This window comes from Choristoneura fumiferana, chromosome 12 (genome assembly GCF_025370935.1).
Source record: "Choristoneura fumiferana chromosome 12, NRCan_CFum_1, whole genome shotgun sequence".
Lineage (NCBI taxonomy): Eukaryota > Metazoa > Arthropoda > Insecta > Lepidoptera > Tortricidae > Choristoneura > Choristoneura fumiferana.
Genome location: NC_133483.1, coordinates 9,629,570 through 9,691,567, shown reverse-complemented (window position 1 = coordinate 9,691,567; position 61,998 = coordinate 9,629,570). Strand labels below are relative to the sequence as shown.

At 36.1% G+C, this 61,998-nt stretch overlaps 5 protein-coding genes across 5 annotated transcripts in view; 1 reads left to right on the top strand and 4 right to left on the bottom strand.

The window, feature by feature from the left end:
- Window positions 1–3,016: 3,016 nt before the first annotated feature.
- LOC141433265 (very long chain fatty acid elongase 2-like) lies at window positions 3,017–19,124 on the bottom strand. The gene is made up of 5 exons (XM_074095229.1): window positions 19,016–19,124; window positions 17,288–17,478; window positions 15,900–15,974; window positions 5,614–5,910; window positions 3,017–5,043 (listed from the first exon to the last, which is right to left on the bottom strand). Exons 1-5 carry the CDS (start codon window positions 19,071–19,073, stop codon window positions 4,804–4,806), a joined length of 861 nt encoding a protein of 286 aa, XP_073951330.1. The 5' UTR covers window positions 19,074–19,124; the 3' UTR covers window positions 3,017–4,803.
- Window positions 19,125–28,679: 9,555 nt separating this feature from the next.
- On the bottom strand, window positions 28,680–55,150 carry LOC141433262 (cytochrome P450 4V2-like). The gene is made up of 10 exons (XM_074095226.1): window positions 54,924–55,150; window positions 44,177–44,266; window positions 43,243–43,356; window positions 35,835–36,020; window positions 33,368–33,564; window positions 33,148–33,196; window positions 32,688–32,883; window positions 30,501–30,652; window positions 29,944–30,123; window positions 28,680–29,080 (listed from the first exon to the last, which is right to left on the bottom strand). The coding sequence occupies exons 1-10, from the start codon at window positions 55,081–55,083 to the stop codon at window positions 28,896–28,898; spliced, it is 1,509 nt and encodes a 502-aa protein (XP_073951327.1). The 5' UTR covers window positions 55,084–55,150; the 3' UTR covers window positions 28,680–28,895.
- Window positions 41,367–43,220, bottom strand: LOC141433264 (uncharacterized). The gene is made up of 2 exons (XM_074095228.1): window positions 42,802–43,220; window positions 41,367–41,644 (listed from the first exon to the last, which is right to left on the bottom strand). The coding sequence occupies exons 1-2, from the start codon at window positions 42,926–42,928 to the stop codon at window positions 41,367–41,369; spliced, it is 405 nt and encodes a 134-aa protein (XP_073951329.1). The 5' UTR covers window positions 42,929–43,220.
- On the bottom strand, window positions 45,845–49,499 carry LOC141433263 (uncharacterized). Its single transcript, XM_074095227.1, has one exon. The coding sequence runs from the start codon at window positions 48,319–48,321 to the stop codon at window positions 47,035–47,037; it is 1,287 nt and encodes a 428-aa protein (XP_073951328.1). The 5' UTR covers window positions 48,322–49,499; the 3' UTR covers window positions 45,845–47,034.
- Window positions 55,151–61,624: 6,474 nt separating the features above from the next.
- The window catches only part of LOC141433672 (uncharacterized), a 1,950-nt gene continuing 1,576 nt past the window's right edge, over window positions 61,625–61,998 (top strand). Inside the window, 1 exon segment of the mRNA XM_074095773.1 lies at window positions 61,625–61,998. This exon segment is cut by the window's right edge and continues 1,576 nt beyond it. Coding sequence (XP_073951874.1) covers window positions 61,646–61,998 — 353 coding nt within the window. The 5' untranslated portion in view covers window positions 61,625–61,645.

The window sequence follows — 61,998 nt, the reverse complement described above, 5'->3', positions numbered from 1 at the left end:
AATGACGGAGTTCTGGGTAACAATGTAAGGCAATACCGACAGAGATAGCAAGATTCTCATAATTGTAGATGAGTGAAGGAGACAAATAAAGAACACTTCCAAGATGTCTGATTTTTAATTAAGCCACCTATCATGGCGCTGCGACAAAAAAATAATAATTTAAATATATAAAGTGTCAATAGTTTGAAAAACAAAAGCTATTAATTGAAAGTATACTAGCTGTGCAATGTGAATAAACATTTATTTCAAGAAAACACGTATAATCAAAGCAGATGAAAGAAGATTAAGTTGTGCATACGTTTCATGCCAACTTTTGCTCGCGGCACGTTACGCTACCTTACACGTTGCAAATACCACGTTCGGGTATAATTTTCTTTTTCAGCACGATAAATAAACAAAATTTCAGCATGGACAGTCTACATGAAGACGACTATCAAGATTTTACAGTCACGCAGTTGAGGGAAGAATTAAGATTCAGATATTTACCAGTGTCAGGCACAAAGAGGGACATTATAGCTCGAATCATCGAAGATAACCAACAAAAAATCAACGATGGCACAATTGAAACGTTGAAACAGGAAAGAACAAGGCGAGAATCGCAATTGTGTGAAATCGAAAACATGAAACAACAAATTCGCATTCTCGAACAACAAAACCAGGTAAACAACACAGGTACGTCAACAAACGCAAATTTAAATGATATATTATGTCAATTAGCTCAAACTCAACAAGTAATTGCACAAAACATTTCACCAACATTTCAAGTCTTTTCCACAAGTGATACAAGTAACGCCATACCGCTTTTCGGAGGTAACCGTTCCGAAAATGCCACAGAATGGATTAAACAGGTAGAACGTATTGCCGCTTTAGCTAATTGGTCTGATAATTTAACAATGGTGAATGCATCAATGAGATTGAGAGGTCCAGCTCATAATTGGAACACAGTATGTGGTAAGAAAATAGAGTCATGGTCTGAATGGAAAAAAGAAATAGTAGATCGGTTTAAAATTAAAATGTCCTTTGCCGAATTCATTCAATATCAAAGTAGACGCACACTTCGCACTACTGAAACCATTACAGAGTACATTTATGTTAAAAATGCAATGCTAGAAAAGTCTCCCAGTATGATTACAGAACCAGATCGAGTCTCACTTATTTTGGAAGGAATACAAGATACGCGGTGGTCAACGCCATTAGCAGTACACTGCTGCCCTGATGTTGAAACTTTGATCACACACGCAACAGCACTGGACAACATACGAAAGGTACAGCGTAAGATGACCGAGCATCATGATTCTGTAAGTAGACCAGTTTTTGACAAATCTAGAAGCACATTTAAACCAAAATTAAATCCGGGCACAGACAAACTTGAAGAACAAACTTGCTTTAGGTGTATAAAAAAAAGATAATACAACCGAATTGATAACCTCCTCCTTTTTTTGAAGTCAGTTAAAAGTACTCGTGATTGCATTACCTACTGCTATTTGCAAAAAAACTAAAAAAAAAGTTGTAAGGGCAACTCTAAGACGTCTCTGTCTGTTTTAGCGCGCTGTCTAGGCGCTGTCAGTGTAACATACGGTCGACTGTGACACGCAAGCCGCGTAAAATAGATGGATCAAGTTGCCTGAAATTATTGAATTTACTATTTATTTATTCATAAAAATATATTCTATAAACGTGCATTTAGTGTTCTTCGGTAAATATTGTAAGTTCGAAGAAAATCGCGAAAAACCTGTTAGTTGTACCTATTGAAATGTCTAATATGAGTAAATAATTATGTGTTAGATGATACAAGTTCAGTTATATCATGGTGCACCCCTGGAGCACCCATAATATCTCTTGGTGTAAACTGATATGATATACATGAACTTGTAAAGTCCTATAACTCAGCGTTGTATGTTCACAGCTCAATGTTGCTTGAAGTAAAGTACAACATAACCCACCAAAAACATTATTTTTTAACTTTGTATCCCTTTACAAATAGAATTTACCTAACTTATATCAGCTTGCAAAAAGTAAAGTAACTTAGGTATATCAGTTTGCAGCGAGGCGAGCAGGTCACGCGCATCCCCGATCCCGCGTCACCTCATCCCGCGCACTCCCACCACACCCTATCTTAACTATGTTATGGATTATGTACCATTGCGCCTTTACACGAGCATAGGAAAACAAAATTGCATCGTTTGCACATTGTTTGTTTGACCGTCATTTTCAGACTATCTAACTAATCACATGTCGAAAAAATCCGTAAATAGTAATTTAAATAGAAAATAATCACTACGAGGTAAAGGGGAGAGCCGGGATAGATTTTTTTATACAAAGTGATATCCTAAAGGTGCGTCGTCTTCCATACAAACTTTGGTGCCTCAATATTTCTTCCACAGACGTATATTATACTAGCATTTGCCCATGGCTTTGCTCGCGTTAAATTTGAGGTAACACAGATTTACTTTCTACGATCTTTATTTTCGTGTTTTAATTGATTTTTCGGAGGATTATATTTGCAAATTTTTGAATTTAAAAATCAACCTACATAATCATAATTCGTACAAACTTTGAACCCCTGTTTCACATCTCGTGTTTCTTTTGCCCGCGACTTCGTACCTACGCGGCATAGGATTGTTCCTGCGGGATAGGAATAAGTGAATTCAACACTGTCCGCGATTGAATTGAAACAGGCTTCTATTATTTCGGGTATTGATTTTTAAAAAGCTTTCACTAATAGATTTTTTAAATCAGCTCACATTTTCCAGAGATTCCCCCAAACAAACAAAGAAGCATACAAAGTTAAATATTTCCTTATGCCAAGGGAATTTCGAAAAATCCATACTTAGTGCACTTGTATGATACTTTATCTACATGTGTGCCAAATTCAGATCAGTAATTATATGCATCTATATGTATTATATAAATCAAAATATGCTATTATGATATATGATTATAAATAATAATTTGATATTATGTATAAAAAATGTCTGTTTTAGGGTTAGGGTTTCCATTAATAAAACACAAAAAAAAACATGTAATTTGATTGATATCATAGTTTTATTACTTTATTACAATATAATTCCTTGTCATTATATATTGGAAATATTGATCATCAAATAATTATATTGGTTTTCAAAATAATAAATGTGTCACTAAAACTGAATCTCCAAACAATATAGAAATGGCTACCTAAAATTAATTATAATCACTGGAAAATAATATTGATCATCATCAAATAATTGAACTGAAATTTAACGATATGACATATTTTATTATGTATTACAATTAATGAAATGATAATAAGCTCGGAGTTTCGTTGTCTTGTTTACAACTCGGCGCGGCGCACGGATCTTACCTGCACTAGCAATAAGTATCGGCAGAATGCTGTCGGAGTGTTGTATTGTTACCTACCCCCTTTTTATGTTCTCGCTCATTATAAACATACATGTTTAATTTTAAGTTCTCATAATAAGTGAATTGTAAATTCTTAATGAGAATAAATGATCTTTAAACCTATAATAATGATATGTTCTCACAAATTACACCAATTGACGCAACCCAAACTAAGCAAAGCTTGTTCTATGGGTGCTAAACAATGGATACATATATACTTAAATACATACAAACATCCAAGATTCAAGTACCTACCTACTACAAAAATTCGTTTTTATCATACAAGTATTAGCAAGAAATTTTCGGTTCTGGCACTTCGCTGGCCGCTACCGCGGCACGCTCACTTCGCTCGCTCGGCTCGCGCGCTGAGGGTCGCAGTTCTACCTAACACTCCTCCTCGCTTCGCTCGTCGTCGTACCTAACCAGACCTACCTTAGTAGAATTCAAAGCATCGAATTAAGGAACTGATCTATTTATTAGGTGACAGATCTATTGTTTTAGGTACAAATATATTATTGCAGGCCGTGACTTATTTTTAGAGGACAGATCTTACATTCAGGGTATAAAAAAAGTGATCAATCTATTATTTAAGTTACATATTAACATTAATCTGATGCTTCATACTGGGAGACAGTTTTGATTAATATGATGACTAATATATTTCTTAGGGATAGATATTATAATTAGGATATCGCAGTTTAGTGAAAAATCTAAATTTAAGTGACAGAAAACATAGTTCCTAATGTTATTCGTGATTGCGTCGAAATCTTAGCTTGGGTCTTTAAAATAATGTGTCATTATAGAATGAAATTTTAAAATTTGATCAAAACATACTTCGCTCAAATATAATTTAAAGGATCTCAACGGTACAATACACAGGGCCGGCGCAGCGGCCGAGGCGGCCGAAGTTGTCAATTGCCTTCGGCGTCGAGACGCTCGGTTCGTGGGGCCCTGGCGCAAGGGAACTCTTCAGCTGCCAAAGAGACTGGTCGACGCCACCGGAGACAAGAGGGCTGGCAGCTTCCTCGCTCAGCGTCTTGGCATCGTCATACAGCGAGGAAATGCTGCCAGCATTCTTGGAACCATGCCACAGGGGCCTTTTTTAGATTTATATTAGTTTTTCATTATTATTATTAAGTTTTTATTGTTTAAATCATTTATTATGTAAAAAAAATAAAAGCTTGCAAAAATTTAAAGGAGTTGACAATTTAAAAGAAATGTCTTGTCTGTTTGTTCGACTGTATACTTACTCCAAGGATGCATCCAAAGATTACTCTCCAAAGAGTACTTAACTCACGCTTCTCTCTTTCTACGGGTTCCACGCAACTAGAGGCTAGGCATATGAAGTAATACTATGGGAGGATTTACTCGTACTTAATGCTTAGATATTTAAGATGTAATTCAATTGTTTTTGTGCTAAAGTTAACTGTCTTTATTAGTCCGATGGGAAAAACCATTTGTATTCAATTTCAAGTGACCGTTTTTACTTTTAACTTGAATATTATCTTCTTTTTTAACATATGATTTTAAGTAAAAATCACTGAAGAGGTATATCATTAATAGTACGTTAAAGAAAATAGTAAACAGTAAAATGTATGACGGCGTGCATTCCGATACGGCAGTGGCAACTGCTGCGTGGACAATCATTATTCCAAATTGAATCTGTAAAGAAAATAAAACACGTGTAATGTTACGACTATCGATTGTTTTGATGTAATGTTTAGCCGAATGTGCGTTTCACTTAATAAAATGAATTAAATACCAACCTTTTCTCGTCGTTTTTTGTATTCCGTCGAAAAGAAAAGCTTTAAGATCAAGTTGGAAGATAAAGCTTTTGAATGTTTACAGAATTCGATCCAAATTGTTAGAGCAATATTTTTGAATTTAATAAGATAGTTATAATGAACATTTCTTGTTCAAAAAACTATAGCTAGCAACCTTTCAGGATTGTTTTAAAATCAAGTGCTGTTTAACTTAAGTATCATAATTACGTAAATATTTCGGAATTTATTTTCGACCGAGAAAAATAAGGTGAAATGATCATTTGGCCAAATACTACCGGGCAAACGAATTTATTAAGATCATAATAGTTTAAAATAATGTTATAATATTTTAATGTTACAAGAAGTGTTCTATATAACTATCTTATTAAATTCAAAAATATTGCTCTAACAATTTGGATAATATTATTTTCTAACTAGTTAATTAATAACTTTTGGAAAATATAATTACCAATTGAAACGCAGTGAGGTATTTCTTCCACCACAAATATTTGTCGAGACTTGGAAAAGCTGATAATCCGTAATATGCGTACATGAGTATATGTACAAAAGAGTTAATGGTCCCAATCAGTATAATCACGTAGGTGGGGTTATACTTCAACATTCCCCATGTAGCAGCCACCATCAATGTGTGATGATAAACGTGAAGGAAAGTAATTTGGGTCTTCTTCTTGCGAAGCACAAAAAACACGGTATCCAGAAGTTCAGAAACTTTGGCCATTAAGTAATAATGGAAGGCCGATGTTGCCTGGAATGTAAATAAAAAATATATATTAACCTTGCTTTCAATTAATAGAAATGGTTACAAAATGTACGGATACAAGAACCCCTATTAGCGAAATATACACGGACATGACGAAAGCGTTCGATTTTGTCGATCATAATATATTACTATAAAAGTTGGAACGCTATGGAATGAAAGGAGTTTCTTTTAAATAATTAGAATCGTACTTACACAATATAATGCAATGCACTTAAAGAATCTGTGATAGAACATTGCAAGAAATTATCTACTACTCCAAATTTAGATCGCAGCTCCATGGTGTGCCTCAAGGAAGTATCTTGGGACCCCTTCTATTTTTATTGTATATTAATGACTTATAACGTTTTAAACTTTCGTGATTCTCACTCATAGTCAAAATACCATATACGGGACTTCGGGGGTTTCGGGTTGCCTAAACGTCGAGGTAAATATTACTTGTGTAAAAATAGCATGATAAGTCCCGTAAGTATATGTTATTTTGACTATTAATGACTTGCCTGCGCATATAAATTATCATATGGTATTGTTTGCTGATGACAGCACATGCTTAATTAGAGCGTCCAACTCCCAACACATATGAGAACGAAATAAATAATACACTTGCAACGATCATTGAATGGCTAGGTATAAATAGATCAGAAATTACTATTTAAAATACAAAAATTATGCAATTCCATCAATCCAGATCAAATTCAATCAATCTTAATGTAAAGTAATAAAGATAGAGTAATAATAATAATAATAATAGCCTTTCATTCCTAAACATAGGGTTACAAGAGGTCCCTAAGTTCGGTGTGCCTTTTGGCATATGCCTCCTCCAATTCCTTCCAATGGGTCCTGTCCCTTGCCACTCTCAGCCAGAATGGTCCCGCTATCTGTTTCAAGTCATCTTCCCATCTCCTGACTTGACGACCCCTACCTCTTTTACCGTCTCTTGGTTGCCAGAGGGTGACTTGCTTGCTCCATTTGTTAATGGGGTGGCGTAACAAATGTCCAGCCCATCTCCATTTTTGGACGTCTATCCGGGTAAGAATGTCTGTGAGTTTTGTCCTTGTTCTCATGTCTACGTTCCTGACTCTGTCTTTGATTTTTAACCCTAGCATGCTTCTTTCCATGGCACGTTGGCAATTTGTTAGCCGTTCCCTGTGGTGGAGTGTTGTTGACCAAGTTTCACAGCCATAAGTAAGAACTGGCAGAATGCAGGTCTCGAATGTTTTCTTTTTTATGTGATTGCCTAGATCCTTACTTTTCACTATTTCCTTTAGTGACCAGTATTTTCTCCATCCTTGGGCCACTCGCCTGTTTATTTCCTTTATCATTACATCTGTAGGGGATATTATCTGTCCTAATTAAATATATTCTTTGACATATTCGATCTTATTGCCATCTACCATAACGTCTATTTCCCTTGAGTTTGAAATCAATTTTGTTTTACTGGCATTGCACTGATTTCCAGACCACCTTCTCTACTTATATTTGCTAGGCTCTGCATCATTTGTTCTATTGCTGCTGGATTCTCTTCAAGAAGCACCAGATCATCGGCAAATCTTAGGTGGTTTAGGCGAGCTCCATTAATGTTCAGACCTAAGTGGTCCCAGTTTAGCTGTCTAAAGATGTGCTCGAGTACGGCGTTAAATAGCATAGGTGAGAGAAGATCGCCTTGGCGTACGCCCTTTTTGATAGGAAATGATTCTCCTGTTGATTCTAGTTTAATACTCAAAGTCAAAGTCAAAGTCAAAAAAATATCTTTATTCAATTTAGGCTATAACAAGCACTTATGAATGTCAAAAAAATCTACCACCGGTTCGGAAAAACCTCTGCTGAGAAGAATCCGGCAAGAAACTCAACGAGGTATATTTTTTTTTTTAAAACAGATTTACAATATTATTAAATGATATGTATACATCACAAGTATTTAACACAACTTTATTTTTAACACAGTAGGTTCGCTATTTGAAGGGATCGCTAATGCGGATCGGAACTCTTTCCAAATATCCCTGTCCATGATATAATCATTAACTTTATAATACGCCTTTGATATTAATGTCTTCTTGACAATAGATCTGAATTTTGTATCAGTTTAATTTATAATATTTTTTTGGAATTTTATTATAAAAACGTATGCAATTTCCCAGAAAAGACTTTTTGGTTTTAGCCAGTCTGTAAGATGGAGCTTTAAGCTTCCCTGTGTTTCTAGTAGCCTTTGGCTTATCGACGTTAGTGGGAAAATCACATATGTTCTTCCTAACATACATGATTATTTCAAAAACATAAAGCGACGGCAGGGTTAGGATATCTGTTTCCTTAAAAAAAGATCTTAAAGATTCACGCGTCTTCAAATTATAAATTGCTCTAATTGCTCTCTTTTGTAAGATAAAAATTTACTCAATGTCTGCAGCAGATCCCCATAAAATAAGGCCGTACGAAATAATGCTGTTAAAGTAAGAAAAATACACCAACCGTGCCGTCGCCACATCGGTTAGCTGCCGTATTTTCCAAACTGCAAAAGCAGCAGAGCTCAATCTACCCGCGATTGCTGTGACGTGAGGTCCCCACTGTAGTTTAGAATCGAGCGTTATTCCTAAAAATACTGTTGATTTTACAAATTCAATAGTTTGACCATTTAACTTTATATTAGAAACTGAATTCGAGCTAGATGAATTTATCAACGAGAATTTAATACATTTAGTTTTCTTAGGATTTAGTAACAAATTATTGGCAGCAAACCATGCGGATATCACGGACAGGTTTCATTGGCTCAATGAAGTCGGTATCTTTTCTACTAACCTTGAACAGTAAAGACGTGTCGTCAGCAAACATAACTATACCCGACTTTTGGCTTACCATATAAGTAAGGTCATTTACATAAATAAGATATGCCTTGATGCACTCCCATTTCGACCACAGATCCCTCCGATACTGTTCCGTTAATCGCTACCTTTTGCTTTCTTTGTGTGAGGTAAGATTTAATGAGTTCTAAAGCGAGGCCACGAATGCCATAAAAATTTAACTTACAAATTAAAGTATCATGATCCACACAATCAAAAGCTTTCGAAAGGTCGCAGAATACACCTATAGCGTCATGTGATTCCTCCCAAGCTTGCAATATGAATTTAACTAAACTATGACCCGCGTCTGTAGTAGACCTGCCTTTTGTGAATCCGAACTGCTGTGGATGCATGATTTTATGGGTATTAAAATGCGAGATCATTTGCGTCAGCATTATTTTTTCGAATATTTTGCTAAACGCTGATAGGATGGACACAGGACGATAATCAGAAGGATTATCTTTATCACCTGATTTAATAATAGGAACTTTCATCAAATCTGGAAATACGCCTTCATCTATACAGCTATTAAAAATAAATGCTAAAGTTGGAGCAACGACATCTAAAATGGAATGTAGAACCTTAACTGCCCCACAAGTCTTCCGTTTTTTTTACTTTCAATAATCTAAAAGTCTTAATGATGTCACAGGGGAGAGACATGCGTGAATTTAAAATTACTTAAGTTTGGAATAGCTACATTTTGTTTTAAGAGCGATTCAGCTAACTTTGAGGAAGACGCGAGACATTTTGTCGTTTCGATGGGGATTTTAGAGAAGTAGGTATTAAACTCGTTAGCTACTTTAACCGCGTCCGTTTCTAATACGTTGTTAATCTTTAATGATATAGAGGACTCCGCGTTCTTACGCGTTTCAGTACTTAATCACAAAAACTTTTTCACGAACGACTTTATCACGAAAAAACTTTATTACGAATGGACTTTATCACGAAAAGACCATATCACGAAAACTTTTTCACGAACTACTTTATCACGAAAACTTAATCACGAATAGACTATATCACTATTAGACTTTATCACGAAAAAAAATTATCACGAAAACTATATCACGAATAGACTTTATCACGAAAAATGTTTGAAACTTCTTCACGCTGAAACGGCTATAGGGATTTGGATGAAATTTGGCAAAAAGTTAGTATATAATCTGGATTAAAACATAGAATACTTTTTATTCCGATATTCAAACGGGATAGGGATACAATTTCGAAATAACAACCGCTAGGCTTAGATACATGAAATTAGCTATGTAGATAGTTGGACGTCTGGAATAACACGTAGCTAACTTTTTGACCCGATACTCCCACGGGATACCCAGGGATAAAATGTCGAAATAACAACCACTGGGCTTAGAGCCATAAAAGACGGTTCGGAGCAGAAGCGACTCGGATAGGTTAGGTTCAGAAAGCTAAGGCGGGGAGCGAAGCGGAGCGTAGCTCCCGCCTTAGCCTTCGATGTTAGGTTTTTTTTATAGCAGCCCGGATAATAAAGGAAATAGATAGATTAGTAACAGAAAAAAGCAATTTTAATCAATAATCGCAATATAAATTGTCAATAACACTATTTAGTATAAAGATTTTATCCCTATCCCGTGGGAAAATAGGGATAAAAGTAACCTTTGTGTTATTCCAGAGGTCCAGCTACCTACATACCAAATTTCATGGCTCTAAGCCCAGCGGTTGTTATTTCGAGATTTTATCCCTGGGTATCCCGTGAGAATATCGGTTCAAATAGTCGCTTGTGTTATTCCAGACGTCCAACTACCTACATAGCAAATTTCATGACTCTTAGCCCAGCGGTTGTTATTTCGAGATTTTATCCCTATCCCGTAGGAATATCGGGATATAAAGTATTCTTTGTTTTAATCCAGATAATAAACTAACTTTTTGCCAAATTTCATCCAAATCCGTCCAGCCATTTCAGCGTAAAGAAGTTTTTATCCCTATCCAGTGGGAATATCGGGATAAAAAGTAGCCTATGTGTTATTCCAGAAGTCCAGCTACCTACATACCAAATTGAATGGCTCTGAACTCAGCGGTTGTTATTTCGAAATTTTATCCCAAGGTATCCTGTGGGAATATCGGGTCAAAAAGTCATCTATGTGTTATTCTAGACATCCAGCTACCTACATATCAAATTTTAAGGCTCTAAACCCAGTGGTTGTTTTTCAAGATTTTATCCCTAAGTATCCCAATATCGGGTCGAATAGTCACTTATGCGTTATTCCAGACGTCCAGCTACCTACATACCAAATTTCATGTATCTAAGCCCAGCGGTTATTATTAAAAGATTTTATCCCTATCCAGTGGGAGTATTGGGATATAAAGTATCTTATAGTCAAAATACCATAACGGGACTTATCACGCTATTTTTACACGAGTAATATTTACCTCGACGTTTCGGCAACGTTACAGTTGCCGTGGTCATGAGTAGACCCTACTCCTAGAGTCTAACGTCGAGATAAATATTACTCGTGTAAAAATAGCGTGATAAGTCCCGTTATGGTATTTTGACTATCAGTGAGAATCACGAAAGTTTGAAACGTTATAAAGTATTCTATGCTTTAATCCAGATTATAAACTAACTTTTTGCCAAATTTCATCCAAATCCGTCTAGCCGTTTCAGCTTGAAGAAGTAACAAACATTTTTCGTGATAAATTAAAATAAAATAAATAATAATATATGTATTTTCAAGCATTTTAACTAATTGTCTCATCGACAGCGGAGTCTCAGTAATAGGGTCCCGTTGGCACCCTTTAGGTACGGAACCCTAAAAAAGATGAAGGCAATAGGAAAACTGCAATGATGTCTCAAAAACCGTTGTTTTCACTTTAAAAAAATAGAAAAATGCGTGTTTTTGCAGGCAGATGGAAAGATCAGCAAAGTAGGTAGGCTTTACAAGTTAACGAGTAAGTCTAATAATACGTTTTTTCTACTCGTGTAGGTACTTTAATCCGCACATTATAATTTCACAAACAAAACAACGAAGGCGCTTTTTAGGGCTGATTTAAAAGTCTATTGTGTCTGGTCCTGGCTACTAATTATGCGCTAATTCACTGAATTTTTAAACTTATTTCAAACTAATTTTAACTCACCTACCTATACAATACAATTACTCTTTATTGTACACCAGAAATAGTAAGCTATACAGAAAACAGGTACAATGAGAGAAAAAAGCAATAGGCAGTCTTAGCGCTTAAGAGCGGTCTCTTCAAGGCAACCTTATTTCAGAATATTAAAACGCAACAAAAATACACCTACACATACATATATCGTACAATATAATACACGTCTAAAATGAATTTAGGCGTGAGATAAACATCCACATATAAATCCATACTAATATTATAAATGTGAAAGTGGGTGTGTTTGTATGTTTGATGATTGAAGATTTTATCCCTATCCCGTGGGAATATCGGGATAAAAAGTAACTTATTCCAGAGGTTTAGCTACCTACATACTAAATTTCAGGGCTCTACGCCCAGCGGTTGTTATTTTGGGATTTTATCCCTGAGTATCCCGTGGGAAAATCGGGTCAAAAAGTATCCTATGTTTTAATCCAGATAATAAACTAACTTTTTGGCAAATTTCATCTAAATCCGTCAAGCCGTTTCAGCGTGAAGAAGTAACAAACATTTTTCGTGATAAAGTCTATTCGTGGGAAAGTCTTTTCGTGATATAGTATGTTCGTGATTAAGTTTTCGTGATAAAGTCTTCTCGTGGAAAAGTCTTTTCGTGATATAGTCTGTTCGTGATTAAATTTTCGTGATAAAGTCTTTAGTGGTAAAGATTTCGTGAAAAAGTCTTTAGTGGTAAAGTCAATTCGAGATAAAGTTTTTCGTGATAAAGTTTTCGTGATAAAGTCGTTCGTGAAATAGTTTTTCGTGAAATAATACTAGCGCCGTTCTTACGTCGACCGGTTTCAGTATTTATAATTTTCCAAACTGTTTTAATTTTATCATCAGAGGACTTAATTTTATTAGTTACATGGGCTGCTTTATTACATATAATTTTGAATAATTTTGAATAATCCCTGACATACTGGTGGAAACGTTCATCAGCAATACACGATTTCTTATCATAAAGATCATATAAGACGTCCCTACTCCTACGTATTCCGGGTGTAGCCCATTCATTGAATGATAGTTTGTTTCCTATTTTAATACGTTTTTACTACACGTTTTATCGTATTCCTCGCATACAGTATTTAACAAAATTTTGAAATTTTCGTTTGGATTTTTAGTATTTACTTTTAAATTGTTTACTTTTTGCGCGATGTTTGTTTTGAGACGGTCAAGTTTTTGTTTGTTCAACGGCCTAATTTCTATGGTTTGATTAACACCGCCCCTAGCCCGAGGTAACTTCACTGTTTGAGTTTTGTGACCCGATCGTACTCCACTGATAACAGCTTTTTCTAAATACTTACAAGTTAAGCAAATGTTGTCAATACATGTGGTCGAAGTGGTTGTGACTCTGGTGGGTTCATTAAATAAGAAATTTAAATTAAAAGATTTTAAAACAGAAATAAACTAGTCGTTTTACTGATTTTTCTTAGAACATCTTCCATAGTATTTATAAACAAAGGAATACTCGAGTTTGGTGGTCTATATATACATAAAATTAAATACTGTTTCGTTTTCGCAGAAGCGATCTCGCATACACGTTCAACAGAAAGGCTGGACAGGTCTTTGCGTTCTTTGAACTTTGAACCATTTTTCACTAATATGAGAGACCCGCCACCTGCTGCAGATTCTCTGCAGAAGGCGCTGGCTATTGCATAATTTTGTACATTAAATTGCATTGAATCTTTTTTTAGCCAGGTTTCTGTTAAGCAGATAATATGTAAGTTTAACTTTTCAGAGAGTAATTCTGAATCTAATATTTTGCCAGTGAAGCGATTTATATTTTGATGTAGAAATGATAGACTACTTTGCTTCTCTATTGTCGGTGTAGGTAGTTTAAAGACACATTCGCGCTTGAAGGTGTCGTCCTAACAGGGCCGGGGGAGGGGGGGTGATTTCCGAATACGGAATTAATATAACATGCTAAGGATTTAGCAAGCTTGTCGGGGGTCAGTCGGTAGTCACTAATAACATTATTAGTGTCAAAAAATAAAACGTCACTATGACGGCTCGTCATCTTAAACAATAATTTGTTTAAACGATATAAATGATTATTGGATTTATTTAGAGAAGCAGAATAGGGAAACGCACCTATAATAATGTTTTTAACACCAAGTTTTGATAGTAAATCGAACCCAGTTTTTATGTCCGAACACCTAACGTCGGCCTAAATACTGGCCTTGCTAGATTTGTATATACTCTTAAGTAATTCTATATAGTTGCTCTGGGTCCCTTGTTGTTCAAGGCTCCGCCATATGTATTGGTGTCTGAGGCTGTCGAACGCCTTTGAGTAATCTATAAACGCCAAGTAGATATGTTTATTATATTCGTTATACTTCTGTATCAACTGTTTTATTGTGTGAATGTGATCTATTGTGCTGAAGTCTTTTCTGAATCCTGCCTGCTCTACGGGTTGGCTTTCGTGTAGTGTTAATGATATTCTTTCCAGGATCACTTTAGCAAGTACTTTATAAATGTTTGATATTAGAGAAATTGGCCTATAGTTCCCAATCTCGTCTCTAGGGCCTTTTTTATGTAATAAAATTATGTGACACTCGGTCCATTCTTCTGGAATTTGCCTTGTTTGTATGATTTCATTAAAAAGTTTTGCCAGCACAGGACTGATTTCCTCTAAGGTTCCCTTGAGCATTTCATTAGGTATCTTGTCCGGCCCTGGAGCTTTCTCGAGTTTTTGGAATTTTATTGCCTTGAATACCTCTGAAGCAAGGATTTCTGGCACTTCGTCTACTTTGTTTTCTTTTGATTCGTTTACTTCCGGAATTGTAGCCAACCCTAGATCGAATTTATCAGAATACAATAAGCGGTAATATTCCGTTGCTAATTTCTGTATTGAGAGTCGATTAGTTAAGTAAGATTCGCTTTGCTTTTGTTTCGATATCCATTCTTTCCCATGTTTGCTTAGTTGTTTCATAGCCTTTTTTGTTCCTCCTGTTCTTTTTATATTTTCTTCCAAAACTCTATGTATTTTCTCCTTGCGATCTCTCCTCATATTCTCCTTAATTTCCTTGCTAAGGTTTGCAATTTTTTGGCGTCTTTCTTTGTCCCCTTTATTTGATATTAGTGTTCTTCTTTCGTCTAATAGTTCTAGTGTCTCTTTGCTTAAATAGCTTTCTTTACTTCTGGGTTTGCTGACTAGCATCTCTTTCAATTTGTTTTGCAATCTTCTGTATTTAATCCCAGTTTCTGCGTCGGAGGTAATAATTTCATTTAATGATTCTGTTGTGCAGGAATTAGCGGAGCGACTGTGTTCTGATATTTGAGGCAGCTCATTATTATTTACCAGGTTTTTCCTGGATCTTTTCGGTTGGTTTAGGCTTAGGCAGCTTCTTACCATGCCAAGATAGAGTTATTGATTGTTAAAATTTTAGGTATTGAAATCTACTACTTTGAGAGCTACACCGCTCAACGGTATCGCAGATGCTTACACTTTGTGGATTGTATTTACGGGCCTTAAAAACGACCATCTTTTGGGCATTGTACCTGATACCGTGTTGCTCGGCATAACTCTCACAATCATACGCCTAATGGAGTTGATTGAGGGGCCCAGCAGCACCATGTCATCCGCATAACTTATGTTATTGACAGCTACCCCGTCTATATGGCATGCATCCGACATGTAGGCTGCTAAGCTTCTCAATCAACCCATTTATGTACAAATTAAAGAGGACTGGAGACGTTAATCCTCCCTGTCTAACACCACACTCAAGTCCGTATTCATCAGACCATTCTCCTGCCCACATTATCAGATTGATTTGGTTAGCGTACCAAAATTTTAGTAGTGCAATGCAATCAGCTGGTACAGTTTTTTTACTCAGCTTATCCCACAGCAAATCATAGGCCACCAAATCAAACGCCTTCGACAAGTCAAGAAAACACGCACCCTGTAAGGGGTACTTAATGTAATATTTTTGCAAATAAAAATTACATACTTACTAACTTTGGGTGTGATTGAATATAGCTCTTTTATGAAATACACAGAATGATATTTACCGTTAACTGAACATCTGGAACATCGATCATGCATTTTTTTCTGACTAATCCGTATTTGAGAATTATCGTCATACCCTGGAAAAAGCAAAGTAAATAATTTTTACGTTAGAATAGAAAACTATTGTGAGACTTGTATTTAGATCACGGCCTCTTCATGGAAGAGAATAAATCACGATTTACTGTAAAGCTCAGTTAAGTACCTACCTACATTCAAAGTGTATCAAACTGTTAAACTTAAAACAAGGATAACGGCTAAATTTTGATGATGGTATTGTTTTTGAAAATACAAACTGAAATATAGATGCACAGAAAAACCAGAAAAATAAGACCATCACTGGGAATCGAACCCTGGTCCTCGGTATTCCGTACCGCGTGCTATACCGCTACACCACTGATGGTCAACGGTACATACACGAATTTCCCCTATGCCGCATCGAGAAACAAAATCTGAGATATAAGGTGCATAGGGGAAATTCGTGTCTGTACCGTTGACCATCAGTGGTGTAGCGGTATAGCACGTGGTACGGAATACCGAGGACCTGGGTTCGACCCCCAGTGATGGTCTTATTTTTCTGGTTTTTCTGTGCATCTATATTTCAGTTTTTATTTTCAATTTAGGTTTTACGGGATGACCGTAAAAGTAAAAATTTGGAATTGAAATAAAAAATACAAAAAGATTCCAAAGAACCAATCTTAGTATTGTTTTTTCCAACAAGTGTTCATTAGACACAATTAATGCATGATACCGGAGTAAATATTTATGTATTTGTCGGAAGATAGGATTTAGAGAGGCGGGATCTGACCCTAACATGTGGGGTTGTGGGCAAACCAGCCGGATTTGGGCAGTGCATGAAACTATTTTGGAGAACTAACAAAATAACTAATTGTGGTCTATATAAAACCAAAACAATATGACACTCATTCACTGAAATCTTAGTAAAGCAATTGTCACAACGATTTACAGTAACTTAAAGAAAACCCTAGTTAATACTTTAGAAACGCGTAACAGTTCCTGGGTTTGTCGACTTGGGCCAGACTTCTTTTACAAACTAATAATTGACAATCGCTTTTCCTGCGTCCAGATCTCAGGCTCTGTCAAGCGCGCTACGCATGCCAACACTGGCGTTTCCTAAGTGCTATTATGCCAATCCTTAATAAACCCCGCATATCAATAACCAATATACATTAATAATTATACATATTGATATATCGGATAATGCACTTCATGACTATCCTCGGTCATAAAGTGCTAGTGATATACATAAATCCGAAGCGTAGCTTCGTCCGTCAAAATCTACTCATCAACGAATTGCTTTTTCCTGGCCTCGGCAGTAATGTACTTTTCTTGGTAGGCTGCCAAGAAATTATAGAAGCTAGTAGGTACTTACAGTCCAAAATACGTAGGCGGAGTACAATACTTGGGCTACGTTGTAAATGAGTAAAGGTATCTTGAGTTTGAGCGCCGGTCGGTTTTCCATAAAAGCTGGGCCAACTTTCAATGAAAACACCAGGTAAGCAAATAATATCACCATAACTGGACCTGGTGTTCCCATCAGGAACCAACCGTCAATGTACTGAACTGCAATACAACAATTTTTAAAGTTAAAAACATTGAAAAAAAATAGTATATTTTTTATCGAGAGATTAAAATAAGCCAATATATACCCGAGAGATGGTTAGCCACCCGAGCTTTAGCGAAGGAGTCTATCTGTTCAAGGGTATATATTGACTTTTAGTTTCGAAATGAAAACCCTATTATTCACTTCGATTGCAAGGAAAAAATAGTCATTTTTGTGAAAGAATTAATGCGTTTCTTATTCCTCCAGTCCATAAAACTTTCATAGGTTTTATATAAATTTCTAGATTCGGCAGCTTATCAATTAATGGCTCAGGCCTGAAATATCCGTTTTCCTAAAATGTATTTTTCGCAAAATGTCTGCTTTTCAGAATGTCAACACGTCCTTTGCATAATTTTAGCTTCTCAAAATGTCAGCTATTTAAAATTGCCTATCTCCAAAAATGACAGTTTTTGTATTATAATGTTCGCTTTTCAGAAAGTGCTTATTCTCAAAATGTCTGCAACCTCAAAATATCAGCCTTCTTATAACGTTGGCATTCCAGAAAAGTCTTATTCCCAAAATGTCTCCAATCATGGTCTTCAAATTACATCTAAATCGGTTCAGCGGTTTAGCCGTGAAAGAGTAACAGACAGACAGACTGAGTTACTTTCGCATTTATTAGCATTGATTTTTAGTAAAAAACTAAACTACGAAAATCCCTTCGTTCGGGTACGAAACCGGTTGAGAACGAAAAATATTTTGTTCTAAAGCAGTAATTTTATATTAGGTATAGATATTTATGTTATCAATGAGTAAGTATGCAAGCAATTAAACCTTTTACATTTAGAACATTGATTTGAAAATAAAGCAGACATTATGGTAAAACAAACATAACAAGACTATAGCCTATTTAAAAAAGTGAACATAACGGGAAAGCAGAAATTATGGTAATGCTAATATTATAGGAATGTTAACATTATACGACCAGACGACCAGACGACCAGATGGCCTAGTGGTTAGAGAACCTGACTACGAAGCTTGAGGTCCCGGGTTCGATTCCCGTGTCGGGGCAGATATTAGTAGTAATTAGTGAAAAAAAAAACGTTTCAAAATAGCGGAATTTGTTTTGCTTTTGCACGGAGTTTTTGAAAATTAAAAGAAATAAAAGAGTTATTCACTATTTAAACGACTTTTTATCTGTGAGAATATGTCACTTTGGTGAATTAAGTGATGCAGAAATTATGACGCTGCCAGAAATAAAACAGCCGGCAATGGAAGTGATCAGTAATTTGCTACCTTTAAAAACGAAAAATGCATGCATTTATTGCATGCATGCAAATTATTATTTATCAATTGTTTATGTTTGAGCTCGTATAAAAAGTAATGTATGCAACTATTCATAATCAGCCATTGAGACACTCATGCGTATCTATTATGACATTCGTCTTCGCATCATGTCATAAACTCGCACTTGTGTCTCAATGGCCCTTATTATGATACAGTTGCATAAATAACTATTATAATGGAGAAGAATTATAGCACTCCGAAAATACTCACTCTCTGATTTAAAATACCAAGGAAGTTGGTCAACATATTTTTCTACGTTTGGTTCCATTGCGTACCCTTCTGCACCACAACACTACACACTTCAAAGAGGTTAATATAACACTATAACATAAAGTCACCTGAATTTATATAAGTAGTATTAATTCAGTGATTTGTACGTCATTAGTCAATCGATATACGTAGAAATTTAATTTGTATGACAATAACAACTTTGCGTGATTGGTGACGTCTGTGTTATTGGCTACTAAATTACGTTATTTTTAGGGCTCCGTTGTTAGTATAAGAATGTATTTATATTATATTTAACCAGCCTCTGCCCGCAAGTTCGTTCGCGAAGGTAGCATAATAAGTGATTATAGCCATAGTACGTAGTGCAGCATTACTTATTCGTCCAAGAGCTCATGGTGCTCGTGATTCCTAAGTAAGCTGACATAAATTAAAAACGTAGAATTTTGCAGTAAACATCATTTATTGAAATTTAAGAGCCGCACTTTATAAAAAAAAGAAACAACACACAAATTCCTATAAAAAAATCACAAAAACAAGAGTTAGACAATTTTTAAGATCACATGTTGTGAGACAGAGCAGATAGTCAATTACGTAAAAAAATATAATTTGCAAGGTTATGAAAAAGTTAATCAGCCGTAAGCCAAATAAAACCTAATAAAGATGTAGAAAACGCTTATGGCAAGCCTTTTTTTGAATTTTAAAAAATAAACATGTCCCAACACCTATACAAAAGACACAATATTAATAGCTAAGGAAATTCCTGATATGATGGACCTGGTTAGTTGTACGCTAGTAGGTACTAATGCCTACATGCATGCATGTATTCATCGGGAAACTAGCCTACAACCCATGTGAACAAAAATCTATAATAGCGATTGTCTTTCGTATACGGTATTAGCATAACATTTAAAAGCGAGTGATTAGGTTAATCTAATATTATTTGACCGGTTTCACTACGCAACGGAGTCCTCTTCTGAACCTTCACCCACACCGACGGAGCCCATGTAGCAGTAGACGTCACACGCACATGTGATTAAACGTGTGGATAATACCACAAGACGACACCCATCACGAGTAGGTGGTAGATCAGGGTGTGAGTAGAGGTATAGGTAGGACTGAAAAGAAAATTTTAATTATCCCACAACAAGGGAAAAACCCCAAACTAACACGGCCCTAGGCAACCACGGAATAAAAACTTACCCGATGAAACATCGGCAGTATTTGAGATAATCGTTAAAACGCCCCGTCGTACGGGCGTGCAGCAGAAAAGCAGCGGGCAAACGCTTAACAACTTGCGGCACAAGCCGGCCACACACTTGGTAAAACTGGAAGCAGAATATTTTAAAATTAAAATACCAACTCAGACAAGAGCTCCGCGCTATCCAACATGTGATCTAAGAGTTGAGGCCAAAAACAAAAACATCAGTCGAACCAACGAATCAATGAATTAAAATTTCAAATTTCAAATCAGAAATAAAATGTGTAATACAAAAGAGTTAATTGCCAGCACACAACCGGCCAGTAAAAACGCTTGGAAAATGAACGAAAAGTTTGCAACACTAAAGTTCATGCAGCGGTGTAATGCTGTAGTAGGTAACGATACAGAAAACGATTATGTGCGAGTAAGATAAGAGCCATTTTGTAACATTAAATTCCTCTTACTTACCCCGCGATTTCCCGCAAAAAAGTCCTTCATGATTGCACCTTCCTTTTAGGTAGAGATGACAGTATTTTTTTTATTGATACACAAACATAATATAGTATAAAATGAAACGATAACAATTATATGGATTAAATAATGTCTAAACCCTGTATTTCACCTCCCTGGGGCATCGTGCCCAGCATGCTTGCGGCATTCCTAGTCCAGTCCAGTCGTATCTTGAGTTGGTTTACATTTTACGGTCCAGTTTAAATAGAACTACATCTGTTTACGCATCGTTTTACGTCTATGGGAAGTACCCTAAAAAATTTATTTTTTATTTTTAGTTTTTTAGGCTCGTATTTAGTAATAACTAAGCTGACGTTGGAACTTAGAAGGAAGATATTATACAAAATGTTGAAATTGTTGTAGAAGGTATCAAATTACTTGTTATCTTTTGAGTTGGCACTACTATTTATTTCTATGACTATGGTGAGTGATCTTTTTTTTTATTAAATAATAGGCAAGTGTAACTTGATAAGGTGATTTGATTTCAGTCGAAACTCGAAACGCGTTAACGCTTCTGTGACTTATGTATGCATTGTCAGCGCTTAAATTCCAGCGACCCAAGAGTTCCTTAATAACCCTAGTGCAGGCACATGTGTTATTTACATAGACTCTTTGTTAAAAGTTGTACCTGTCTTATCTTATTCTAAAAAATATTGAAAGAAAATCTAATCTTATGTACCTATATTATATCCGTACTATTATAAAGGGGAAAGTGAGTTTGTTTGTTTGTTTGTTTGTTACGCTTTCACGCCGTAACTACTGCACCGATTCCTATGAAATTTTGCATACGTCATACTAGAGGTCCAGAATAAATAATAGGGTATTTTTATTTCTTGCAAAATTACATGCTTGCTTGCATGCTTAAATGCAGCTTTGAATGCATGCTTGCTTGCACTATTCCTTGCATAACTACATGCTTCCTTACATGCTTACTTGCATGCTTGCTTGCATGCTGACTTGCATGCTTACTTGCACGCTTGCTTGCACTATTCCTTGCATAACTACATGCTTCCTTACATGCTTACTTGCATGCTTGCTTGCATGCTGACTTGCATGCTTGAATGCATGGTTGCTTGCATGCTTGAATGCAGCTTTGAATGCATGCTTGCTTGCATGCTCGAATTTATGCTTGCTTGCACTATTCCTTGCATAACTACATGCTTCAACAACACTCGAGTACGAACTCCGTACTTGATATACAGTACCCATTGTTTAATTTTTAAGATATTTTGTAACAGCTTAGTGTTGTGTTTTGTTTAGATAGTATCTAAAATGCATGTGTGATTTTGGCATATACTACTAAGATTCTCATTTACGTACTGCTGCGCTGCCTCGGTTATATTATACCCTCAAATTTGTAGTTATGTTAAAATCTTGTTTTATTAAACGTACATTGGTCTACACACATGTCTAATTTAACTTCACGATTAAGAATGACGAATCTTACTTCACCGTGATACAGTTTATAACTAGTACGGGGAGTAAAGGACATCATTAATACTCAAAGTATAAACCTACAACATATGTACCTACCCACCTTTAGACTTAAGTAAAATATTTACTTTGCGTGATTGTAAAATGTTTTGTTGTTGTTGGTAAAATAAAGTTTTTATTATTATTATTATTATTATTATGCTTCCTTACATGCTTACTTGCATGCTTGCTTGCATGCTGACTTGCATGCTTACTTGCTTGCTTGCTTGCATGCTTGCTTGCATGCTTGCTTGCATGCTTGCTTGCATGCTTGCTTGCATGCTTGCTTACATGCTCACTTGCATGCTTGCTGGCTTGCTTGCTTGATTGCTTGCTTCTTTGAAATGTTAATGGTTAACGCGAGCGAAGCCGCGGGTAAAAGCTAGTTATAATATAATATGGTAAAATTCAACCCTACATGAAACTATCACACGATGTCCAATTCATTTAATAATCCCTTGCCGAAGTGCACTTGTCAATACACTATCTACTCCGAACTAAAGCTATAAAAACCCACGACACACGACAACCAATCATATTCACAAACATATAAGAGCTAACACGAACGCGTTACTGACATTGTTAATCTATACCTACCCACGATCTATTCAAATACGTTAAAAACCAACTTACAAAATAGCAATATGTTTTTCGAGTTGAATGTTTTTTTTCTGCTATCCGCAATTAGTCAAAAGACTAATCGGATTAGATGAGGGTAGTTCATGACTTGCATGGGAATAAGGCCATTGCCGTTTTCTCCTTTTATAACGATTGGCGTCTTTTCAGCCTCACAACGTTTGTTGATCATAATTATTATCGATGACGTTTGCTATGGATCCTTTTCATTGGCTGTCGCAACTGTAGTCCGACCAACGAGGCTTTTGTAACCCGAATAACACAGAGTACTTTATACATATCCGAATAATTCTTCCGCCTATGAAACTTGGCACATAGCGGCCTTTATAAAGGAAAGCCTGTCGGAAAGCTTTACTTTCTTCGAGCACACCTAAGAGCAACATCCAGTAATAAAAAGCCCTAAGCCCTAAGCTGATAAATTATTTTTTATCTATTTAATTTAATTGAATATCTTCACATCGCCAAACAAAAGGCGACTCCTTTTACTGGGTAAATTGTCGCTATTTCCGTATTTGTTGTTTAAAAGGTTTTCCATAAAATTCCGAAAGTTTGGGTTGTCAAGTTTTGACCAGGGTATATTAGAATGAATCATAAATTCAGTCAAGTCTTTGTTAAACTGTTTTTAGTGCATAATTATTATGCGATAATAAGAAAAAACACCTCTTAAGAGTCACAAATGACGCATTCTCATTGGTCAATTTAATTTCACATGCAGCAAACGATTACTTTTGATTGTTCAATTGTCGTTTCAGCACGCCGGGAAAATTATTCTGAAATATGTTCCAAAAAGTCGTATCGTACTATGAAATACATAGGTATATAGATAGGTATATATATACCAGTTACCGTATTGTGTTACATGTTTATCGTGTTTTGCAAGCCACCAATGAGTCAGCTGTTAAATGTACAAATATAGGTAGTTTTGTGTACTGGATTTAAGTTATCTATGGCCATATTTTCGACCAGTGTCGTGAATAAACGTTTATTCGCAACAAAATATGTACAGTTAAGTGCAAAGGTATCGACACTGCCAAAGTTACAAAAATATGTATACACGACTTTATGCCCTTAACATTAAGGTCGTGTATTCATATTTTTGTAACTGGCCGTGTCAATATCTTTGCACGTGACTGTACATAGGTGATAAAAAAGAAAAACAGTACCTGAGACAGATATTGCCACGAAATAGTCCCAACTCAGCATGTTGTCAACCTTGCAGCAGGTACATGTTTGACTTTGAAAAGTAGACGAGTACGAGACAAAGTCGACTGAATTCTATTTCTCGAAGCTCCTATTCTGTAGCAGTTGGGACTAATCTAAGTCTATTATTGTATCATATTTATATTGAATGATATTCTGTCTCGTGATCGTTATGAATTTCATAATGTTAAGAGTCGTTTCGATCATTGTCCGTCTTAATGTACATACAAGATATATTTGAATTATATGTACCACTCCATAACCATTTTTTTTTACTTCACGTTACACACACCGCCATCTATTTCACCTTGGACCAAACAAGCAGAACTCTGGTTAAGCGAGGAGATATTCGAGCGCCATCAAGGATCCCTGCTGGTTCGAGGCTTGGTCAATAGATGGCGCTTCGGCGATGATGACCACTTCAATAGGCTCGATATGGCGGACAGACTACTTACCGCCAATAGCGTGAAATTTGTGATCTATCGTACCAAGTTTCAGATGTATTTTAATTTAGAAAATACTTTCACTTGATCGCTGCAGTTTCGACTGAGATATTTTCGCACACATGCTTGTAATTTGTTGTAAACAGAAGTCTTTGTTAATTTCGTTCTCATGAACAAAGAGCAGATTGGCTTAGTTGCATAAGGCTAGAGTTTACCCTACCCTCGGCTTAGGAAGTTCGGGTTCAAACCCGTTGTTAGATTTAATTTTTTTTTTGTTTTTTTTTTATTGTTCTCAGTTAATGATGTTAATATTTTTTGAAATGTGTAGCTAGAAATTTATAAGACCTAATTTAGACAAACATTTTTTTAAAAATTTTAGGTTAATCTGAATATGCACAGCACAACTACAGTAAGTACTATGAGACTTATAATTCCTCACATCCACTCAAGGGTTGCTTGGTAGAGATCCCTTCGAGGGATAAGTTCGCCTGTACAAAGTCAAGGAAACCGAATCACGTACCAGAGTGGAACCCAAGTGGAACCTTTTTATATTCAATTGCGATGTGATTTCTTTGGCAAGTGTATGGGATGTCAACATGACATTAGTAGCACATAGGTTCCACCCTGGTACGTGACTCAGTTTCCTTGACCGTAACTCAACGATTGTTTATTTATTTTTTATTTACAATACACTTTACATACTATGAGAAAATTAGTCATAATCATTATCCCTATACATACCTACATACACAGGCCTCCTCTCACAATGAGGGCGGGCGTTATTTTAACGCAGGCCCAGTGTGAATTGAAATATAGCACACACCATTAATTATATAGCAGGTGTGTGTACGTTTATTCACGATATTTTCCTTCAACGAAAAACACGTGAAAATATGAAATTAGACTTGTTTATTTTTATTTAAAATTTAATTGGTTGGGTAGTAATCGAAGGCTCTATTGAACAACAAATAAAAAAGTCCATCACTAAGTCAGTTTTTATTTATTTATTTACATCAGTCAATTAAATTAGCCCACATACAACCACTGCTGAGTCCCTCTTGCATTTTCACGCCACTTTTCCAGTCTTGTGCCAGTCTCGTACACAGCTTACCAGCCGACAATGTATGTTATGACAGTGTTTTTCACTCTGTAATTAAATATTTTATTATGAAAATAAAACATATTTTGAAGAAGCATATTTTGTCAAATGAACTTTTCTCTGAACTCCAAAATTACCGAGATATGAGGCTCAAAAGTTAGTCCGCTACCAATCCTGCCGTGAAACAGCAGTGCTTGCACTGTTGTGTTTCGGCGTGGAGAGTAAGACAGCCGGTGAAATTACTGGCACTTGAGGTATCCCATCTTAGGCCTCTAGGCTGGCAACGCATCTGCAATACCCCTGGTGTTGCAGATGTTTATGGGCGGTGGTGTTCTCTTACCATCAGGAGACCCACTTGCTCGTTTGCCATCCAGTCAAATAAAAAAATTAAATAAAAAAACCAAGCGGCTGGGGACTTGAAAAAAAACAGTAAAGAAATCTGTCCTAAACACCTACGGTCATGGAAACTCAGACTTTAGGCCTCCCCCATATTTTCCCGTGTTGCCAATACTCGCCACGTTTGATAAGCGGGTTGGCGAGCGTAGTAAGTATATGATGTGGGGTTGCTTGGAAAACGCTGCTGCCCATCTTCTGATATTATCCCTCAGCCGATTCCTACGGTACCCACGGGGGTGGTGAAAGTTGTATGTTGTACTCAGCCTCTACTGTACTTACTTTTTAATTTCCTTATAATACGTCTTTTTCGAGACTAGAGTATTGATGCTTTATGTATTTTTTTCGCAAAGTTCGTGGCTTCATAGTTTCCAATGTGAATTATAATTCAGTTCAATACTTGAAAATATAACTGCATTCATATTATAGATTATAGATAATGATAATCCCGCCAGTTTTGAGGACAAATTACGATAAAAATTACTCCATTAGTTTTCAATGTCATGACAACCTATGACAACAAACGAACAAAAAATTATGACTTGACGAATTTGACATTTGACTTGATGTTTTTTTTATTTTTATTTTATGGAAAAGCCACAAGCCATGCAGCCTTTATCTGATTTTATCTCTACTAATTTATAATCCGTTAATGCAATTTTCCGTACTTATTTGTTAATACGTTAATGTTATGTGATTTTCTTCCTAATTTCTGTCGGAAACCCAAAGAATTGGCAATACATTTGTTCGTTGCACTTCAGTCTTTTGACTGACGGACTTTGTACCTATGGCCAGCAAAAATATTTAAAAAAAGTTAAACGAGCTTCAAAATGGTAATTATGTGATTTTGATCAGACAAATCAAACGAAATCTGGCAACGTCGCTTAGCATCGAATTGTCAGCGAGTTGACAACGTAGCTGAAACACACACTACTAACCGAGCCGTTGGCGTACGATACTGTCGCCGTCCACTCACATATTGACAAAAAATAACTAAAATAATCATCTAGATTAAGCTATTAATCAAAAGCTTTCTTTAGGTAAATAAAAAATGCCTCAAATAAAGAACAAAATAAAAGTCAACAGATGTGATTTTAATTTAAAATTATTCTTTCAAGCGCACATGATTGTGTTAAAACATTAGTATGGAAATCGTTCCACCTTAAAGAATAAGAGAGTAAGGAGACTATTTTGCAAAAAAAAAACATTTATTTCCAATTTCACCGCAACACTACCTACAGCAAATGAAAGTACTTAAAACTTGCGCACAGCATGCTGTAATTACTTATTAACAATTTACTTAATTAGCAGGTGAGTAAAAAAAATATTGTTTAAGAAATAGGTCTTACCTACTGCGAAAATAACCTTCTTATGTTAATCAGGCATTGGGTGGCAATAATTTTGATCCGGTTTAGACCTGCATGAAAATCACGTAGGTAAGGTACATTGCGGCGCTCGATTGACCACTACAAACTTGTTGGCTTTACGGCCTTGCAATGTAATGCAACTTGCACGATTTTTCATCCCGGTCTAAAACTGGGTTTTAAATTTAACCTCCTGATCGCCACAGTCACACAGTGATCTAGTATACGAGGAGATTCGTTGTATGGAGACTTCCGAATAATTCTCCCGCCTTTGAAACTTAAGTTGTTTGAAAAGTTACACAGCTAGAGGCGCTGTTCGTGTTTGCATACAAATTTAGATTTTAACGCGAACGCGATCGAGACGTATTTCGTAACCGAAAACTTACACTAAGGTCACAGTATATGAGTAGAATTCACATCATTACAGCGCACCGGGGCGCGCCGCGCTGCGCGCACAAGCAGCAGCACGTCGTCGCGCGCGCAGCGGGCGCAGCTCTTGGGGCAGACATACCTACCTAGTTCTCATTAATGCAGGTCAGTCTCAATGGTTCTTGAACACCATGATAGAGGATTTAATAGGTATATGGATGTAGATAAAATATTGTATGCAACTGTACGTCATTACATTAGGCCTTAAAACACTCATGTGACCCTATTATGAAACTCGGCTACGCCTCGTTGTTTCATAAAACCACACTCTTGTTTTAAGGATCCCTATTACGATACAGTTGCATAAATAACTTAAGTTAAATTATTTAGATTGTATGTATCAAAAAGGAAGTGTTATAAGTTTGACAGTTATATATAACGATTATATATAACTCTTATATATAAGAGTCTGTCTGTGTTAGCCTTTGAGTATTTAAACGGGTGAACCGATTTGAATGTGGTATTTTTGGTTTGTTTAGGTGTTTGCATTTTTTTTTGTTCTGAAGAGTGAATCAAAAACCTAGTATGGGACAATTTCGGATTTAAAAACCTAGTAAGTTTCGTTTACAAATTCAAAAACCTAAATGGAACTATGACTATTACTAGTATTTTGAATTTGGTATTTGCAAGTAAGATATGCACTTGCTAGGTTTGCTAGATTTTTTAACTTTGATTCTAATTGTGATAGAAATACAGGTGCTTTTGCATTCGAAGCAGCTCAAAATTTGAGGCAGGTTTATTAGAATAATGTATTTGACCAAAAAGTTTCCCTTGCTAGGTTTTGATTTGGGACAGATGTGCAATAGCTAGAGCACATTGAAAAAAACAACAGAGAAGAAAATCTGGCCGGAGGGGGGTTCATAACGGAAAAACCAAAATAATAAATACCAAAATCAGTAAATATTTTTTCTGAAGTTCGCTATCTAAGACATCTTTATTATCAATATCATCATTGTCTCCAGCCTCATATTATGGTTCATTGACGGGCAAACTATCTCATTCGATATTATCACATTCATTTAATATCATATCACATTTAGTTACGTATTTTATAATAACAAGTAAATAATTAAAATAAAAGTTTCACAAATGTCAACGATATTGTACCTTTTTAAAATTAATCATTATGTCGAAATTCTAATCTCAAAGTATAATTATCTACATGTCTCATCATAATATCATAAGAAACAGGCAAGGGTTCCTTTATCTTTTGAGGGTCGAGACCCGCAGGCGGCAACAGTCTGTATCGTCGCAGCATCGTGGCCATCGCCGTTTTTATAGACATCAATGCGTAAGTTCCACCTAAAGAGCAGAAACCAGTAGTTTAATAATTTATTAAAAAATAAAAATACAAAGTAATGACTGAAAGCAAAAGGATTATTTTTAGGCTATTCGAACTATTTTCATTAATAAACTGAACCCGTAATATGACAAACGTCTATAACAGCGGTTTTGCACTACAACGATCAGAGTCCGTAAAAATACGGACCGGAGTAGTCGTAATAATATGTGTAATGGTGAAATCGGATGACGGAAATAGGAACTTGTATATAAACTATCATAAAAATAGTTCTACGAGGGTTTCGGACCGTATGTTCGCGGATTCGGATCGGATGCGAATCGGACGGAGTGCAAAACCGCTCCTACTGGCGCTACGCTGTCTGAATGTCTGTCACAGGGTTGCATCTTGGGATCTACAGCTGAATTTAATTTTTATTTTAGATAGTAAGTATCTTACAAATTTTCGACTGATTTTAATTTAATTTAAATAATCTGAGTTTTATTGAGTAAAAACAATATGGTGGTCCATATTTAGGGAACTTACTCTACGCGATACCAAGGCGATACCCCTAATTGCGTTGGTGGTCTTTGCTTCGTTGTCTTTCGTTCGTTCGTTCGTTCCTGGGTCTGAAGAGTTTTCACGTATTGTGGGAAATTGGCCCGTTTAGCCTTTAAACTATAATAGTTAGTACCTATGTAACTAAAAAAGTCGTATTTTAAGTCCGCCTATTATGACGGTCGGAAACTACGAAACCCTACACTCAGCATGGCCCGATATACTCTTGACCGGTTTTTTAATAGGTTAAAAATTACGGCGTAATCAAGTCTCTAGCGTGTTAAAAGTTTAAGTTTTTTTTTTTTCACGACATCCTATTCCAACTTACCCAGACAATTTCTAACGGAGTAACTAAAAGGAATGAACTGAACTGGATGACGCAAGGAACCCTCGAAGAAGCGTTCAGGTCGGAACTGCTCCGCGTCGTCGCCCCAGTACTTGGGGTTGCGATGCATCCCATGTAGGAGAAAAAGCAAGGCCACTCCTTTAGGGACTGTCAATCCATTTGCTGTAAACAAGTCGGAAGAACTTAATTTTTAAATATTACAAAAACTTTAAACAACAAAAAAGCAGTAAATGTAAACATTGAGATTGATGTTCATAGTAAAAAATAATTGAAGTCTTTTTTGTATTTTTTTTACGAGATCTCTAATAAATTTTACAAACTATTATTTCCGAATAATTTTACCAAAATGTTCCTATTCTAGCTTTGAAGCTTCTAGCTTTGAGTTTTTCAAGGTGATAATATTTTTTAGAAAAGGCTGGAAACACTGCCGTTTCTTGTGATATTTTTCTTTACGTTTTCGTCAGTTATAGTATAGTGCTTTAGTTTGTTTAATATTGTCAATTTTACGTCTCACTTAATCTACAGTGCAAGATGCTTACGAAGTTTGCAGTCACTGTGGGTTTCTCTGACGTAAATTGGAACTGGGGGATACAGCCTCAATGTCTCTTTTACAACTGCTTCCAAATATACAAGTTTTGGCAAATCTGCCGCTGTAACGGGGCGGCTATTATTTCCGAATACTTCCTCCAACCTGTAGCAATTATTTATACTTAAGTAAAAAAAGAACAGATTATTAGGTATACGTTGTAAAAGGTAAGTAGGTAATACAAAAATATAATTACCTACACTATAAATAATATGGCATTTTAGTCAGTCGGAAGTCAAAAAGCTGAAATCTCAAAATCTTGTCAATTTGGTGTGACCCCTTTTATTGATGTAACTAGTATATTATATCAAAAGCGAGGCAAAAGTAATTTGAGAGCGAGTAGAGTTTGACAGAAGGAACGTAGCAGATTTGGCCAGTATTAGTAATCCACAAATTGGCGTTTCCGAATATTATTTTCAATATTTTTGTAGTCGGTTCTATTTTTGTTAAAAATTTTTTTGGCGTCGGTTTTACTTTTTTTTTGTTAAAATTTTTCTTTAATTCTCACATTTTAGTAATTTGTAACCAAAGCACATCTCGCAACCATTCCATTAAGCCTAAACACGGCTTAGTTACGTTGTTTTGTAACAGTGTTCCGTTGCCTACCTGCAGATCAGGTGGTAGGTTTTGCAGGTGGTAGGACCGCCCGGATTGCTACCACTATCTTGCTTGTTAATCCTGCCGTGAAGCAACTGTACTTGCACTGTTGTGTTTCAGCGTGGAGAGTAAGACAGCCGGTGAAATTACTGGCACTTGAGGTACCCAACTTAGGCCTCTAGGCCAAGCATCTGCAATACCCACATACCTTATATCGAGATAGACAAAAAGAGCGCTTCAAACTGTATGCCAACCTAGCGTGTCGAATTTTTCGTACTTCTACGATGACGTCACGAGCAAGATTTAGTGATGAGAAATCAATACCGCACGGTACCGATTGAAAGGCGCGCGGAACCGATTCAAAGGCATCCCGCATTTAGGTCGGACAGAACTTTGACCGTGGATCAAACTTTTTACACGCAAGGTAGGTAAACTCTTAAGGTCTATCTCGATATAAGGTCTGTGGCAATACCCCTGGTGTTGCAGATGTTTATGGGCGGTGGTGATCTCTTACCATCAGAAGACCCACTTGCTCGTTTTCCATTCAGGCGGATATAAAAAAAGAAGATCAGTTCAAAAGAATCATTAACTTAAAGCTTTTTCTTTGTCGCTTATCTAGGTATATTAATCATGATCGTTTATAGACGAGCGAGAATTACTTAGCTTTGAAGAGTGAACATACATACAAAAATAACCTCATCATGTCAGCCGAAAGACGTCCACTGCTTGACATAGGCCTCCCCCAAGGCTCTCCACTCAGACCGGTCTTGTGCTTTCCTAACCAAATAGCCTAACCATAAAAATTTAATTTTTAGTACAATATTTTTTGCTGACTGTACTTTTTGTTCAATTTGTTCTTGTATTGTCAGCCAAACTACATTTGCATACCAAATTTCAAGTCAATGCTATTAACCGTTGAAGAGTTCTGTCCTACGGAGACGATCCTGGCTGGACTACCAGGATGTCACTACTAGATTATTGTATTGTCACGCAATTTACATAAGTATTCCAAAATTTAAATCAATCTGACCACTGGAAGTTGATCAAATTTAACTTGCAAGATTTGACTACAGACAGACAGAGAGACAGACCGACAGACAGACAGACAGACAACGGGACAGGTGAAACTAAATAAAAGCTTGTAAAAATACAAAAAGTGGAACATAGAACCTCCTCCTTTTTTTAAGTCGGTTAAAAATAAAAGAACATAAGAGTTAGTGTTTCTTCTTTGAAATAGGGCTTTTTAAGTTTTTAAGTATTGAGGAACTTTTGTCCACAGCAGTAGGTATACCATGGTCACCCTACGATAATTAATGAACTTATGTTAAAACGACAGTGGCAACTTATTACTCGTAGTATGTACATTATTGTTTTAAAATTTTGTTTATAAAATTGTCTTATCATAGACTAAACCCTTAGTGGGGTGACAGTGAATTTTAATTAAAAGTTATTTTCATCACAAATACTTAGTAGTAGCATTTAGTAGTGATACTACGTACCTGAATATTATCTGAAAATAACTTTAATTTAAAAAACAACTTACTCCTGATATACTTTTTCTTGCACTTCCGGATACCTGGATAACATAACAGCGGTGTAACCAGTACCAACAGCCGAAGTGTCGCTCCCAGCAGACATAATGACTATAACCTCTTCCCGAACTTCTACATCTGAATAGCCCTTTATTTTGCTAGAAGAGTCTATAATCATGTCGAGAAAGGTTTTGTTTTCTACGGGTTCTGCAAATAAACAAAAAATTTGAATGATGATAAATGTAGTCTTTACTAAAATGCTTTTTTTTGTTGTTGTAAATGTTAGGCAAAACATTAGGCGTTTACAACTGAATTTAACTACCACCACTTATTTAATCGTCACTTGTGTTTCGGAAATACATAACATAAACTGATTGTACTTTTCACTTTCTTTCTATTATGCAACAGTCGTCCACGCTTACGCTTAATCTTAACTTAATCCGTTTATTAAGGTTTTGTTTCGACTCTTACCATTATTAGATTTGAGCGTTGCCAATTCTTCCCGTTTCAGTCTAACGATCTGTGAAGTAATTTGTGTTTCAAAAACAAGATTACCGAGCAAAAGGTAAGAAAGTAGTTTAAGTGCCTACTTCAATTAACATTTTTTTTAATTACCTGAAATCTATAAATAGCATGGGTACATAAATGAATTATGGTCCCAAAATCAATGACTACAGGTTAAACTACTCACATTATCAACAAATTCGTACGCCACTTTTCTGCAATATGCTACTTTTTTTCCTTCCGGAATCAGTCCATAAATAAAGTCCAAATACAACCACGGGCTAACAACTCGCTTTGCTAAAAGTCTCGACACGTCTTCAAATGCTTGCAAGAATGGATGATGTCGGTTATTTTGGGAGTTTATTTCAATGCCTAAACTGTTTTCTGAAAAATATAGTTTGAAAATGTATAATCATTTCCGCCTGAAAGAAATAAGTAAATTTTTCTACTCCTGTATAGTAAGTAAGTTTAGAGTTGTTAGTCTTAAACGCTTCCTTAACATTGTTTTATTTTAAACCTAAACATTGTTTTTTTTGTTTGATAGAATTTATGGTATTTTAAAATCAAACAATGTTAAGGAAGCCTTTAAGACTAACAACTCTTTGTACTCTAAACTGTGTAACCACAAAGAGAAGGCGGATAAAGGAAATAGATCGGGTGTATACAAGCTCATTGTAATGACTGCAGTAAAGTATATGTTGGTCAGACAGGTCGCAGGTTTAATGCTAGATTTAAAGAGCATGTTTCGGCATATAGGAATGAGCATCCTGGTAGGTCGAATTTTGCCAAACATCTGTTGGAATTAAATCATTCTTTATCGGACACAGATTCGTATGAAGTGTTACATTATTGTGGCAAGGGGTTTTGTCTCGATGTTTAAGAATGCATGGAGATAATTAGGTACAACAGTGGGGTCTATTATTAATGAGCAGGTAAATTTAGTTTCATCTCCCTTGCTACGGCTTGGATCTAATTTCAACAATGGTAGTTAAAAAAAAAACCTCCACAGTAAATAGATAAAATACAAGAAAGTTTTGAAGGACGGTTAAAATTTATTAATAATTTGCGGTTAGTTTTGTTTTGTTTGATTAAATATATGCGAGTATTTGGGGAGTTACAGTGACAAATCGATGCCTTAGTTCACACTCATACTAACTACACTTTTGAAAATTTTACAGGAGAGCAATTTAATGTTTGTACGTGAATATCTTATCAATGGTGGGGAAAAATGTTCAATTTATGACTTTCTATCTTAGAATAGGTCTTTGACATTATATTGTAATGTCAAATATTTATTTACAATTATAAAGTCTTTATACTGAAAATTAATGTTTAAGTAGCCTGCCCCCTCAATTAATACAAGTGTGCACGTCCATAGTATGAAATCAATGCAGTTAAGACATTGGCGAAGTACTATAGTATGAATCAGTAAAGAATATGACTCGTCAAAATAAAAACATTTAAATAACAAAATAAACCTCGCAAGATGTTATTATATTGGACGAAAACGTTTTTAAAGAAGTAAACGCATCAACGCATTTTTATTAAAAATAATAGGATACAATTTAACCATCGGCACTTACAACAATTGTATCTTCAATACATTTTAGAACGGATCGTATTAAAATGGCTTAACATGTTTGTGCAGATAAAAAGTTCAACCAGAAGTGTCTTTAATCGATTTATAAAACCACTTCTGACACCTTTGTCCCAATGTTTTTTCTACTAAAACTACTTAATTTATTATTGCAGACAAGAAAGTATAACTTTTCGATGGGACTAAATGTTCTTAGGATTGGTGTACATTTCTTTGAATTTAAGCCTAACAACCTTAAATCACTTAGTACCTATACATTCGTAACATTTAAAAAAATAATGGATTTTAGTATAATATTACACGCATCCGTCGCAGTTAGTATTATGGTGTCACATTGTTTTTAATAGAAGCAGAAGGCTTTACAGATTTCTGAGAAGAGCAAACGACGCAGAATTTCATTTAATATATATGGCAATAACAAAGTTAAATTTGATTTTTTTTTGTAATTAGCACGAGTGTGAACTAAGGCATCGAAATTAAAACGGTGGTTGTGGTTTGTTAGTCTAACAACTGGTAGCATGGTGTACGGTTGTGTTACTCTGAAGATGAGTTCTGGTTGAGGACGAAACGTGTCAGTGTAGTTTGATGGTGGTTATAGAAAGGTTTGTGTGATTTGTGTGTTCTTACAGTGTGGAGGTGGAGAAACTGCATGAACACGCATAATTTGCATAAGCATAGCTATCGTAAGGTCACGGGTGAGAAAGGAAATTCTTTTAGTTCATTGATATGGACCTCCACAAAGTAACGCCTGATTCAATAAATTATTTAAAAAGTACAGTCAGCAAAAAAGCTTGTATTTTTTTTTTACCAAAAACTTATTCAAAATAGAGGTTAGGAATCCTAAATTTAAATAGTTAACTGTTAAAGGAAGGTCATTGAACTATACTATTATGAATTTCGAATAATTTAAAAGCATCCTTGTGTGGTTTTATGAGCCATCATAGTAATTTTCCCCCGGACTTATTATGTGTATCTTTGTATCCATGTCAGTGGCTCTTTAATTATTGTCAAATAAAAGTACCTACTAGAATTAAAAAAATATATAAATAAGTCTTACTGCAAATTGCGTCAAAAGTATAGGTATTAAAATAATTCCACATAGAAATTTCGTTTCTACCAACTTCCTGTTCCAGTAGTTTTGTCATAATTGTTGCTTGTCTTGCAAATTCGCTCACAAATCCTTGGAGGTTTTTTATACTGAAGACTGGAGCGAGAACTTTGCGCCGGGGTCGCCAAATGTTTACTAAAAGAGATTTAAAAATTATAATTATAAAGTAATAAGTATTTTTCATGGAAAAACAAATAAAACATCAAAAAAATAAAATAACACGCCTTATGACTAAATTATAGCATTCAAAACAAAAACAAATTTAGAAAAAAGCAAACGTACAACCATTTGACCAAAATAATAAGATAGTCTATCTAGCCGAAATTTAGCAAAATGTTATTTATTTTTTTGCTGAAAAGCATATTACTCAATCCAAGAATGTGAAAAAGGAAAAGTTATAAATGTTTATTATGAACATTAAAATAATAACAAACATGCATGCCTTATATGGGTGAACACGAAAAAGTTGCACACCTTAGGTAATTTTTTTATTAACAAATTAATATGGTAAAATTATTGACTATAATGTATAAATTCATTTGTATGCTTCATGGTGCAATATAATTTTGACTGATTATTCTTAATTAACCTATTTCATACCCGAACGCAGTCAGGTTCTCTTCAATCATTTGACAGATGCCTCTCGGTCAACTTATTATTATTATTTCAACTTTGATTAAGTCAACTTATTATATTAGCCGCCATCAAGGGGATTATTCCCTTAAACTGCCACTTATTTACTTTTAAGCAGAATCATCAAAAGGCCTGACACATGCGAATGCTAAATGAAGCGCTAATTTGGTAAAATCTTTCCTCAGAGTAGCGTATTCATGCCACAACGTATAATTTCAGTGCCATGTGTTAGTTAAACGGGGAATTTTAAATCGAAAATATAAACATAGATGCAGAGAAAAACCAGAAAAAGAGACCAGCGCTGGGAATCGAACCTAGGTACTCAGCATTCCGTGCTGCGTGCTATACCCCTACACTACCACTGGACAGGAGAACAGATGTTTCAATTTGAATTTTCGATATGGATTTTACGGGATGACCGTAAAAGTAACAAAATTTGGAGTTTAAATAAAAAATACAAAAAGGCTGCAAAAACCAATCTTAATTGGGACACAGTCACCAGCATTAATATCTGCCACAGCGGAGCGTGCAAAAATATCGGATACGTCCTTCCGGCCCTGAAAATAGAGTCTTATTAGATATTTATGCACGCTTGTTGTGTCAGATATTAGTGCTGACTGTACTCGAAGTTGTCGAAAAAAAGTCTGCATCTCTTTCTTAAGAAGCGTCATAATATTCAGGTGCAAACTAAACTCAATCGAGTGTAGTGGCTACTCCTCCTTTTGGGGTTGAATTTTTATAACCTGGCAGGGGATTTTCTCGACAGATTAGTAAAGTTTGCATCAAAATCCGTTCAGCCGTTCTCACGTGATGCGCGGTCAAATAAAAGACAAAGAGATAAACAGACAAAAATTCTAAAAACTGTTGGAACGTGTTCTGTTATCGATTCTAACTATCCCCAGCCAACTTTTTTTCGGATATCTTCCGTTTACATACACACTTTCGACCCTCTTCAGCTTTATTATAAGTATGTATATATATATATATATAAAATATGTTTCATATTTTAGGTCCCACAAAATTATGTTTGAAAGTAAAGTAAATACCCAATATGCGTTTTAGATTCCTACCGCAGCAAACAAAAAGAGCTGATGATCTTGAAACGGCTGAATCGATTTTGATAAAACATATCTAAGAACCATCGCTAGAAAACCTGTTTTCAAATAAACCACCCGTTTAAGAACTACGGAGCCACAGACAGACATACAGACAGAAACACAGACACACATAGCAGTCAAACTTATAACTCCCCTCTTTTTGCGTCGGGGGTTAAAAATTAAACTGTTGAGATATTTTAGACGTACTGAAAGCTCACGTGAAAATGCTGACTAAGGTGTCAATAACCTTGTGACGATTGAAACGTATTATGTCTTTATGAACACTCGGCCCGTGTAGATATATTATCTGCTGCTGGCTGTACCTACTAATTCGATTTTAATGTTTAATTAGATTTCATTAAGACACTAGCCTATTAAGTAGTCCATACTAATAGGTTATATTTCAATAAAGTAATGTAATATACTTACCCACAATGTTACACACACTCATTAAGATACAAGTAAACCTTACAAAAGCGCAATAGAAAAGTAACAGAACGTGTTAAAACTTTACTTATTCACAAAACTTCAAGACAAGCATTTTTAAATAATCAGTTTGAAAATCAAACGAACTTACCAAGTGAAGTTCGATGACAATTATGTAAGCAGCTTCATTCGTCGCGATTTATTGTTTACATGCTGTAGTAGCGCCACCTAGCGTCAGCCTTGCACGGATTTTAGTTTTTTTTTTTTTACTAGCAACATTTAGTAGGTAACGGTGTACCCCCACTCATTAACCTAACATTCCTGAACAGTCCGTTCGGCGTTTTCAAATCATTTTGTTTAGAGCTAGTTTTTTGTTCACATTTTATTTTGTTATTGGGTAGGGTAGATAATAAATTCATGGGTGGGAATGCATACATCTCGTCGAATGAAGCTGCTTACATAATTGTCATCGAACTTCACTTGGTAAGTTCGTTTGATTTTGCAATTATGTATAGCAGCTTCATTCTTTGCGATTTCTTGTTTACATTCTGTAGATGTTCAGAGCATCCACAAGATAAAATGTGAAACTGAAGAATGCAAAAGAAGTAAACCAGTGCTAATAACAAGTGGATTTATTAAGCAGTAGTAACAAATGTATCCAACAACTTACTGGTAAGTATTGTTTCATAATTGATAACTACCTACTTATTGTAACTTTCGACAATAAATTTGGTGATATTATTACTTAAATCATAATTTTAACAATGATTTGCTTTACACTTATAATTTCAGTTTTTTTTTTTTTTTTTTTACATAAGTAATTGTATGGTTACATATTTGAATATCGAATGTTAAAATATCTACGGGTAAATGTCGATGTCCAAAATATCGAAAATTAAAATATCGACTGTATCGAAATATCGAAAATTAAAATAACGAAAGTTTATATTGTCGAATGGTTAGATAATCTACGTCCAATATATCGAAAATATATTTATCTACAAAAGTGACATCGAAAGATATAAACATCGAAGTCCAAAATATCGAAGTACAGAGTATCGAAAATCCTATGTATGAACTATCGTGACGGGGTCGACGGAGCTCCGCTTCGCGGAGGTCCTATTCCGCTCGGTTTAGGCGCTTCGCGCCTTAACGTCATACTTACGTAACCTAACCTATTGAACATGAATTACCAAAAATATTTGGTTCGGTTAGGTTAAAACTGTGACCACAACAAAATGACTAGATTATGTAAAATAAATGCTATTAAGAGAAAGGAGCAATCAATAAAGCCGATTTGTATGTACGATATATTAGTTTTCGACATTCAAATATGTTGACATTTACAACTTAGATATATTGGCTATCGATATTTTTACTCATTCGATATTTTAATCAATCGACATTTCAATCTTAGACATTTTGACCATAGGTATAACAACTTTCGATATTGTGATACAATCGATATTTTAATTTTCGATATTTTGAACATCGACATTATACCCGTAGATATTTTAACTTTCGATATTCAAATATGTAACCAATTGTATTTTATTTCTTATTATTTAATTGTTTTATATTGTTACAGGTTATGACTGGAGGAGAGAAGTGCTTTTGCAAAATCATTGGGATTGACAATTATTGGCCGATTATAAAACTTTGCGAAAACTGAGGAGGAGTCTGTCCCACCTGCAGTTTTCCTTATGGTGTCAATATGGACTCCAGACCTGTTGGCTGTAGAGGTGGATGCATGCCGAGTGCTGTGGGCACTAAAGATAGATGTATCTATTCCGCTATTAAATAGCATATCCTTAATCTATCTACCTATGGTTTGAGATGAAACTTTTAAGTGTGGTTTTTTGTAACTCAAAAATAAAAAATCGTCTTTACAAAGTGATTGTGTTTTATTAATATAAGTTTCCAGACATCTAGCTGGACATATTCCAGGGCAATCATCAAAATAAGGTAATCTCAAAACTGGCTGTGCAGAATTCGGTTTGAAGTTTTTATTAGTTCAGGTTGATTTCATAAAACGTATGTGGGTACTTGGGGAGTTACAGTGACAAGTTAAAACGGTGGTTGTGGTTCGTTAGTCTAACAACTGGTAGCATGGTGTACGGTTGTGTCACTCTGAAGATGAGCTCTGGTTGAGTTCGAAACGCGTCAGTGTAGTGTGGTGGTGGTGATAGATGGGTTTGTGTGATTTGTGTGTGTTCTTACAGTGTGGAGGTGGAGGAACTGCATGAACACGCATATTTTGCATAAGCTTAGCTATCGTAAGGTTCATTGATATAGACCTCCGCAAAGTAACGCCTGATTCAATAAAGTATTGTTACGATTTGTTCGTAATTGTTGTTGTTAAGTAAACATGTATATTTAAACTGTTCAAAGTATTTGGTATATAACCATGAGTACTGAATTGCGGGACAAGCAGACACTAATAAACCGACAAACCTAGCGAATTCTCGTGATTTGCATCTTTTCGTTTTTAACATACTAATGAGACTGTGCTTAATTTTTACTTTTTTAGAATCTGGTAATTTTATTATCATATCTTCAGAGTCAAAAACAAAACCCAAAAAAGTACACTGTGTTTTAGGCACAAAACGGCTTTTCTCAAAATTTATTAGGAAACCTAGATTTTCAAATACTTTTTTAGTTAGTGCAATATTACTTTCGCACTCAGACAACGTTCTGCCAAGACAAAAAGTATCATCAAGGTAAATCACTGAAATCATATGATGAACTTTCCTTAGGTATTCTATGACTGGTTTTAATAGCTTCGTAAAAATATAAGGTGCAGTGCAAAGACCGAATGGAAGGCAGTTAAATTCATAAAGAATGCCATTATATTTAAACCTTAGGTATTTTCTATGTGATTTGTGTACCGAAATCAAGAAATATGCATCTTTCAGGTCGATCGATGCCATATAACAGTTTTTTGTAATTAATTTTGATGCTGTATGGTAGTCTTCCATTTTAAAATGCTTAGTTTCAATAAATTTAATATAAAGTTTCAGGTTCAAAATAAATCTTTTATCTCCATTTGGTTTTGGCACTAAAAAAACTGAAGAAAGAAATTCACCAGGTTCATGATTGCAGTGAGATATAGCATTGATGTTAAGTAGATTTTTAATACAGTGATCAAAATCCATTTGCTCTTGTTTAGTTTTGGGGTAAACACCAGGGTTATCTATCTGATAAGGAGTAGATTTGAAAGGGATTGTATATCCTTCTAACCAAGATAAAAGTATATTATCATCAGTAATTGTAGCCCAGCTATCAAGAAAATACTGGAGCCTGCCAGCATATTGTACCTGGCTAACTATTTCCGGTGATGAGCACCCGCTGTCCTCGATGACGGCGGTGCGCGGTCGTTGGGACGTCGCACACTGCTGTTGTGGGGCAGTTGTCTCTGCGAGTAAGTGGTTGCTCGCCGGTTGCTGTTCGTCTTCGTGTCCGTCTTGCGGTGTTGGGGCACGAAGTTTAAATTACCCTTGTTTCCAATTGTTGAGGGAATATTTGGACGATTTAATTTAGGCTTAGGGGCATTTTTTAATGCCTTCCCAGACTGTTGGATAGTTTTTGCTGCTTTCAATTTTTCTGAAACGTTATCTCCAAACAAAAATTTATCCCTACTAGAATCGATTAGAGTCTGTTTCAATTTTGAGTAAATGGTTGATATGATAAAACCCCTGCGGGTTCTCGACTCCATAAAGTGGCTATCGCAAAGAATACGACAAGCGTCGCTTAGTGGCTTCAAAATTTTTTGTTTTGAAGTTTCGTTTGAAATCGCCATTTCAGTTACGGAAGCTAAAGCAGACAATGCAATACCAAGCTGTTTTTGCTTGTAGAGGAGTGAAGAGTCTCTTTTTACTAGAGCATCAGGTAAAGAGACTTTTACTTCCGGGTTGAGAGCAGGGGCTAACAAAAGGTCGCAATTGCAAGGAACCAAATATTCCTTGGTCAGATTCTCTTTAACGTCCTTTGACAAGCCACGTCTTTATGAAAGGCGGAAATCTCTTTGGAGATGTACTGGAGGTCCTCGTTAGTTTTAAAAATGTACTAAAGGCAAGACGGTAACCGCGAAGTAGGTTGCGGCTATATTTCAAATTTAAACTATATTCTACGTTACAGTGGAAAGTGAATAGAAACTTGCTTCCACCGTCATACTACTAACTATTCTAAACTAAACGTTCATAATAATAACAATAATTTGGTTCTGAAATATACATTTCAGGTCAAGTAACCATTAAGCTTTTGGATTTCGAAGGCAAGTTCAATGGCGAGGCGGGTTGCGATAGATTTTAGAGCACGGCTGGACTTGGCGAAGGCATTCGTGATGTAGATCCTTGCGTGGACATTGGCAGCTGTGGCGATTGCTCCTCGTATGCGTCCCATTCGGGTGCACAATAATACGGTAGCAACTCCGTATAATGTGTTTCCGATGTAGGTGGTACATCGGTGAAAAATATGGTTCTATTTAGAACGTTATCTTTTGAAAATGTGACAGTATGAGCCCAGAAAGCAGTACGCATCACTTTTATTTTGACAGAGAGTACCCACATTTGGTAAACTCCCATCAATTACCTATTAATATTTTATTAACAGGCAGTGGCTTTATAGCCGGAAGGCAACCTTTGATCAAGAAAATGTGACAGTAACAGCCCAGATTTAGCAGTACGCATCACTTAGCAAATGAAAGAGGTAACCCAGGTGCGGTATCCTCGCATCATGAATTGATCAAGGATAAAACTTACCGTTTAGATTTTCTTCTGGTGAATAACGCTCACGTTCATTCGTCGTTTTTGCAAGCTTATCTTGCAATTTGAGAATTTTTCGCCGAATTTCTTCCTCACTTTCGTCGTGTTTCCTCTTTTTTCCCATGTTCGTAGCTCGGGTCCCTTCCCTACTTAGTCTACACTTTTTTGAACGGACTAACTTTTATGTTCAGGAGACGTGCGAAGGCTTGAGCACGGAAACGCAGAATGATTTGAAAACGCCGAACGGACTGTTCAGGAATGTTAGGTTAATGAGTGGGGGTACACCGTTACCTACTAAATGTTGCTAGTAAAAAAAAAAAAAAAACTATAATCCGTGCAAGGCTGACGTTAGGTGGCGCTACTACAGCATGTAAACAATAAATCGCAAAGAATGAAGCTGCTATACATAATATTTTAAATTCACCCTACTAAACTAACCTGTAGCAAATATGCTCCCGTTACCGGAAAATGAGCGCAAAAGCCTCATTGTGGTGTCATCTTTGTCTGGACAATACTTAAGAACCACTTCGGCTACGTTAGGATCACATACACCTGTTGAAAATAAAGACATTAATTGTAATGTGAAAATCATGCATCACTAAAGATATTAAAATTACTGTATTGATTGAAAAATAAAAGCTTTAGGGTTAAGAACAGTGATTCTTATTCAACAAATTGCATGATTATATCCTATCATGTCTCTTGTCATAATCCTCTGAATATATACCTAGGTAAAACTAGCTTTAGCCCCCTACTTCGTTCGCGTAGGTAGTAAAATTAATAGTTACAGTAAGGTAATTGTTATTTAAAGATACCAATAAGGCAATACAGCCAAAATGCATGTTTACACAATATTTAAAGTTTGGTTTTTTAGTTTATTGATATTTGATTTAAATAAATAGTATTTATAATTAAGCTTAAAATGAAACTTCAAATAAATATAATAAAACAAATGAAAACATATTTTTGAATGAATGAATATTTTTGTTATATTTGTTAAAAAAAACTGGAGTTTTTAGTGTTTTTACACGTATTTCAAAACGGTTTTAAATGTATTTCACTAGGTATAGTTTTTGGGTATTACGACTAAAACACGAAATCTCTTTAATTATGACAGCATCACAATAAAATCTGACTAAGTTAAATATCATGAAATATACTTAAATGAAATATAATTCAGAACATTTTAATAGGTTTAAGTTGTCTTTTATTGTATTTTATTAATTTTGACATTTTATAATTTATTAAGCGGGGAATATACATGACGTTAACAAAACCTAAAATTTAATTAAGGGGCCCACTGTTATAAGAACCACTGTCCGACTAGCACTCAGCCAGTTTATTTATTTGAAAATGCGAAGTAGGTACTTACAAATATATAATCTATTCACCATCCACAAACTTGTAAGACCGCCTAGTTCAATTGCCCTTTTTGCCAGAGATCTTAACCCATCCATTCGTTCTGAAAAAGGGAACATTTTTTATTACTATTTCTTGTTTTTACCAGTCTCGTCAACAGTGAATTATCATGCCGTAAATCTTTAACAAATAAGATCTGTATTATTACAACTAACCTAACCAACAAAAAAATTGGAAAACCCCCGACTTTGTCACTTCAAAGTTCAATATCTCAAAAACGGCTGAACTGATTTTGATACAAATTGTCTAAGAACCATCGCTAGAAAACCTGCTACCAAATAAAAGAAACCGCATTAAAATCAATGCACCCGTTTAAGAACTACGGCGCCGCAGACAGACAGACACACATAGCGGTCAAACTTATAACACCCCTCCTTTCGCGAAGCAGTTCAGGCCATTTTCGACCCACCTATAACTTGGATGAAACTAGAAGCCTGATTTTTTAGTAACCAATCGATTATTATATAAACACAGTATATTTTAAATTTCATTCAATTTGAACTAGTAGTTTAAGAATTATAATAAGTCAAAGTTTCTTAATTTTGTCACTCACTCACTGACTGACTGACCGATCATCAAAACTCTAAGGCACATTTAGCAGACATAGAAGCTTTAAATTTGGAACAAAATGAGTGTTTAGTGTATAAATTAGAGAGAGAAGTTAAAAAGAGCTATTGACAGACACACACACAGGCAAACATAGAGGTCAAACTTTCAACACCCCTCTTTTTGCGTTGGGGGTTAAAAAATGAGAAGCCATCAAAAACATAACTTGTAAAAAAAAAGCAAGTCTCGCAACTCTGTTCTTAATCTTCCGTAAAAAGTTGTGATATTCATGTAATACGAACTCGTACCAAGTTGGTTAATTTATTTGGTCCCTGCCTAAGGTTCCTTCTGTCTTAACACAGTACAGAAAGTTATTTCGTAATTAGCTAACCTAACAACATCTTATAGTGGCCATTTCAATATAAAAAAAAACTTATGTTTTAAAATCGTTGACGTTGAAGTTGACGTTTGTTGTCATTGGTTGTCATGACATTGTAAACTAATGGAGTAATTTTTTCCTAAATTAAATTATTGTAATTTGTCCTCGAAGTTGGCGGGATTATCATTATCTATAATCTATAATGTGAATGCAGTTATATTTTCAAGTATTAAACTGAATTATAATTCACATTGGAAACTATAAAGCCACGAACTTTGCGAAAAAATTACATAAAGCATCAATACTCTGGTCTCGAAAAAGACGCATTATAAGGAAATTAAAAAGTAAGTACCGTGGGTACCGTAGGAATCGGCTGAGGGATAATATCAGAAGATTGGCAGCAGCGTTTTCCAAGCAACCCCACATCATATACTACTACGCTCGCCAACCCGCTTATCAAGCGTGGCGAGTATTGGCAACACGGGGAAATATGGGGGAGGCCTAAAGTATCAGTTGCCATGACCGTAGGTGTTTAGGACAGATTTTTTTACTGTTTTTTTTTCCAAGTCCCCTTGGTAGCGGACTAACTTTTGAGCCTCATATCTCGGTAATTTTGGAGTTCAGAGAAAAGTTCATTTGACAAAATATGCTTCTTCAAAATATGTTTTATTTTCATAATAAAATGTTTAATTACAGAGTGAAAAACACTGTCATAACATACATTGTCGGCTGGTAAGCTGTGTACGAGACTGGCACAAGACTGGAAAAGTGGCGTGAAAATGCAAGAGGCACTCAGCAGTGGTTGTATGTGGGCTAATTTAATTGACTGATGTAAATAAATAAATAAATAAAAACTGACTTAGTGATGGACTTTTTTATTTGTTGTTCAATAGAGGCTTCGATTACTACCCAACCAATTAAATTTGAAATAAAAATAAACAAGTCTAATTTCATATTTTCACGTGTTTTTCGTTGAAGGAAAACGTACACACACCTGCTAAATAATTAATGGTGCGTGCTATATTTCAATTCACACTGGGCCTTCGTTGAAAATAACGCCCAAGCCCTCATTGTGAGAGGAGGCCTGTGTGTGTAGGTATGTATAGGGATAATCATTATGACTAATTTTCTCATAGTATGTAAACTGTATTGTAAATAAAAAATTAATAAACAATCGATGAGTTACGGTCAAGGAAACTGAGTCACGTACCAGGGTGGAACCTGCTACTAATGTCATGTTGACATCCCATACACCTGCCAAAGAAATTACAGCGCAATTGAATATAATAATAATAATAATAATAATGATTTATTCAGAAAAAATGCGGTACAATTTTAAAAATACAATCTTTTGATAAAATCTACGTAACACGTGTGCCTGAACTAAGGTTACTAAGTGAACCCTGTATCTCAGGCTAACGAGCATATTTACAAAAATAAAATAATCACATAGTAAATAAACAATGTACACGGTATATGGAACTTGTTAGATTAGCAAATTTAAGTACTAGAAATCCAAACAATTAAAATTAACAAACTAAAATATGTAAAACATATTAATATTTAATAATACTTAATATTTACTAGGTATGCCTATATTTAACTGCGTGTCAGTGGAATTTTTACTGGGTCAAAGACTCAAAGTCGATACTAAAATTGCTGACAAATTTCTTTACACTTACCTATTTACTTATTTGCTTTATTTAGATGTTGTGTAAGTGATTCTTAGAGTACGTTTTTTTATAATTAAGGTTAGTAGGATGATCATGATTTATATATAAAACATAATTTGACTAGGTAAGTATAAATAATATTAAGTTGAAGTTGAATTAATACAGAAATAAAAACAATAACGAATAATTAAGGACAGGAAAACTCTGGCGCTCTTAGGCGCCTTCATAATCAATGGAATTGATATAACGTTTTTCAGCCGATATTTTTGCGGGGCAGTCCGCAGCACCTGTAGTATTACCACAAGGTTTCTTATAGTGCATGCAGGTCGCACACTTAGGATCCTCAGATTTCTTTGGGCATTCTTTAATTGCGTGACCTTGGTTGCCACAGTGGCCGCAGGTGTAGGCAGAATCCCGACATGATTTGGCCGCATGCCCATACTGCTGACACTTGTAGCATCTTGTGACCAGAGTAAAGTCTCTTACAGGGCAAGATGACCAATTCACAAAGACCCTGTCTTTCGTGATCAGTGCTTTACGTATTGATGCAGTTACTTCAATTACGTAATTACAAGTATCAGCGTCTTTTTTGCCCGACTTATGGCTAAGCTTGATAGAGCTTAAGAACGACTCGAGACTGACATTTTGAAGTTTATCTGCTAGATTTTGATGGTAAAGACAGGTAAAGACGTCCTTCTCCTGCATAGATGAGGGCACGCCTATAACAACCACTCTGGGCTTACGTTTATGAGGTTCATCGATCGTAAGGCCTGAGTTCGTAAGCTGTACTGACTGCTTAAGCTTCATGATGTCCTCCTTAGTATCGGTGCTGATAATTACGCCGCCGTTCTTTGTCTTGCGAAGGCCTCTCACATGGAGTTTCATCTGTTCAGGGCAGATAAGCTTTTGGACCAGGGATTTTGTCTCTTCACTTGACTTTTCCTTGTTATTCGGGTAAATGACCACTGAACTGAAATTTGTTGGCTGGATGAAGTTATTGGTACCTTTTTTGACCATGTCAGCAAAAGAAGTTCCCAGAGCCGGTTTTGATGACTCCTCTATAGTATGCTTGAGGTCCTGCAGGCGCTGGGATAGATCTGTGGCAGGTTTCGACGACTGATCAATGCTCATCTTCAGGTCCTGGAGCTGCTGGGATAAATCAAGTTGGCTTTTGAGGGTCTGAATAGAAGAGTGGGCTTGGACGGTTCTCAGTTTCACAGACTGATAATGAACTGCCATTTGAGATGTACCGTGAGCTACTTTCCGGCACAAGTTATTAATGCGCAATTTCTGTTCTGCATTCAATTTCCCTTCGGATGCGATAGAGCACACCTCGTTGAGGCACTGTTCAATTGACGACATCCAGTTCGACAGTTCAGGAGTTGAGATAACTTCGGGCATGTCGTCATCGTTCTGGCTGGGCGCTGCAGGGCCAGGGGCGGGCGTACTCGGGGGGGTGCGAGCAGTCCTCGCACTCCGGTTGAAAGGACTATTTTCCATTTTTATATAACTTCTAGGTATTATTACACTTTAGAAAACATTTCAAAGATCGCACTAAGCACAGATTTCGTATCGGTAAACAAGGTCACGATTCAGCAAAGTGATTATTTATTAATTTTAAAGAATATTCGACACGTCTAATCGCGATGCGCTGCATGCAGGAATTAGAATATGAATATGAAAAGGTTCCACTTGGGTTCCACTCTGGTACGTGATTCGGTTTCCTTGACTTTGTAAAGGCGAACTTATCTCTCGAAGGGATCTCTACCAAGCAACCCTTGAGTGGATGTGAGGAATTATAAGTCTCATAGTACTTACTGTAGTTGTGCTGTGCATATTCAGATTTACCTAAAATTAAAAAAAAAAACTTGTGCCTAAATTAGGTTTTATAAATTTTTAGCTACACATTTAAAAAAATATTAACATCATTAACTGAGAACAATAAAAAAAAAAACAAAAAAAAAACTAAATCATACAACGGGTTTGAACCCGAACTTCTTAAGCTGTGGGTAGGGTAAACTCTAGCCTTATGCAACTAGGCCAATCTGCTCTTTGATCATGTGAGCGAAATGAGGGCTATCGTTTTTTGTCTCACTAGATGGCGCACTGTTGCGTGAGGTTTTTAAGTATGGCTTTCAAAGTCTGTTATTACGGGCGTCAAAACAAAGTTTAGATTAAAATCATATTTAATACACCTTAAAACCGTACCATAAAAATATCGAGCATGCCACAGTGTTGCATAGTCCCCGTTTTGTTCGGAAAAAAGGGAGGACAAAGGTTTCCGAAAGACAAAACTGTCTCAAAACACAGACATTCATTGCCCCGGAACGCATATTTGCCATAATTAATCTCAGATATTGCAAAATATTCACAAAATTATTCTAATTATAAATAAACCCGCATAGCTCACCCAAAAACTATGCGGAGACCTCACGCTTCACTGGCGCCTCTAGTGGCGAATTCATTCGCGATAGCCCTCATTAACATAGACTTCTGTTTACAACAAATTACAAGCATGTGTGCGAAAATATCTCTGTCAAAACTGCAGCGATCAAGTGAAAGTATTTTCTAAATTAAAATACATCTGAAACTTGGTAGGATATATCACAAATTTCGCGCTATTGGCGGTATGTACATTATTTTATAAAAATATCCACGATTTGATACCGAAAAAAAAAAACGTGGAATTTGCACACTAACGTCATCTACTGGCGCTGTAGTGCCTAGCTGACCGTGACAAGCGACTTTAAAAAAATGACGTGTAAAAGTGCCCATTGCCAATTTACTGAATAAATCATTTGAATATTGAATTTGAATTTGAATAAATAGATTGACTTGGCAATCGCACTGAACAATCTAATTGTAGTAGTAGTAGTGTTGTAGTTTAGGTCTTAGTTTGTAGTTAATATTATAGATTTAAGTTGATTTTATTTTGTTTATTTTAATTTTAGTTGACATTGTTGGTGTAATTTAATTTTCCTTAATAAATATTTTATAGAGTAGGGATCTAATTTAATATAATATGTATTACTTGTGAGATACATTGTGTTTTCATGCGATGGCCAAGACAATCTATTTATTTAAAACATAAAAGGTTTTTAATATGGTTATGGTCACCATAGGATGTTGTTAGGTTAGTTATTCCCTACTAATATTATAAATGCGAAAGTGTGTGTGTTTGTATGTTTGTCCGTCTTTCACATCGAAACAGAGCGACGGATCGAGGTGATTTTTGGCATATAGATGGGCTATTTTTATCCCAGAAAATCGCACAGTTCCCAAGGGAACAGCGCGCGATAACCGAAATCCACGCTGGTGAAGCCGCAGGCAAAAGCTAGTGACGTAATAACTTAAGACAAGTACGTACCCTTAAGTAGAGTCTGAATAAATAAACTGACTTGGTATTAAATGGATACGAATTTCACTTGTATTGGAACAACTAACTAACTTTGCGCCGATTCACTTTGACAACTAACTATTGGATTTTTTTTGTATAATTATATGATAACGTTTCATTTCATAGAATTATTTTAAGGTACATTATTACAATAAACTAAAAACACGCTTTAATTCTTAACTTGCATGATTATGGAGCAGTCCAATCAGACCCTAGATACCAGTCAGAGTCAAAGTGTACCCAAGACTATTCTAAAAATCCCAAACGCGGCTAGGTTATGTTGTTTTATCTTGAAGTTCCATTGCTTGCCTTACTGCTTCTTCATCAGACCCTGAATAATTAATATTGAGCAAAGTAAATAAATCCTAAGGACTCAAAAAAACCTAAACACGGCCAGATCACGTTGTTCTATCGCAGATTTCCAGTGCCTAGCTTTCGGCTCCATCATCAGATAATTTTCATGATACCATATTACTGTATTATCTACAGAATTACGCGGAAATGACAAATTTCGTGTGAATACTACAACAGGAAGTGGTTCAAAGATTACGTTAGATTAAACAGATGAAGTTAAAAATATACGAGGGGCGGCTGAAAAGTAATCTACCAACTAAGAAAGAAAAGACTAGAGAGGGTGTTTTTTTTTTATTTTTCTATGTAATCCCCTGCGAGAGAAATGCACTTGCCACACTTTTCAAATAGTGACATTAAACCATTAAAAAAATATTTTTCGGTTTATCGTTAAAATACTGGCTAACTGCTGACTTCATGTCCTCATCCGTCAAAAATCTGCGTCCCCTAAAATCTTTCTTCAAGAGTTTGAACAAATAAAAGCCGCAAGGGGCCAGGTCTAGGCTGTAAGGAGGGTGATTGATTTCTTCGAAGCCATTTTTATACATGGCCAGCTTTGTTGGGCGAGCAGTGTGCACTGGGGCATTGTCGTGCAACAGCGAAATTCCTTTGCTCAGTTTGCCTCTTCGTTTTTATTTTATTGATACTCTAAGCTGGTGTAGTACATTTGCGTAATAATCAGCATTCATTGTAGTTTTTTTTGGCAGGTAATCAATTAGTAAAATCCAATCCGCGTTCTAAAAAATTATTTCCATTAGTTGACCTGCCGATGCACGAACCTTGAACTTCTTGGGTGGCTTCGCATCTTTAAATTTCCACTGCAATGACTTCTGTTTACTTTCGGGATCCCATTGCCTAATCCAGATCTCATTGCAGGTTACTATAGATATAGGTTATTCTAGATATAGTTTCCTCCTCCTTGCCTCGACTCATTTTTATCTAGACACGCGGCAGCGGGTCAAGCCAAGTTCAAGCAAAGGAACTGGCTAGCCAGCGCCGAGTGTAATATTACAGAAACCACTTGGTGCCACTTTTGACCCTTCTATAACTCAAAACCTCTTTAACGAAAACACATAAAACTACGTGTGTTTAATTATATCCATAAGGACATCTAGAAACCCAAATTTCATGAAGATAGCTCAAACGGTAATAAAGATATGAAGGTCAAAAAGTCGTAAATTTTAGCACTGACTGACTGACTGACATAAAGTACCTAAATCTAACCTACTTCCAGATGACCTAGAATGATTAATCCTTTTGGATTTGGAATCCAGCTCGGTGATTGGGTGTAAGTGTAGGAAAAAATCTAAAAATAAAAAAAGTTAAAAAATAGGGGGGGGGGTCCCCATACAATAAAAAAATAATTGTAGCGTTGGAACCGTTACAAGCAGATATTTGAAACTATCCCAATATATGTATTATAATATTTGCTATATAACAGAAATATAAAAATAATGTTAAGTCAAAAAATAAGTGGTGTCCCCATACAAAAAACTTGTAATATGCGCTAAACAACCGGCCAACGGTGTGTCGTCGGCGGCGCGCGGCACCACATAATAGAACACACACAGAGCATACACAGAACAGAAGTAAATTTAATGATTTAACTTATGAACTAGAACATGTCAAGGCTAACTTTCAGATATTAAATAATGTATATGTTCACCGAGAACAGTTCCCTATTTGCTTGGCTTACGCTATTACCATCCACAAATCACAAGGACTTAATCTGGACAGCGCTCTTCTCGACATAGGCACTACGATATTTAGCAAAGGACAGGCCTACGTTGCGCTCTCCAGAGTTAAAGCACTAGACGGAGTACACCTTAATTATCTAGACCCTAGTCAAATTAAGGCACAAGATAGTTCTATAGTAGAATATAACCGCCTGAGATCGTTATATCGCCCGGACTTGGTTAATTTAAGCATAAACAGGAAGCGTATTAAAAAGATATAATAAATGGGCAATGCGCACTATTATCTCTAACATTCAAGAGAATGTAGACAATAGCATAAAAAAGAAAACCACGCAGCAGAAACCCAAGAAAAAACATTAAATCTCAATACCTGCCTAGTTTTCTTTATCAAAAGTAATGATATCCCACCAAAAACATAAATGTAAAAAAGAGAGCCAAGTTCAATACAAAACTTATACTTGGCTGTGGGCTTCGCCGCAAAATGAATGGAGATCTAAATGAGTGCCAATTTCTATGCAAAATCTAAATATGTATTTATAGGAACAAAATATGTATTTATAGGAAAAAAAAGCCGTGGTGGCCTAGTGGTTTGACCTATCGCCTCTCAAACAGAGGGTCGTGGGTTCAAACCCCGGCTCGCACCTCTGAGTTTTTCCAAATTCATGTGCGGAATTACACTTGAAATTTACCACGAGCTTTGCGGTGAAGGAAAACATCGTGAGGAAACCTGCACAAACCTGCGAAGCAATTCAATGGTGCGTGTGAAGTTCCCTATCCGCACTGGGCCCGCGTGGGAACTATGGCCCAAGCCCTCTTGTTCTGAGAGGAGGCCTGTGCCCAGCAGTGGGACGTATATAGGCTGGGATGATGATGATGATGAGGAACAAAATTACATTATGAACAAGTATTAAACTCTATTTCTTTGCTTTATTGGATACCTATAACACTTGCTTTTTAAATAACAGCAATTTTTATAGGTATCCAATAAAGCAAAGAAATAGAGATATGTATTATTTGGATTTTGCATAGAACTTGGCACTCATTTAGATCTCCATTCTTTTTGCGGCGAAGCCCACAGCCAAGTATAATTTTTGTACTGAACTTGACTCTCTTTTTTTACATTTATGTTTTTGGTGGGATAAAGTCCTCACATCATCGAACTCTTCTCTCCATATCGAAAGAATTCAGTATTCTAGGCACCCAGCGTGCACTAACTTTGGACACATTTAAATGTTCATGAATTGTTGTATTTACTCGTTCCTTGCTAATCCCCACATCTCTGGCTATCTCCCACTGCTTCACTCACCAGTCTTCTAATATATATTTTTTCACTTGGGCAACATTTTGTTCGGTGACTGCAAAATTGGCCGCCCACTACGAAGATCATCTTCGAAGCCCACACGACCACACTTAAATTGTTTTGACCAAAATTTGATGGTGAAACGGGTACGAATCACCAAACACATCATACGCTGTTTTATCTGCGAGGGCGTATTTCCCTCTTCAGTGAGGAATTTTATAACAGCACGTTGCTCAATTTTCTTCAGTCATGTGACAAAGGAGAACGAGATACCATAAACAAATGAATGTCCAATATTTTGAAAAAAGAATAACCAGTGAATACAAAATCATACTGGCCAGTATTTTTATTTTGCGTAGATTACTTTTCACCCACCCCTTAAAGCGTGTAAGAAGTGTGAAATAGATTTATTTTGTCTCCATTTTCAAGCTTCATTTGTGGTAGATATCCCATTAAAAACACATTCAGTTGAGAGTTATTTCAAAGTAAATATTAAAAATTAAAAATAATTAATAAATATCATGGGGCACTTGACACCAATTGACCTAGTTCCAAACTTGTAAAGCAAAGCTTGTACTATGGATATTAGGCAACGGATAAACATACTTATGTAGATAAATACAAACTTAAATACATAATAAACATCCAAGACCCGAGAACAAACATTCGTATTATTCATACCAAATATTTGCCCTGGCCGGGAATCGAACCCGGGACCTCAAGCTTCGTAGTCAGGTTAAGTATTAACCACTTGACCACCCGGTCCAAATAAAATCGGTCAGGAGCATGTCGGATAATGCTCAGTATCCCTTTTATTATCCGACATGCTCCTACTTTCCCTTTCCGTAGTCGTTACCAAGAAAAGTAAGCTAGAGAAGGGGGACACTTAAACTATAAAAAAATACTTTTTTTTTCAGATTCTGTTCCATATATGGAATGCCTGCCATTTAATTTATTTTTAATATACTTATTTATTTTTGAAATTTCATATGACAGGATATCTATTCCTACTCCAAATTTTAACAATTTACGGTGTGTAGCTTTTGAGTTAAATGCCTGTGACATACGGACGGACGGATGGACACGCACGACTAAACTATAAGAGCTCCGTTGTTGTCATTTGAAAAAACCCTATAAACTGTAATTTTATTATGTGTAGGTTAGTGAATAAATTCAAAACATTTACTCAACTGCAAATAAAAACCAGCTACAAATAATTAATAACTTTTTGACCGTTTTAATCTATACTTTATTTTTTTTTTTTACATTAGAGCCAGTTTTTAACCTTCTAGCTACGAAATCTGCCAAAATGTGGTTATTTGACTGCTATTTTAAAAGATAAAATGAAAATGCTTACCTTCATTAGTTTTTCCAAAAATATATGCATGTCCAATTATAGGGTATGACATGAAGCCCAATTTTGGTAATTGGCTATGTATTTTGCGTATTCGCCGCCCTTCCCACTTATAGTACATTGACCAGATGCACACTGCAATGAATAGTAATAGCCAGAACATGGTAGTCACTAATCACTTAATTAACTTCAATATTACACGTCTGTCTCCTGCAACTAACCAGAAATAAATAAGTTGAACAGTCCAATATAGAGTTATTTTTATTATTGTAAAATACAGTGATGACATACAGTTCAAAAGGTAACCAAAACACATCAGTACGTAATGTACTTACGTCACCACTCACCCATACGTGTGAAATTAATTCGTGATAAAAAGTAGTTAAGCAGACATGACTTAAGAGACAGTGGGAGCGGCATGGTTCTCAATAAAGTAGCTGATGGGCATTGGGCAAATGTCTTCGTACTGGAAGACGCTGGGTGAAGCATTGGTAAGGACCATGCCGGTGAACTAATGAACTAAAGAAGGTTACAAGAGTCCGATGAGGGCATGCAGTGTAGAATAAGGTATTTATGGGGTTCAAATCTGTATGGAACAAAGTACGGAAACCTCTTGGCCGACTTTATTAGTCGCTTTCAAGTAAGTATTTTAATTTTTTGTTAGGTATAACTTTTTTCTGACTTTACTCACATAAATACTTTATTTCCTGTTCCACCATAAAATAGTAAAAAAGGCGGCCAAGAGCGTGTTGGACACGCCCAAAATAGGGTTCCGTAGCCATTACGAAAAAATCAAGTAATATTTTTTTAAGGATTTCGTATTTTATACGCAATCTTCCAAAATTAGGTAAATTTTATACCTTAGCAGTATTTACTTTTAAACTACTAATAATTTTCAAGCAAACTTAACCGTTATAGTTTTCCTTGTAAGTTGGACATACTTACTATCATCCTGATTTTCTGGGGGAAGCTCGATTTTAATGAAAATTTGCACTTTAAAATTGAATATTTCGCAAACAGATCACTGAATCGAAAAATTGTCTGGGAGACCCCCCAATGGTTTTAAAAGACCCTTTAGGTCAGCCTTTAGGTCAGCCTTTAAACTAACACGTTCATCTTTTGCTTACTTTCGAGCATCTACAACAATGTACTGTTATTACGATTTTAAAATTGGTCAAGTGCGAGTCGGACTTGTACATAAGGGTTCCGTAAACAGTTCAGTTAATTTTTTTCTTAAAATTCTTCTAATATATGTTCTTTTTGCTGACTGTACTTTATGCCCCTGGTTACCAAAGTACTCGTCAAGACGACAAACGAGTCCAAACTCGATGTGGTCGTGTCGTTTATCACAGAGTTCCTATAGTCACCCGCTAGCTTTATCATCAGATCAACTCCATGTTATAATAATATTGCATTGTCATCGGATTTATACATGCGTGTAAAATTTCAGCTCAATCGGTTGAAGATATCCACTTCAAATTTGAGTTGAAAGATTCCACCCGAGCAAACTTACACTGCAAATAAATATAATGCTTGTAATAAGTTTTTGTTAAAAATTTCATTTTTAATACAAGCTTTTTTGCCGAATGTAGTTTTTGTTGACTGTACTTGAATTGTCGTCTAAACTGCATATCTGTACCAAAATTCAAGTCGGTACTATTAACTATTGAGGAGTTCCCTCCTGCAGAGACGATCCTGGCAGGACCACCAAGATGTCACTACCAGATTATTGTATTGTCACCAAATTTACATAAGTATGCCAAATTTCAAGTTGATCGGACTACTGGAAGTGGGTCAAATTAAGCTTCCAAGGTTTGACCCAAACAAACAATAAATAAATATATAAACAAACAGGGCAAGCTACAGAAAAGCTTCTAAAAATATCGCCGAAATGTAAGCACTTGTGCATGTATTTCGAATAAAAAACAATTTGAATTCTCATTCTCCTTGGTTCCGGCTGTTTGCTTCTGTGAAACCATTTGATTGCCAGCGCACGCCGTGCGAAGCTCAAATAAAAATTGCTGTCGTGACAGACAGCACAGTTCATTCGCGGGAAATTCGGCGGACTTCGTATGTTGTGTAATTAAATAATAAGAAGCTCGACTAGTGTGAATAGATTTGAAACTGTATTATAAACCTTGTAAATAGTGTTAAATACTTAGTATGTTTTTTTTTGTGTAAAAACAATAGGTAAACATTGTGTTTAATACGGTGTGGATTTGGCGAGCGCTTTATCAAAGTTGGCTTAATTGAGGTTTGTGCTTCATAAACGGACGGACGGACGGACGGACGGATGGACGGCCGGACGGACGGACGGATGGACGGATGGACGGACGGACAGACAGACGGACAGACAGACAGACAGACAGACAGACACGGAACCCTAAAAAAGGTATTTAATAACTGCGCGAATTTCTCTGTACTTCTTTAAAACTAAATAAATAGAGCTCTTGTTTACACCAGTCATCTCCACTGTTTTGGCTGCCATATCCGGATTCGAGCGGTATAAGTTATCTGACGGTCATGTTATTTGCGCACATTTAAAAATATTGGCAACAATATTTTGCTCTTTAACAACTGATGTGGTCGGATACCGTTTTTTACAGACAAACACAAAGGATCTGCCATAGCTGGACCTGGTACAGAAGAAATAGAATTGAAAAATCAGAACTCAGAACCGTTGTACATTTTTTTAAACATTCATAAGTGCTAATTATAGCCTGAATTGAATAAAGATATTTTGACTTTGACTTTGAACTGAACTGTAATCGTCATCATCAGAATCTGATGTCTCTCCTAAATTAATGATAAATGACTCCGTCGTAATCTTTTCTTCCTTCAGGACATGAGACATACGTTTTTACGACCTTTCCAGCTCAAATTGCGAGAAACTGTCTACCAAATTTAAAATAAATTTTAAAATAAGATAAAGAAGTCATATTCAAAATAATGTGTACGTACGTATAATGTAATTTTCCAAGTTACTTCTTTTAAATTTGGCCGAAGTAAATATTATGATTTCAAACAATTTCCGCTTTGTAGTTAGCGATAATTTTTGTATGTCGAGTGATTAACCACGCAATGTTTTTGTGAACACAAACACATACACATTGGTGTCAATAAACGTGTATGCAGATCTATTTGGCACGATATAACCTTTGTTCTCGTACATAACAACATTAATTAACCGGCACTGGGAAGGGCCAAATATTTCCTACTTCAGAGAGGTTTCGGTAATGTAATTGGTCACATTTGCTGTCAATTTATGTACGTTTTGGGAAAATTAAGTACGACGAAGAAGTGGCGGACAAGCTCTTCGGCGTCTCAGGCGACCATAGGGCTGGTACCTTCTTTGCCCAGCGCCTAAGTTTGGCGGTACAGAGGGGCAATGCGGCCTCCGTCCTGGGGACGATGCCCCAAGTGGGCGATCTCCAGAGTATTTTTTATTTGTAATTTTGTTTTGTAAAATTTTGGTTTGTTTAGTTAGTTTAGTATTTTGATTTGTTATAAAAATAAATTCTAGTTCTCTAGTACGACGATAAGCGATGCGAGGAGGAGTTTAGGTACAATTCGATCACAACGCGCGTGCCGAGAGAGCGAAGCGAGCGCAGCACAGCAGCGGCCGGTAAAGCGTCAGGCCCTACTTAACTAGCTACTTACACCTACTTTTAACTACTTAAAAGTGCTGGTTTATATCTGGTTATCTACCTACCAGGAACAAGGGGTATTTATATATTTCTTAGGGTCTAAGAAAATCTGCATACCAAATTTAATTACAATCAGTAAGTTGAGTACTTAAAGCGTGATAGTTGAAAATAAACAAACTCTCTCACAGTTGCATTTATGATATTATGTTAAGATAGCTGTGGCCCCGACTTCATCTGCGAATAAATTGTTTATTGTTTGCGTGTATTAATTTATTATTATCTTCAGCCAGGATTAATGTCCCACTGCCGGGCTAAGACCTCCCATGTCCTCCATTTCTCCCGATCCAAAACAGCCTGAGGCCCGTCTTCGAGAAATACATCCAGGTCTTCGAGCCGGGCCTCCCCCACCGTCACCATCCATCCAGCTGTGGCATTTTTAGCCCATCGCGGTGGATTCATTCGCCTGACGTGGCCGGCCCAGCCCAGCCTCACTTCAACCTGGCAGTCTTTGTACCAACATCGACAATGCGTGTTTTAGAACGCAGCACTGTGTTCCGGATTCGGTCAATCCTTCAATTTAATTTAATTCATTGAATTAAGAATATTTTTATTTTTATAAACTACTAATAATTAAAACGCAAGTCTGTTTGTTCGTTTGCCATCACGTCTAAACTGCTAAACCGATTTAGATGGAATTCGGTATACAGATATTTTGAGTCATGAAGAAGGACATAGGATAGTTTTCATTCCGGAAAATTGAATAGTTCTCGCAGGATAGCTATAAACGTATTCGACGAAATCACGGACAACGGGCTAGTATTATTATAAATGACTTCATACTTAAGTAGTTGTAAAATTCTGTGTTATCGTTTTTAACAAATTATCGCGTAGTCGAAGTTCCAACACAAATAAACAGGAATAAAAACTATGTTAGTTTATCAGGGTCACAAGCTATCTCCATGTCAAAATGTCACCGCGATTTTAGCATAGTAAAAGAGGAGAATTATGCACACTCCGACCCTTTAGGAGACTTAACTGCCCAGGTTCTCCGGCGCGGACGCTTAGAGTTGTCAACGTCTATTTTAGAAGTTAACTTAAAATTTGCTTATGTCTGTGTCTAGACAAACAAGATTCTCTGCCGCTAAATTATTATTATAAATTTAAAAGTATTATTTATAAATTCGCCGGAGTGGTGATGGCAACTGTGTATACTACTCATGTTTACCTACACATAAACTATAATATTACACTACACTTATATACTACTAATTTACAACTATACCTAATACAAAAAAAACATAAGTACGAGTACGCGAACGTAAAAGGTGATCATCTCGCGAAGCGAGCGCAAGACGAGCGAGCTAAAATCAAAACGTACGGCACCGACGGCAGCGCAGCCTTGACTACAGAAAACTAAATCCTCCTTAAATTATCAGTGCGTGCGTGTGGCGGGTGCGTGCGTACCGGCGCCACAGTATATAAGCTTATATAATATACCGACCAACCGGCGCGCACACATAAATACTTAAAAGCCGCGCGATGTACTTTTTAACTTACTTACTTCTCCTATTTTACTATGCCTTTTAGGCTGCGTTTCCTTCCACCAGATGTACGAGGTAGCGTAGCTCTGTGGAGATATGTAGCAAGGATGTGGAACGTTGTGACAGTTTCCACCAGAAATGTGCGAGGTAGCTGAGCAGTGCGAGGATTTGTAGCAAGGCGGCTTTTTCAAATAAGCGGGCGTGGTGCGGTGAGGCGGGAGTGGAGCGCACGTGGTACTGGCTGTTTACTAGTGACTGAGTACATCGGAATACATTCCACGTATATTCAATTGTTTTGTATAAACAAACCACGCTCCTAAGCTGTTTCCACTAAAACTGCCCTGAGCGAGCATCGGTAAATAAAGCGTTTCTATTGGATCATGTTCATCACATATTCCGCGCAACGTACATATCCTCGTTTATCTCTAGTGAAAACTTAGACAAGCATGAACGCGTCACACATAAATACTCACAGTCTCATTTTTTATTGTGTATTATAAGTTTGGAAATGTTTTACTCGTAGGTATAAATTTTTGATCAGTAATTTATAATTACTATAATAGTTATTTTGCCGTAAATATAATAACAAAATGGCCTAAGCCCTCTTTTTTTGAGAGGAGGCCTGTGCCCAGCAGTGGGACGTATATAGGCTGGGATGGATGGATAATAACAAAATGCAGCTAAATTGAAAGAGTAAAACTTTCAAATAGAAGCTGCTAAAGTTGCATTTTTAATCAAACGAAGTCAAAGTCAAAATGTCTTTATTCAATTTAGGCTATAACAAGCACTTATGAATGTCAAAAAAAAATCTACCACCGGTCCGGTCTCTGTTGAGAAGAATCCGGCAAGAAACTCAACGAGGTATATTTTCTTAAACAGATTTACAATATTATCAAATGATAATATGTATACATCACAAGTATTTATATTTTATTGAAGGGATCGCTAATGCGGATCGGAATTATTTCCAAATATCCCTGTCCGTAATATAATCATAAAAAAAGTAGCTTTCAACTTGACATAAACAGCTCCGTATTTTAAAATATCTTTTCCGACTATCTCCATTCCCGTGGCTCCTTTATTCGCAATTTTCGTCTGCCTCACTTCCCTCTCTACCCACACACATGTGGGCATCGGACGACGATTTCATATTTTGGAGTTTCACAAGTGATTTATATATGTGGTGAATCAAAAGATTAATGTCAACAAGATTGCTGAAGTGCTGCTAGGCAACGGCGCACGCTGCACATGCTCAGCCTGAAAGCGTGCTATGCGCCGACTCCGGCCGTCACTGGTTGCTGACTGCCACCTGTCACCTTCACAGTCAACATTGTTTACTTTTCTTCGCGACTACCAAATTAAAGTTTCTAGTCAACAGCTTATATCTACGTCAACGCAAATTTTTCCAATTTTTAATTCAATTCAGTGTACTTATATACAATTATTGTTATTACCTTTCAAGTCTTTTTAAGTCATTGCTTTCAAATCTCGTTTACTTTAGTTTTTAAGCTTTTTTGTACTTTAATTTTTAGTTTGTATGCCTTCGCAACCCTGTTTTAACCCGGGAGTGTTACTGTGTTGCCCAGTCTGCGGAGACAGTAAGCAATACAAGGGTCAGCGGGGGCTCGCTATTCATACCGCCCGCTGTCATGGCACGCGTATGGCTGTCGATCCCCCGCTGCCTAGTTTTTCCCAGCCTGTTCCTTTGATTTCTGACGGCGGTTCTAACTCAGCCACATCGACACTCTCGGAAAGATTAGGGCTGTTGAAGGTTAACGTCCCAATTATAAAGAGAATCCCTCGCGGTGCTCGCATCGCCGTTGCCGCCTGCCTGACCAAATGTGTAGCCAAAGTTGTCGCGGAAAACTCACCTCAAGCTTGGGAATCCCT

Excerpts from the sequence above, each read along its gene's own strand:
- LOC141433265 (XM_074095229.1), bottom strand. The coding sequence starts at position 19,073 with ATGGAACCAAACGTAGAAAAATATGTTGACCAACTTCCTTGGTATTTT. Across the intron at positions 17,479-19,015 it reads TTGGTATTTTAAATCAGAGA|TTCAGTACATTGACGGTTGG; the intron begins GTGAGTATTTTC and ends GTTGTATTGCAG. Across the intron at positions 5,044-5,613 it reads ACCTCACTGCGTTTCAATTG|ATTCAATTTGGAATAATGAT; the intron begins GTAATTATATTT and ends TTTTCTTTACAG.
- LOC141433264 (XM_074095228.1), bottom strand. The coding sequence starts at position 42,928 with ATGGGAAAAAAGAGGAAACACGACGAAAGTGAGGAAGAAATTCGGCGA. Across the intron at positions 41,645-42,801 it reads ACCAGAAGAAAATCTAAACG|AAAAATTGAAAGCAGCAAAA; the intron begins GTAAGTTTTATC and ends ATAACGTTTCAG.
- LOC141433263 (XM_074095227.1), bottom strand. The coding sequence starts at position 48,321 with ATGGAAAATAGTCCTTTCAACCGGAGTGCGAGGACTGCTCGCACCCCC.
- LOC141433262 (XM_074095226.1), bottom strand. The coding sequence starts at position 55,083 with ATGTTCTGGCTATTACTATTCATTGCAGTGTGCATCTGGTCAATGTAC. Across the intron at positions 43,357-44,176 it reads GGTGAATAGATTATATATTT|GTGTATGTGATCCTAACGTA; the intron begins GTAAGTACCTAC and ends TATTTTCAACAG. Across the intron at positions 30,124-30,500 it reads CCACAGTGACTGCAAACTTC|CAAATGGATTGACAGTCCCT; the intron begins GTAAGCATCTTG and ends ACTTGTTTACAG.